This window comes from Chenopodium quinoa, unplaced genomic scaffold (genome assembly GCF_001683475.1).
Source record: "Chenopodium quinoa cultivar QQ74 unplaced genomic scaffold, ASM168347v1, whole genome shotgun sequence".
NCBI lineage: Eukaryota > Viridiplantae > Streptophyta > Magnoliopsida > Caryophyllales > Amaranthaceae > Chenopodium > Chenopodium quinoa.
The window spans coordinates 1,381,363-1,442,310 of NW_018743066.1; the positions used below are offsets into that span (position 1 = coordinate 1,381,363).

The 60,948-nt window shown below is 39.6% G+C and overlaps 6 protein-coding genes across 7 annotated transcripts; 2 read left to right on the top strand and 4 right to left on the bottom strand.

Annotated features, from left to right (window-relative positions):
* Positions 1–9,946: 9,946 nt before the first annotated feature.
* Positions 9,947–19,798, top strand: LOC110731307. 2 transcript variants are annotated; one of them, XM_021911156.1, is made up of 11 exons: positions 9,947–10,126; positions 10,296–10,606; positions 11,405–11,521; positions 11,607–11,707; positions 11,892–11,963; positions 12,141–12,234; positions 13,883–13,963; positions 14,205–14,246; positions 18,791–18,850; positions 19,015–19,161; positions 19,312–19,798. In XM_021911156.1, exons 2-11 carry the CDS (start codon positions 10,331–10,333, stop codon positions 19,453–19,455), a joined length of 1,134 nt encoding a protein of 377 aa, XP_021766848.1. In that variant the 5' UTR covers positions 9,947–10,126; positions 10,296–10,330; the 3' UTR covers positions 19,456–19,798. The 2 variants fall into 2 exon arrangements, with proteins under 2 accessions (XP_021766848.1, XP_021766849.1); XM_021911157.1 differs by having other exon boundaries at positions 9,948–10,126; positions 11,611–11,707.
* Positions 19,799–27,504: 7,706 nt separating this feature from the next.
* Positions 27,505–45,114, bottom strand: LOC110731309 (peroxidase 29-like). Its single transcript, XM_021911160.1, has 3 exons — positions 44,438–45,114; positions 41,214–41,559; positions 27,505–28,049 (listed from the first exon to the last, which is right to left on the bottom strand). The coding sequence occupies exons 1-3, from the start codon at positions 44,651–44,653 to the stop codon at positions 27,649–27,651; spliced, it is 963 nt and encodes a 320-aa protein (XP_021766852.1). The 5' UTR covers positions 44,654–45,114; the 3' UTR covers positions 27,505–27,648.
* Positions 45,115–46,344: 1,230 nt separating this feature from the next.
* LOC110731308 (pentatricopeptide repeat-containing protein At4g04370-like) lies at positions 46,345–51,807 on the bottom strand. Its single transcript, XM_021911159.1, has 5 exons — positions 48,854–51,807; positions 48,682–48,740; positions 48,500–48,577; positions 47,022–47,042; positions 46,345–46,917 (listed from the first exon to the last, which is right to left on the bottom strand). Exon 1 carries the CDS (start codon positions 51,382–51,384, stop codon positions 49,099–49,101), a length of 2,286 nt encoding a protein of 761 aa, XP_021766851.1. The 5' UTR covers positions 51,385–51,807; the 3' UTR covers positions 46,345–46,917; positions 47,022–47,042; positions 48,500–48,577; positions 48,682–48,740; positions 48,854–49,098.
* On the bottom strand, positions 46,589–48,014 carry LOC110731149. The gene is made up of 3 exons (XM_021910982.1): positions 47,810–48,014; positions 47,022–47,042; positions 46,589–46,917 (listed from the first exon to the last, which is right to left on the bottom strand). The coding sequence occupies exons 1-3, from the start codon at positions 48,012–48,014 to the stop codon at positions 46,589–46,591; spliced, it is 555 nt and encodes a 184-aa protein (XP_021766674.1).
* Positions 51,808–56,524: 4,717 nt separating the features above from the next.
* Positions 56,525–57,503, top strand: LOC110731108 (stigma-specific STIG1-like protein 1). The gene has a single exon (XM_021910946.1). The coding sequence runs from the start codon at positions 56,602–56,604 to the stop codon at positions 57,082–57,084; it is 483 nt and encodes a 160-aa protein (XP_021766638.1). The 5' UTR covers positions 56,525–56,601; the 3' UTR covers positions 57,085–57,503.
* Positions 57,504–58,440: 937 nt separating this feature from the next.
* Positions 58,441–60,615, bottom strand: LOC110731109. The gene is made up of 4 exons (XM_021910947.1): positions 60,093–60,615; positions 59,406–59,809; positions 59,251–59,295; positions 58,441–58,907 (listed from the first exon to the last, which is right to left on the bottom strand). The coding sequence occupies exons 1-4, from the start codon at positions 60,509–60,511 to the stop codon at positions 58,783–58,785; spliced, it is 993 nt and encodes a 330-aa protein (XP_021766639.1). The 5' UTR covers positions 60,512–60,615; the 3' UTR covers positions 58,441–58,782.
* Positions 60,616–60,948: the final 333 nt, after the last annotated feature.

A 60,948-nucleotide genomic window follows, 5' to 3' on the forward strand; every position in this document is an offset into this window, starting at 1 on the left:
CCAAAGCTAAAGAGGCTCCATCGTCATCCTTCCCTTCCTTCCAGACGCTGCAGTCTGGAGAAATGGGTTTCTCGGCCCCCCGAATTCCAGTCCCAGACCACATCTGGGACCTCATATGGGGTCAGAACCGAGAAGGTGCTGCAGCCTACTTCGGCGATTTTGCTGGCCTGTCCGAAGTAGATAGGGCAAGGATTTGGTCGCTGAAGGCCACTGCTGGGATGGGCGAATCCAGCAGATCAGTTCCTGACCCTGCCAGGTCCAACCAACTGCTGATGATGCAGGTAATTCTCCTTGCCTTGATTTCTTTCTGAACTCAACCTTTCAGCTATTATTTTTTACTTTTTTAACTTGTGCCCCTGTTTTCAGTTCGTGCACAATCAGACTCTCACTGTAGAGCTGATAGATTCCCTACAAGATAGGGTGGACGCTGCCGAGCACGATCAAAGGGTAGCCGAGGAAGAGCTAAAGCTTGCTAAGCTGAAGCAGGCAGCAGCTGAAGAGAAGCAGCAGAAGGCTGAGGAGTACGAGAAAAAGGCTGCTGAAGCCCTCCAGACCTTCTGCGACGCTATGGAGAAGGAAGTTTTTCCCCCACTGATGGAAGGGGAAAAATTCCTCCAAGAGCACCTGGGGGTGGACATCTCCAAGTTCAAGGCTGCTATCGAGAGCCGAATCCAAGGAGCTGCTGCACAGGCTGAAGTGCAGCATCAGCTAGAATCTCTTGAAGCCAGCAGAATGGCTGCTGAAGAGATGCTCCAAGCTAGGGATGTCCAACTCTCAAGGGCTGCTGCTGCTGCTGAAGCTCAAAGAGCTAAGCTACAAGAGGCTGAGGATCAGCTCACTGCCAAGAAGGAAGAAATGGTCCAAGTTCTGGCCGAGGCTTCCCGGGTTCAGCAAGAGTTTACCGAGCTGAAAGGCTCCTCCTCCAAGCTCGTCGATGAGCTGAAGAGATCCGAGGAAGACTTGGAGGAGACGAAGAAGAAGTTGGCCGATGCTGAGGCTCTACTCAAAGTCCGTATCTATACCCAAGAAGAGTATGAAATGGGTTTTAGAAACGGGTTCAGAGTGTGCCGAAGGGTCTGCCTTCATGCTGAGCCGAAGCTGGACTGGTCCAAATGTGCTGAATGGGTCCAAGATCCCGAAGACCCTCACATGAAGTATGCCACTCCAATCGAAGCTGAAATCCTTAAGGCTGAGGAAGCCGAGGAAGAAGCTGAGAGGATGGAGTTGGAGGCTGAGCAGAGGGAAAGGGAGGCTCGGCAAAGTGCAAAGCCTGCTTCTTCTGCTGCTGGAGCTGAGACCACCATTGGGCCCAATGAAGCTGATCAGTCTGATCCTCAGGCTGAAGCATAGGAACTCGGGCAGTCGTCTTCAGAATCTTGCGGTTCATCATGCGCTCAACTTTAGACTTGCCGCTTTCTGAATTTTTGCCTTTTGTTTTTTTTTTGCTTCAGCTTGCCTTATCGTACAACAGCTTATTATATTTTTATTTTGCCTGTACGTATTTCGGCAGCTGTTACTTTCCGCTTGTGGGCGGCTGCCGACTATTTTTGTAATTCAACATTTTTATTTCAAAGAAGTTCACTTTCTCAGCTTTCTTGTGTATTTTTTTTCTCTTCGCTTTACCAGTCTTCGCACTTTACTGCTTTCTTTGAATGATCTTTCAAATATTTGCTAAGTGCAGAACTTCGGCTAGCGAGAATCATTTCTGCTGAGACTTCTTTTTGCCGTTTGTACTCGGATGTTTTCAACTTGTGAAAAAACTGACATAAGTATCAAACTTCGGCTGAGCTGAAGGGTATTAGATCAGTTGTGCCATTTCTCTATTTCCCTCTGCCCCCCCAGAAATCTGAAGATGAGGTCTTCTGAATTCTGGAATGGCTGATAATTTTTCTCGGCTAAGCCGAGGATCTTTGAACACTTTGCTTTATTTTCTACATCTGTTTTTAAAGTACTGATTTCCCACCTGAGAGTTTTCACTCTAGAGATGGTACTCTTGTGACACTTTCTTCAATTCATCCAAGGGAACAACTATCCGAAACACCATGCCGGGGCAGCAGTTTATCTGAAGTACGAGGCATCATCATGCAATACTTCAGAGTTGCAACTACCACCCGGAACTGATTCATCCGAAGTACAAGGCATCACTATGCAATACTTCGGGGCTTTATCAGTTCCTATTTTTTAGGCTATGTTTCGGATAAGTCTATGGCCTTTTTGCCCAAAGGAACAGATTCTCCGAAGTACAAGGCATCACTATGCAATACTTCGGGCTTGTATCTTTTTTTTGGCAGGTTTTACGGCTTGCCGAGGTACAAGGCATCATTATGCAATACCCCGGACAGCGCCGAATGAAACCTTGAATTTTTGAAAAACCGTAGAAAGCATAAAGACTTAAAGAATACACGCAATCTGAATGAATACTGGCTCGATGGCCTTTTTATAAACAAAATCAGTGTACTTACATAGATTGTACTATCCGAAGGATTTACACATAGTATTTTTTGAGCACATCGGCATTCCAATGGTTTTTCAGCTCGGTGCCATCCATTTGTTTGAGTCTGAAGGTACCGGGCTGAAGCTCTTGATAAATTTCATAAGGTCCCTCCCAAGATGCTGAGAGTTTGCCATGAATGCGACTTTTTTGAACAGCTGCAGCATTCCTCAAAACTAAATCCCCAACTCTGAGAGGTCGTTGATAGACTCTTCGGTTGTAGGACTTGCTCATTCTGAGCTTGTGTGCAGCCATCCTTTCTCGGGCTAGATCTCTAATCTCGTCAAGGAAGTCGAGGGACTCTTTCATGAGCTGCTCATTTTCCTCGGCTGAGAAGAGATTCACTCGTAGGCTTTCTGAGCCCACTTCCACTGGAAGCACTGCTTCGGATCCATACACCAGCTGAAAAGGTGAATGCCCCGTTGCCTCCTTCTCGGTTGTCCGGAGTGACCAGAGGGTTCCCGGAAGTTCCTCTACCCACTTGGACTTTTGATCCTCTACTCTTTTTCTGAGAGCGTTAAGGATCTGTTTATTTGCGGCTTCGGCTTGGCCATTACTCTGAGGGTGGCAAACCGCGGAGTAAGCCAATTTTATCCCGAATTGATCAGTGTATCGGCGCAAGGGCAGGTTGTCAAACTGTCTGCCGTGGTCGAACACAAAAACTTTTGGGATGCCGAACCGAGTTATTATGTTCTGCCAGATGAACTGTCTGACAGTTTGCTCAGATATGCTTGAAGCAGCTTCCGCTTCGATCCATTTGCTGAAATAGTCGATTCCGACTATCAGCCACTTTCTTTTGTATGGGGCCTCGGGAAAGGGTCCCAGAATATCCAACCCCCATTGTGCAAATGGAAGAGGATTAAGAATTGGCTGGAGATCTAGGCATGGCCGATGGATTACCGGTGCAAATTTTTGGCATTTCTCGCATTTTCTGACCATGTTCTTTGCATCCGAGATCATTGTAGGCCAAAAATACCCTGCCCTGAGAGCTTTGTGGGCTAAGGTTCTCCCTCCTATGTGGTTTCCGCAGATGCCGAGGTGAATCTCTCGGAGAATATAGTCGGCATCCGTTGGACCCACGCATTTCAACAATGGAGCGGAGAAGGATTTTCTGAGGAGTTGGCCGCCGAAGACGAGGAATCGTGAACTGATCCGCTTTATCTTGGAGGCCGAATTCCTATCCTCGGGGAGCTCGTCCCTGAGTTTATAAGCCAGGATGTCATCCATCCAGCTCGGCTCGAGTGCAGCGCAGCAGATTGATATTGCTTCGGCTACACTCTTTTCTCGGCGCACCTCCACATAGACAGAACGGCTTAACTCAGTCAGAGTTGAGCTTGCAAGTTTGGAGAGTGCGTCCGCTTGAGCATTTTGACCCCTTGGGATCAGCTCTACTTCGAAAGATCTCAGCTTCGCAATTGTCGATTTGATCCTTGTGAGGTAAGCTGCCATTGAAGGCTCTTTAGCCTCATACTCCCCCCGGATCTGATTGGCGACCAGCTGAGAATCTGTCTTGAGGTAGACATGCTCGGCTTCCAACGATATGCACAGGTCTAAGCCAGCAATGGCTGCTTCATATTCGGCCTCGTTGTTAGAGGCTTTGAATGAAAATTTTAGTGCATACTCGAAGGTTTTGCCTTCGGGAGTGGTAATGACGACCCCTGCCCCCGAACCGTTCACGGTGGAGGACCCATCCGTGAAGACGGTCCAGATTTTCCTCCTTGCATCCAGAGTCTCCTGATAGGAGCACTCGGCCAAGAAGTCTGCCAAGGCTTGCGCCTTGATGGCTGTTCTCGGCTGATAACCGATACTGAACTCGGTGAGCTCGAAAGCCCACTTTGCTAGTCTACCGGATTTTTCAACCTTGCCGAGGACTTTCTCTAACGGCTGATCAGTTAGAACCGCTATTTGATGAGAATCAAAATAGGGTCGCAACTTCCGAGCAGCCACCACCACTGCATAAGCCACTTTTTCTAACAATGGGTAGCGCGTCTCGGCATCCGTCAGGGTGTGGCTGACGAAATAGATCGGCTGTTGAACTTTTTCTTCTTCCCTTAGCAGCACCGCGCTTACCGTGGCTGGACTGACCGCCACGTATAAGTATAGGATGTCTCCTACGACTGGCCTTGCCAGTGTTGGGAGTTGAGCCAGGTGTTCACGGAGCTGCTGAAAGGCTGACTTTTGTTCGTCTCCCCATTCAATGCCTTTTGAATTTTGGAGCTTCAGCGCCTTGAAGAAAGGGAGCCCTTTGTCTGAGGCTCGTGAGATGAACCTGGACAAGGCAGCCATTCTCCCGGCTAGACGCTGAATATCCCTTTTTGTCTTCGGCTCGGGGAGGTCTAAAGCAGCTTGTACTTTGGCGGGGTTTGCATCAATCCCCCTCTTGCTGACCATGAAGCCGAGGAACTTGCCTGACTTCACGCCGAAGACACATTTCTTCGGATTCAGCTTCATTTTGTATTTTCTGAGGGTGGCGAAGGTTTCGGCTAGGTCCGTGACATGATCTTTTTCTTTTATGCTTTTGACGATTGAGTCGTCAACATAAACCTCCATGTTTCGGCCTTTTTGCTCGGCGAAAACCTGATCAACCAACCTCTGATATGTTGCCCCCGCATTTTTCAATCCGAAGGGCATCATTCTGTAATTGTACAACCCGAAACTTGTTATGAACGCTGTTTTAGCTCGGTCCTCGGGGTGCATGAAGATCTGATGGTATCCCGAGAATGCGTCCATGAAACTGAGCAGAGCATGCCCGCTTGTCGAGTCGACCAGTTGGTCGATCCTCGGCAGCGGATAGGAGTCCTTGGGACATGCCCTATTCAGGTCCGTGAAGTCAACGCACATCCTCCAGTTACCATTTGCCTTCTGAACCATTACAACATTGGCCAGCCACTCCGGATACTGACAGGGTTCAATGAACCCAGCATCTAGGAGCTTATCGACCTCAGCTGCGATGTTCTGGTTCTTTTCGGCGGAGTAGTTCCGCTTTTTCTGCTTAATGGGTCGACTGGAGGGGTCGACATTAAGCCTATGGGAGACGAAGTCCGGATCAATCCCGGGCATTTCTGCGGCTGAGAAGGCGAACACGTCTCCACTGGCCCGTAGGAGTTGGACGAGTGCCGCACGGGTGTTTGGCTCCAGTGACGACCCGATGCTAACACATCTGTTCGGATCTCCTACGGTCAGTTCTATTGACTCGGTCAGGTCATCCGTCTCCATGCTCTTAGAGTTGGATTCCTCGAATTCCGGCCTGCTATCAATATTAGCAGACTTTCCTGACCGCGGCTGGCCATCAGAGTCGTTCGGCTCTGAGGCGGAGTCAGCCTTTTGGCCCCCATCAGATTTCTCGTTGTCTGGGGCTTCATTAGCCGAAACGTCTGAGCCTCTCGGCTTTTTGGCGTTTCGGTCCCGGTGCTTTTCCTCCCCATCGCCACGGTCGCCTCGGCGAGACGTGGATGGCTTGAGGTGATTGCATCGGCGGGCTTCTTTTTGACTGCCCTTTATTTTCTCGGAGCGTCCCTCGTCTGAAACGTATATCATGATTTGATGATACGTGGAGACGACTCCTTGAATGCCGTGAATGAGGGGTCTCCCCATGATCACGTTGTATGCAGATGGAGCATCTACGACCAAAAATTCGGCCATGATATTCCTAGCTGCTCGGCCTTCGCCGATGGTGACAGGAAGTGTAATCTTCCCGTCAGGATACGAGGAAGAGCCGTTGAATCCAGACACCGGGTAGGGTGCGGGGGCCAGGTGCTCGGCTCCCATCCTCAGCTGGTCGAACGCTCCTCGGAAGAGGATGTTCGCCCCGCTACCGCCGTCGACGAGGGTCCGCCAGACGTTGCGGTTGGCGATGCCCAGAATGATTACTAGTGGGTCATCGTGGGGGTATACCACCCCCTCACAGTCTTCGGCTGTGAACAGGATGTTCGGCGCCGGTGACTGGGACTGCCGAAGCTCAGCCTGATGAATCTGATGGGTTAGACCCCTCAGTTGGCGTTTGGCTGTGCCTCGCGAGATTCCCCCGGAAATAACTAGGATGTCGAGGGACTCCTTGCCCTGAGGTCCCTTATCCTTCTTCCGAGCGAAGTTGAGGTCCTGCCGAGAATCTTTTTCAGCTTTTTTCTCCTCGCGCCTGTCCGCGAGGTATTGGCTCAGGTACCCCTTGCGGACCAGATCCTCAATCTGGTCCTTCAGCTGGACGCAGTCCTCGGTGCGATGTCCGGGTGAGTCATGGAACTCGCACCACTGGTCCTTTCCCCTCGTCTGATGCCAGGGAGGCAACGGACGAGGTTTTTTGAATCTCCCCTCGTCCTTCGTCGTGCTGAAAATCTTAGCACGGGGAAGGGAGAGTGGAGTGTATGAATCGTACCTTCCCGTGTAGGGAAAGTGTCTTTCCTTCTTCGGCTCGGCAGCAGAGGACGGTTCTGAGGCCTTAGCCTTCCCTTTCCTCTGCGCCGAGACTTCGGGCTGCTGCCCTTTCGGCTTCTCAATTCTCGGACGAGACTGAGACCTGGATCTGTTCCACTCCTCGGCTCGGATGAACCTATCCGATGCTTCCAAGGCTTCCTCCAGGGTCTGCGGGGGATGCATGACCATGAAGTCCAGGAACTTTCCAGCTTGGAGGCCGTTCCGTAGCGCGAACACGGCCAGGCCTTGATCCAGGCTTGTGATTCCGGATGACTCGTTGCTGAAGCGAGTCAGATAGTCGCGGAGGCTCTCGTCCTCCGCCTGCTGCAGACTCATTAGCTCTGCAGTGGTCTTCTCTCGGCGGTTGGCCGTAGAGAATTTGCTCTTGAACTTGTTGGAGAGGTCGTTCCAACCGGTTATGGAGCCTTCCTTGAGCCCTTTGGTGATCCAGGATTGGGCAACACCTTTGAGGGTCGTAGGAAAGTATTTACACCAGGTAGCCTCAGACCTCGGGTTCAGATACATGTGCCCCTCGTAAGAGGCAATGTGATCCTTAGGATCTGAGGTACCATCGTAAGTAATATGTGCCGGGATTTTGACCGTTGGCACATGCTCTTCCAGAATCCACTTCTGGAAGGGCGAGTTCGATGGAACCATGACCGCCTTCCCCTTGTACCCAGCCTCAGGGACCTCGCTCCCTCCTCTCTCAGAGGTGGAAGTGGTTTTCGTCCCCGGCTGAGACAAGGTTGGGTGGGGTCCGGTATCCTCTGGGAAGGTGAGGCGGCTATGCACACTCACCTCCCTCGAACCCAAGCGTTCGTGAACGCTTTGGCGGGCGAATTCCGGGTCCTTGGAGGGCCCCATGGAATTCTGAGCTTCAGAGTGGTCAGAGGGTTGAGGGTTCCTCCTCCTCTCCTTACTGGAGTTTCGGGTGTCCCCTCGCCACCTCTGGCCGAGCTCTCTATGTGGTGGAACTTGTCCACCATCATCCTGACCGATCCTCCTTTTCAGGTTTCTCGGCTGGTGATCATTAGGCATCTGGATTGGAGCCCCTTGAGCTTTAAGGAACTCCATGCAGATGGCCACTGCTCTGGCCACTTCCTCGGTGGAGGGTCCGGAGGGAGGAGTCTCCCGCGGATGTGACCTGGATTGCACGCTATGGCGCGGCGGGGAGTTCCTCGCACCTGAGCCACTCGGTCTCGGGGATGGCCCCGGCTGCCGAGTGTGGTGCGAGGTGTTCTCCTCCTGGAGGCTAGGACCTCTTGAGGCTTCCCTTTCCGGAGAAATGGGGGCCTCCGATTCGGAAGAGGCTTGCTCCGGGGAGGGATAAACCGGCTGGCGTTCCCTCACCGTAATCTGGCCTCCTCCCTTCTTAGCCTTCTTGGAACTCTTTCCACTCTTAGTCATGGCGACTGCCGGAGTGTTTGATGACTGACGCGAAATTTAGTAGCGTTCCCCACAGACGGCGCCAAATTGTTTCGGATGAAAACAATCGAATCTCGGAAGATCCTTTTATCTTGAGGGAACTTGGTCTCGGTCCGAACGACGCAGGAGCCGAGGGTTTCCTGCACAACAAATACACGTAAACTAGCCTCGGGGGGGACGCCGAGGAAGGCCCCTCCGATGCTTAAGTCAGTATATTAGAGAGAGAAAGCTGTGCAAGAGTTTAGTTGCTTGAGGCTTTATTGTCTTACCAAGAATTGACCAAATTGTTGGCTTTTATACCTTGGCTAATGAAGGAGGCGGATTGGGCCCGGAAGTCAGTTGGGCTGGGCCAAGCTGATTGGGCCGTTGACTGACCTTGACATGGCTTTGAGGATGTTGATTTTTGACTTTAGCACATTTGGAGAGTTGAACCTTAACCTTGGGCTTTTAATTGGATCATTCAGTGACCAGGCCCAATTGGACTAAATTGGACCCAAACACGTATAATACTTGTATATGTATTGCTTTTACTAGATTTATGCCTCCATCATGAATTAGTACTCACCTTGTCCTTGTCTCAACCCCTGTAAGCTGTAATTAAATATTATCTATGATTTCATCGAAATATCTTATAAAACTTGTCTGTTTTCCTTGGATCTCTCTTCCCTGCTTCATTTTATTGATATACTCCGTATAATCGATTTTATGAAATGTGACTAAGCTTTTTAGGATATTCAAAAATTGCATGTGTGACTATTATTTTCAAATAGTGGAATGAACTTTTTTCGCAATCTTGAATTTGACTGATGGACCACTCCACACTTACACACATACATTTTGGGTTTTCCAAGTTAAAAGTAGGAGAAATTCTGGTGACACTCCCAAAATGTATCCATAGAAAAGTCAAAAAAGGGTTAAGATTATTATTAGGTTAAACACACACTAATACTCTCTGGATTCAATGCTACTCCTTAATGACTAAATTAATTGATATAGTCTACAATCCTTACTGTTCTAATTAGTGATCTCCACGTGGGACGGCACCGTTTTATAAAACATTGTCATTGACAACCTTATTTATACAAGCATTCACACAATCTTTGATGCCTTTATTCTCTCTTTTGGATGTCTAAATTCCTTTTACTTGGACAACTTCATGAACAAATGTGCCTATTTTATTTGGTCAGCATTGTTTTGAAATTGATAACCTTCCCTTCCATTGATATCTATGTTGCACTATCAAACAAATAAGAATTTAATCAAAGGTGTTAAAAACTAACCTAACTCGACTTAATCCAAAATAAACTCAATTCTAATTTTAACTTATATGAGCACAATAATTTTAAATGACTCAAATTTAAACTCCCGAACTTAAAGTATGTATCATTTCGATTAACGGACCACAAGGACGACCCTACCAAGGTTATTATTACTCAATCAAATTATCAAACTATATATATTGGCAAGGTTGGTGAATTGGTGAAAGGAGCATGTCTATTCATCTATTGTCAAACTCCAAATGCCAAAAAAGTACAAAAAGAGTACTCTTTACCATTAATAAAAACATTTATGAAACCTTATTATTATTATTATTATTATTATTATTATTCAAATTCAATTAATTAAACTTTACTCCCAAAATAATTCAAACTCTCTCATTTCTTCTTTCTTCTTTCTTCTTCTCTTATTCATCCTCCCACAACACAGCACGTAGCAACCAGAAGAGAGAGAAAGTAGAGAGAGAAACTGACTCATCACATGCACTTCCTTTTACCTCCATTGATGAACCTCCACTTCAATGTAACTTTCTCTCTCCTCTCTCTCACTTTCTCTCTCCTCATCTTCTTCTTCTTCTTCAATTCATCATTTCTATAATATTCTTCTTACTTTGAATTGATTAATTATTTTGTAATTAGTGTAATTAATTTGTTGAAATAAACAAAAAAATTGCTGCAAATAATTATGGCAGGAAGAGGAGGAATTCTTCTCCCAACGAAGAAGAAGATGACGATGACGTCAGCACCGGCGACGATGACGTCAACGAAGAAGCTTAGGTTTAGCCATTTTCGACAGAATTTGAAGGTCGTAATTTTGATATCGATTTTACTCTGCATCTTTGGATTCTGGAAATTTCAATCTCAATTTGTATCTTCTGCGAAAACTGCGCAATTATCACGGCGCGTGGGTCCCACGCTCTTCGTCGGTCCCCGTAAAATCGCGTTTTTGTTCCTCACTCGCCGGCATCTTCCTCTGGATTTTCTCTGGGGTAGCTTATTCGAGGTTTTTCCTTTTAATTTTTTTTTTGTTCAAGTAATTTTGTGTTTTGGTTTAATTTTGCATTTATTAATATGATTGCTTCAATAATTTGGTTAATTTTGGAACTTGTGTTGATTAATTTAATGTAGAAGTGTTTCCGATTGTTTTGGAAGAATTAATTATAAGCAAATTTTTATTGTTTCTAATTACAGCTGATATGAATTAATTATTGGAAGTTTTTGGGCTTTAATTGCTTACTTGTATCTAAATTTATTTTAATTTGATTATATGCTGTATAATTCTTGATATAAGTTGCATAGGAATTAGGAAGTAATGCTGTATAATTTGTTCAGCTTCACTGATGATTTTTTGAGGTTTTCGTCTCGATTCTTAATTGCTGAAAGGATTGTGTTTAAGAGTAAAATTGCTCAAAGTAATGATATTCTTTCTGATGCTTAAATTATAGTGTTTGATTTTGTCAAATTTAGCTGAATTGTTCTGATTATAAAACTCAATAGTATTATGCAAAAGAAAAAGAATGTTTGTGATGTATTACTTGCTTAACTAAACGTCTATACTTGTTAACATAAAATTTTCTCACAGATATATACAGTAGTGGTTAATTATCCTTTGCTCAAAGTAGAGGAGATCTAATTTTAGTCATTTGACTATGTATTAGAGAATTAGACAGCTATTATGCATGTACATGAACTTGATTTTGTGACTAATGCCAAAATCAAAACAAATTCGAGAACTTTGCTTCTGGATTGTGTAATTTGGGAGTGGGATTTTCTAATGTGTTGGTGAATGGGGTATTTCCAGGAAGCTGATGCAACAAGTTATTCGATATACATTCACTCAGAGCCGGGTTTTGTATTTGACGAATCAACCACGCGATCGCCTATGTTTTATGGTCGGCAGTTAAGCAATAGCATTCAGGTTTGTGGTTTGGATAATGCTGTTCTTAGATCATATATTGGTGAAATTGCTTTTTTTTTGGTTTAATAAACCAGTGAGGTGTTAGGTAGCATGGGGTGAATCGAGTATGATTGAAGCAGAGAGGTTATTGCTTAATGCCGCACTTGAGGACCCTGCTAATCAGAGATTTGTACTTCTTTCAGATAGGTAACTATGCTGCTTATGTGTATTATACAATGATGTGGCATCTTTAATAACTAATGCAATATAGGATCAAGTCAACTATCTTTTCAGTTAAAATATTTTTTAGTACTTACTTTTTCAGAATACATTGCTAGATTTCATATCTAGTTTGATTGGTTTGCTTATATGCTGATTTCTCTTGTTGCAGCTGCGTTCCTCTGTATAATTTTAGCTACATATACCATTATGTTATGAAATCTCCTAAAAGTTTTGTAGACAGGTAAATCTGAAATCTTTGAAACTGATGATCTTATTAGAATTCTCTAGTTTTATTCCTCTGTCACTTTTGGTTTAGTACTTTTTATTGGTCTATCTTGCTTAATTTCTTAAGATATTTGCTGTGGAAAAGATCATTCTAAGCTCTTGAACTGACATACTAGCTTTTCTTTTGTGTTAGCTTTTTGGATAAAAAGGAAGGTAAAGAGGGAGGACGCTTTAACCCGAAGATGGCACCTGTTATAAAGTTGGATAAATGGCGGAAAGGGTCACAGGTAATATAGTCATTACCTTTTTATTTGACTGAGCAGACTGACTACTACTTTGTGTCTGCATTACGATCTTTGGTAGGGTCTTAAATGATAGTGACTAGCTAATAGAAGTTTAAGAGCACTAGTCATATAATTTGGACTTAGAGTAGCTTTTAATGACAATTTTTTTTGGTCATATGCGAAGTACATTAGTACTAATGTACTTCGCAAATGACCACTTATAGGATTAAGGCTGTGATTGATTGATGTGAAATTGCGAAGTACATCAGTGTGTAGCATTTGGGACTTTGGGGCTTATTCTTATGGGGATGAGCAATGATTTAGTTAGTTTCTTAAACATACTTTGCCTAAAGTTTTTTCGAATAAATAAGGTTCCCTTTAACATGTTGTACTAATGTATTTTTGTAAGGATCTTCCACATGCCTTATGTTACGTTAGCACTAATAACATTATGACATCTAATTAGCAGGAGCTAACCTTTAAAATGGGTATGCCCATCTCCATTTGATTAGCCACCAAGGACATCGAGTGAGCTTTGGAGCCTCTTTTAGCCATTTGTCTTACAAACAATTAAAGACTCTCTATTGTGTATGTTATAATTTTAAACTTTATACGGGTCTTATTGATTGTAATTTGGGTTCTATGTGAATGTAATCTACTCATCTTGGTAGTTGACTTCTTGTTAGGGATTTCAGATTATGCATCATGGCCAAAATTATATGAAGACATTCTGTTTGCCAAAATTATTTACTATGTAATCACTTTTGGTTCATGTAGCCGACCCCACTTATGGGATTAAGAATTTGATTGATTCTGTTTGCCAGAAAAAAGGGTTCAATGGGTGTTAGCCAATTTGGTTGTTGCATGCCATGCATCATGTTGGACTATAATGGTCCTAAGCAGTCAAAGAAGATCATAGACAACTAGTGACACAGGAGGCTTCCCCTTGACTGCCTTTGCTAAATTCTAACAGATATTCTGGAGAATTTGATCTGCTTGAGTTGGGCTGTAGAGATGTCTAAGATTATATCTTGACCTTGGGACCTCAATGCAATGCATATTGTGGCCCCGAATGAACAGATATGAACATCTAGTTATAAATTATGAAAATTCAAATAATATGTATGAACATTTAGCTCATATATTTCAGATATTAGCTCTTTTAATATTTCAACACCAAACAGTACAAGTAGCTAAAAATTTACGAACATAGCAATTAGCAAATAAACTCATATTCTTTGAACTATGTGTCATTATTTTAGAACTTTTTTCTCATTCGGGATCATGATGCTCATTGTGGTCCTATGTGCATGACATAATAATTGGGGTTATGCCTACACAGTGAAGTGGTAATTTGGGTAAAGAAAACATTTTGTGCTTGGATATGTCTTTATTGTGATTTTAGACAATCGCCTTGATTTGATAGTTGATCAAAGAATTTTTAATATAGGTTATTCAAATTGTGTTTCTTTCTGTACAGTTTCATGTCATGTTTGGACAATTTTATCGTATTATGTCGAAGGTTGCCATCTTGGGCAGCTGGGCCTCTTTAGAGTGCCTTACAGTGGGAATTTTCTGGATAGCTGGTCATGATGATTATTTTACTTGAAAGTTAAGTGATATTGTTGCTTATTATACTTGGAAATTTCAGTGGTTCACTCTGATCCGGAAACATGCTGAAGTTGTAGTTGATGATGAGCTTATCTTTCCTGTCTTCAGAAAATACTGCAAGGTACACAATATGCTAATTGTAGATGTTTTAATAGCTTATACACTCTCTATTTTCCTTGTATTGTCTTTTAGTGATCTTGGTACTTTTCCATCTTCTTTCCTTGCTTATATCTTTTTGCATCACTTTTGGTTTCTCTTAACATTCACATAAGACCGCTGTTGTTTCTTTGTAAATAAAAAGTGTATTTAAAATATTTCGCAAATCATTGTGGGACTAATGCTTTACTGTTGTTGTTTTGCAGCGACGCCCACCAGTTGATGATTCAAAGGGAAAGCTGAATCTGGTTAGTTTCTTACGATGAATTGATTTTTCCCATTTCACAACTTTTCTGGATGTTTTAAATCTTAGAAATTTATGCGTTATTCATTTAAAATTTTGTTAATATGATCTTGAGGACCTATGCCAATTTCACTGAAGGGTTGTGGGCTTTGTTGTATTCAATGTGATGATGCAGGAACTAGGATGTATTTTAAATAACTACATGAATGCCCTTTATATATGGGCATATCTCGTGGAAGGTTTCCTTGTATTGGGTAATCTTTACTGGGCATATGTTGCTGTAGTTGTGTAATTGAGATGTATTGATTTTTATGAGTATATACTAATACTTTAACAGAGTAAAGGTTGATGCATGCTTGGTTTTAAAAAGCGCGCCTCGCTCCCTAGCTCTAGGAAATGGGCTTTAGCTAGGCGAGGCTCAGTCACCTACGGGAGGCGCGTGCCCGTGCACCTCAAAGCGCCTTTGGTAAGGTGCGCCTTTGCGCCTCAAGGAAAATAACTGAGATATAAGTTATAAATTGAAGAATGATGGACACTTTTTCAAATTTAGACTACCTTAGCTTTACATATATTATTATTATTTAATTTATTATGAATCTTTTTAATTGGTATTAAGTACAATCAAAGTAAAAAATAATTTAAAATAAATATGTAAATACATGCGCCTTGCATACAAAAGGCGCTCGCCTTCGCCCTGCGCCTCGTGCCTAGGCTGCAAGGACCATTTGCGCCTTGGTGCGCCTTGCACCTTTTAAAACCAAGGATGCATGGTGCATCAGCCATAATTAGTTTGTTGAGGAGTGAAGGTAGGTTTAATTAATGAATGAAAAGACCTACAACCCTACCAGATATAAAGTTCACAGGCTTCAATGATAAAATCTTGGCATGTAGAATGGAGAGACCCTTTCCCTGTGACCGCAACACAGAAAAACTTCAAAAGGTCATCCTATAATATGAAGATAGTAGTTGTATGCAATCTACAATTAGAAAGCCATGGTAGGATTTGGTGCTTAGCTTGGTACAGAGCCACGAATCGCGATCTGATTCGTGCGAACCGGAACGCGGAACAAACGCTGGTGGTCGCGAACCAGAACGCTGAAGGTGGCGACTCCTAGTTGTGGCTGACCAAACACGGTTGTTCTTCCTCTGCAACCTTTAATGGCTTTTTTCCCGACATTTTCAATGTAGTTTTCTCTCTTTCTTCTTTCACGTGTATTTACTTATTTAATTTCTGAAGTTTTGACTTTTTTCTCCCTCCTCTCTCCTGATTTACCTAGCAGTAACGTTTTTTTTTTTTATTTGTGCACACTAAGGGTGGCGGCTAGGGTTTTGTTTTACTTGGTAAAAAGCTTAAAGGCCTTAAACATATATCTGTCTATCGACAACTTTTTTATTTTATTTACTTTTTTTAGCAATCCACTCACCTAGATATAAAAATCTATCAATAAAAATCACCTATATAATTTTTTTTATTAATTTAATTATTTCATACCCAATTGTACCGGATTCACCACGGGTAGCGTTCCGTGTATTCGTTTCCGTACCACGTTTCGAATCGAATCCCGTCCCATGTAACGTTGGTATTACTCTCCTGAAACATGGTATGTTGGTAGCTTTCTACCCCACCCCACCCCACCCGTATACCCTAAAACACCCTTGTTTTGCTAAATGAGGGTAGCACTGCAATTTTGGTACCAAAAAATGCTGAGTATGAGGAAGGACCAAGGCACAATGCCTAAGTGTGGAGCGTTGGACGGTGATCAGCTAAGATATGCGTATGCCCGTGTGTTGTAGGCACGTGCAATAGGACAAGGCATAAACACACCTATTTTTGGCACTCGAGGTTAGCGTCTTGGCTTGCCTTAATGTCAATACAAGGCAATGCAAGGCCTAGGAAGACAAGGCAACACGAGGCCAAGCCAAGGCACCACAAGGCCAAGACAAGGCACCAAAAGGCCAAGACAAAGCATCACAATACTTGTTAATGTAGGGTTGGGTGGCCAAGGCATGAATGAGATGCATCTGACGTGCAACTGTCCTTTTGGACCCCTAGGAATATATTGGATGCATAATCTTGTTGGGTAAAAAAAAATCATCTTGAAGCCAAATTTGAAGGCTATAACACATGAAATTAGACCAATTTCAAAGGTTTCTGAATCCGTGTTAGAAAATAAGGGAAGCATCTTAGGATTCCCGGGGTAATATAATGTTGTTTGGTTATATACGACCATTAGCTGGTCACATAATCCCAATGGCGGCATTGGATTGTATACATAGTTGTATTTGTAATTTAAAGGCAAAAGGGACTGTTTCAACCACCCTAATGGCCTCCCGGGTGTTTTATGAGGTCCATGAAAAGCATCTTGACTTGTTTCCTTTCCAAGTCCCTAAAAGTAATAAAATATCCAAACTTGAAGATTATAATGCACGCTTTTGGACCAATTTTGGAGATTTCGGGACTAGATATTGAAAACTCATGGTACAGTAAGGGATATATTCTAAGGTCGTGTAATGTTGTTTGCTACCAATTTAGGACCACTAATTTGTCACATAAAAGCTCTTGGTGGCCTTAGTTAATCAAGGGAGGCTTGTACAAAGTGGATGGTTCAACCGCTTAAGAGGTGTCGTGAGCTCTATGGAAAGGACCCAACCTTATTTTTTTTTTGGGTTCAAACAAATATGTCCAAAATCTAAGGCTACAATATACTAAAATATAGAATCGAACCCATTTCAAAGGCTTTGGAACCTATTATCGAAACTTTCGAGATTGTAGGTGATGAATCCCGAGGTTAAATAATATTGTTTGGAACTGTATCTGACAATTATTTGGTCATATAAAGTCCCGTGGACTATGGTGGCTTGGTTAATGAACTGAGGCATAAGTAGTAAATGACTAGATTGTCTGTTTACAGGCAAAGAAGACTGATTCAACCACCTAAATGGACTCCCAAGGTGTTGTGGGGTCCATGGGAAGAACCTCAACTTGTTTATTTTCCGGGTCTAGAAAAGTTAAAAATTGTCCAAAACTGAAGGCTATAATCCACGCTTTTCGGCTAATTTTTGAATTTTTTTCAAAATTGAAGTGAATGTGCAGGATGTCTCGTGGGGTCATATTAACTGGTTTGGAGCCGCGACAAGTTTACCAAAAGTCATATAAAGTCCTTGGAATGAGTTTGTTTGATGTAGCTGACCATTGTGGAATTATGTTGAGTTGTTAGTGAAGAGCTTCAAGAGAGTCATTTATATAACCAACATGGCATCCTGGGTGTCCTATAGAGGCGTCAGGAGCCCTTCATCTTCATTGATATTGTTGATTATTCCCAAATTCATTTCTTACAGTAACATCAATATATAACATGGGTGTCTATATTATATTGCATTGATGTTGTGTTTGTTATGCAACACCGATTAATGTTTGATTGTTTAGAATTATTCATTCGTTGGAACATGAATACCTTTTTATCTCAAGATGGAAAAGTATCCATAACCTCATAATGGAATGGCACCTCATCTCATTTCATGGTTGTTAACAAGAATATAATATTCTTTATTGATTGATGATCTGCTGACTATCTTGGACAAGTATAATACTAAGATTACATTTCTGTTGTACTCCAAAATGTATACATTTTTGTATCAATTTATGTGCTGTTGATTGTCTGAACTTTTTGGGAGTAGTTGAGGACATCATCAAAATTATAGCTAATTTCTTGCACTTACCAGTACCTGGTGCTTCTAATGAGCAAAGCAGTCTTACTCTAGTGATTTTAAAGAAGTGGTCTCTTAAGAATCTTTTTAATGGCTGATCCTTTCTTGTTGATTATTTTTGGTCATTTATGCAAGGTGCTACCTTAAATTCTACTTTCTCCCTTTTTAAGGATGTATTGTTTTGGCTTTCACACTTGGCAATGAATGATTTCTACCATTAATATTATTAACTATCAATAAGTAAGAACTATGAAAACTTAATATTTTGATAATCTATGTTAAGACAAACTAACAGTATCCCATACGATTATGTTATGCCTCAAGTAAAAAGTACCAAGGATAGTTTAAGTGAATATGTGATAAATGCAAAAGTAATACGTAGTAGTTGGATGTTATAGAATGATTCAATTGTGGTATGGTCATTTGAATCCATTTCCGAGGGCCAATTGGGCATGGAAGGTGGATGCTTTAATTCTATTTGCAGCCCAATTTAGTTCTTTAGCATAGCCCTCCTGCACATTCCATTATGTTTAGGTCATAATGCTTGTTGATTTGAAGTAGCGATTGTTTGTAACGCGTACTTATTTAATTTCTAGCGTCAGCTTAATTTCCCTTGTCAAACATTATGGTAGAACCCTTGGGGCATTTCAGAGTGCAAAGATTGTCTAGAATCAGCTTGTAAAAACCATATGAACCACACCTGGACGACTGGACTGTTGACCACTTTATATTGAGTGAATATATAGTTAAGTCTTTTTCCTTTCCCCATCGAACACCTATAAATTGATTGATTGGGTTGATCTATCATCTAATTCTGTACTATTATTTTGTTCAATACAGAAACTTCAGAAGCAGCACAATTGCATTCCAGATGAGCATTATCTGCAGACATTGCTTACTGTGAGTAGCATCTCCTATCTTATTATTGGCTAGAGTTTTATCCCTTTCCAATTAGTCTGTGATATTCCAGCAGCTACTGCCGTCATTAATGTTTGTTTTATCTATTTTTTCTGCTTTGTTTATATATGACAAAATGCATGCTAAAATTGGTTAATTCTTAATAGATGATGGGGCTTGATAAAGAACTTGAACGTCGGACATTGACCTATACTCTATGGAATGAATTTGCCTCGAAAATGGAAGGGAAAGGTTGGCATCCTGTCACCTTCAGTCATGCATCTGCAACTGCCCAACGTATTCAAGAAATTAAGGTTTGTATTATTTTCTATGCTCAAGTGAAACTACTCCCTCGATTGGGTGATTGCCCTAAGCTTTAGTTCTTTTTGGGCTACTTTTTTTCCCCCCCTTCGCTTATGAATTATAAGCCCCTTGTGTAAGCTGCTACTTTTTGTATTTGACAGGATATCAACCATGTATATTATGAAACCGAGTTCAGAACAGAGTGGTGCCGAACTAATTCTACAGCTGCTCCTTGCTTTCTATTCGCAAGGAAATTCTCGCAGGGGGCTGCTATGCGGCTTTTGAGTGAAAGATGGTTACAATAGTACTCTGTTGCTCATTAGGGTACCATGGTTATCCCTATGCAAAATTTGTAGATCTTGTAACATGTCTAACCTAAACTCCAACAATACACGATCTTGGACTCTTGGTGGCAGGCTGTGGGCAGTATGATGCCTAATTATACTCAACACGATTATGTAGAGAAGTTTATATAGAGGCATATATAGTGACCCAACTATCGGGAGAACTATACAATTAGGTTGTAGATTATTGTTTTCTTATTGATTTAATTTTGATATTAATAAACATATATAGATGTATCTTACTTTGAATGTACAAAGTTATTAAGACATTTTTACATGAAACTTCGTTGCTTGTTTTTGAGAATGATTCCTCTAATGCCAAGAATTAATGCTTACATTTATATTTCACCATCTTAATATTTTGATCTTGGTGAATTTTGATACTTATTTTTTATTTTTATTTATTTATTTATTTCATTTATTAACAGTTTGTTGACAAGATTTTATACCCAGGCTTCCGAGAAATTGTGCATAGAGCTGTCAATTCGGGTAATCGGGTCGATTTTGGGTCGGGTAAGAGTGGGTCAAGTCAACTCGGGTTGGGTCAATTCAGATTAATTTCATAGCCTATGCGGGTCGGGTTTGGGTTGGGTCATGCTTGAGTCGGGTCATACTTCTTATCGGGTATGGGCCGGGTTTAAGTCGGGTAACATTCGGGTCGGGTGAACAATAGGTCGGGTTTAATTCGGGTTTTCACGGGTTAAAAGGGGTTAGGGTAACTCTCGAGTTCGAGTCGGGTTCGGTAAAAGTCATTAATTTGTGGGTTAGAATCAAGACGGGTCATTCTCGGGTTTGAGTCGGGTTTGGTTCAAGTCAATAATTTTCGGATTATAATCAGTTCGGGTCATTCTCGGGTTTAAGTCGGGTCCGGTTCAAGTCAATAATTTGCGGGTTATAATCAGTTTGGGTCATTTCCAAGTCGGGTCATTCTCGGATTCAAGTCGGGTTATGTTCAAGTCAATAATTTGTTGGAAACAATCAGGTCCGGTCTTTCCAAGTCAGGTCATATTCGGGTTCAACTAATTATAAATAGATAATTATCATTTTTATCAAGCTAATTATTTCCTTTGACTATAATATATATGACAATATACTAGAGAACCATAGTCTATAATTTAGGAAGATAATTATCTCCTTCGACCATACGATAAATAATATACTATATTTAAGTCTTAAATTTGAGGATGATGCTCCTTTCTTTTGCTGGCCTTGGATCGACTTGGACTCCCTAGACAAAATGCTTTGATCAACAATAATAAGGTGGTCTAAATTGAATTTAAGGTGATTTAAAATCGAGTCGGGAACAATTTGGGTTGAATTTAGGTCGGGTCAATAACAAGTCGTGCTGATTTCGAGTCGGGTTAGTAACAGATCGGGTTGAATTTATGGGACGGGTATGTAATAGGTCTGGTAAAATTCGAGTCGGGTCAATAACAAGTCAGGTTGAGTTTGGATCAGGTCAATAACAAGTCGGGTTGATTACGGGTCAATTTTGTAACAGGTTGGGTTAAATTCGGGTCGGGTTAGGAACGGGTCGGGTTGAATTCAGGTAAGGTTAGTAACAAGTCAGGTTAAATTCGGGTTTTGACGGGTTAAAACGGGTTAGAGTCAATTTCGTTTCATGTCGGGTTCGGTGCAAGTTAATTAAATTGGCCGTTGTAAACCGGTAAATCGGTGCAAGTAGTAAACTGGTAAATTGGTCATTTAACAGCAAATTGGATGGTTCCACACACCCAATTGGACTCTCGTAGAATATTAAGGACCATGGTAAAAATTTCGCCAATTTTTATTTTCGGACAAAAAAAACGTCAAAAGATTCCAAAACTGAAAGCTAATATCCATGCTTTTTGAGAAATTTTGGAGGTTTCAAGGCCCAGTGTAGAAAAGTCTTGATATTTTAGGGGATACATCTCGGGGTCATATTATGCCGTTTGGAACCATATGTGATCATTATATGATGTCATAATTGTTCGTAGTATGCTTGAGTTAATGAAATCCGTGCAAGTGATAAACCGGTAAATTGGCCGTTTAAAGGAAAATTGGATGATTCCACCAACCCAATTAGACTCCCGGCGGGTATTAGGGACCATGGTAAACATTTCGATAATTTTCATTTCCGGGCTTAAAAAGTCAAAAAAAAATCCCAAAATTGAAGACTAATATATCCACGCTTTTTTAGAAATATTGGAGGTTTCGGGACCCGGTGTCGAAAAGTCATGAAATTCTAGGGGATACATCTTGAGGTCATATAATTTAGTTGGAACCATATATGATTATTATTTGTTGTCATAAATGTTCGTGGTAGGCTTGAGTTAATGAAATTGGTGCAAGTTGTAAACCGGTAAATTGGTCGTTTAAAGGAAAATTGGATGGTTCCACCGATCCAATAGGACTTCCAGACGGTATTAGAGATCGTAGGAAACATTTCGGCAATTTTTATTTGCGGGCGAAAAAAAAGTCAAAATTTCAAAATTGAAGGCTAATATCCACGTTTTTAGAGGAATTTTAGAAGATTCAGGACTCGGTGTCAAAAACTCTTGAAATTCTAGGAGATGTATCTCGGGGTCATATAATGTCGTTTGGAACCATTTATGATCATTATATGTTATCATAAATGTTCATAGTATACTTGAGTTAATGAAATTCGTGCAAGTTGTAAACAGGTAAATAGGTCGTTTAAATGCAAATTGGATGGTTCCAACAACCCAATTGGACTCCCGGAGGATATTAGGGATCACGGTAAACATTTCAACAAATTTTATTTCCTGGCGAAAAAAGTCAAAAAAATTCCATAATTGAAGACTAATATCCACGTTTTTTGAGAAATTTGGAGGTTTCGGGGTTCGGCGTCGAAAAGTCTTGAAATTCCAGGGGATACATCTCGGGGTCATATAATGCCGCTTGGAACCATATATGATGATTAATTGTTGTCATAAATGTTTATAGTAGGCTTGAATAATGAAATCGGTGCAAGTTGTAAACCGGTAAATTGATCTTTTAAATGCAAATTGGATGGTTCCACCCATCCAAGGGGACTCCCGTACGGTATTAGGGATCATGGGAAACATTTTGACAATTTTTATTTCCGGGTGTAAAAAAGTCAAAAAATTAAAAATTGAAGGCTTAATATCCACGCTTTTTGAGAAATTTTAGCAAATTCGGGACCCGGTGTCGAAAACTCTTGAAATTCTAGGAGATATATCTCGGGGTCATATAATGCCATTTGGAACCATTCATGATCATTATATGTTGTCATAAATGATCGTAGTATACTTGAGTTAATGAAATCCGTGCAAGTTGTAAACCGGTAAATAGACCGTTTAATTGCAAATTGGATGGTTCCAACAACCCAATTGGACTCCCGGAGGGTATTAGGGACCACAGTAAACATTTCAGCAAAATTTATTTCCGGGCGAAAATAGTCAAAAAAATTCCAAAATTGAAGACTAATATCCACGTTTTTTGAGAAATTTTGGAGGTTTCGGGGTCCGGCGTCGAAAAGTCTTGAAATTCCAGGGATACACCTCGCGGTCATATAATTCTGTTTGGAACCATATATGATCATTAATTGTTGTCATAAATGTTCGTGGTAGGCTTGAATTAATGAAATCGGTGCAAGTTGTAAACCGGTAAATTGGTCGTTTAAATGCAAATTGGATGGTTTCACCCAACCAGGGGGACTCCCGTATGGTATTAAGGATCATGGTAAACATTTCAGCAATTTTTATTTCCGGGCGAAAAAAATGACAAAAATTTCAAAATTTAAGGCTAATATTCACGATTTTTGAGAAATTTTGAAGGATTTGGGACCCGGTGTCCAAAAGTCTTGAAATTCCAGGAGATACATCTCCAAGTCATATAATGTTGTTTGGAACCATTTATGATCATTATATTTGTCATAAATGTTCGCGATAGGCTTGATTTAATGAAATCGGTGCAAGTTGTAAACCAGTAAATTGGCCGTCTAAAAGCAAATTGGATAGTTCCACCCACCCAAATGGACTCCCGGAGGGTATTAGGGATCATGATAAAATTTTGGCAATTCATATTTCTAGGCGAAAAAAAAAGCAAAAAAATCCAAAATTGAATACTTATATCCACGCTTTTTAAGAAATTTTGGAGGTTTCGGGGCATGGTGTTAAAAAGCCTTGAGATTTTAGGTAATACATCTCGGGGTCATATAATGATTTTTGGAACCATATACGATCATTATAACATCATTATATGTTGTTATAAATGTTCATGGTTGGCTTGATTTAATAAAATCGGTGCAAGTTATAAACCGGTAAATAGGTTGTTTAAAGGCAAATTGGATGGTTCCACCCACCCAAATTGGACTCCCGAAGGGTATTAGAACCATGGTAAACATTTCGGCAATTCTTATTTCCTAGCAAAAAAAGTCTAAAAATTCTAAAAATAAAGGCTAATATCCACGCTTTTGAAAATTTTTGGAGGTTTTAAGGATTGGTATCGAAAAGCCTTGAGATTTTAGGAAATACCTCTCGGGGACATATAATGTCGTTTGGAACCATATATGATCATTATTTGTTGTCATAAATGTTCGTGGTAGGCTTGAGTTGATGAAATCGGTGCAAGTTATAAACCGATAAATTGGTCGTTTAAAGGCAAATTGGATGGTTCTACCCACCCAAATGGACTACCGAAGGGTATTAAGGACCATGTTAAACATTTCTGCAATTTTTATTTTTTAGTGATGAAAAAAGTCAAAAATTTCTAAAATTGAAGGCTAATGTCCACGCTTTTTGAGAAATTTTGGAGGTTTAGGAGTCTGGTGGCGAAAAGTCTTGAAATTATAGGGGATATATCTCGGGCGTGGTCATATACGGCTCCTCGTTCAATTCTTTCGAAGCCATTGGATCCTTTCCATAATTCTTTAAGTCCCATAGGTTTGATCCTGTAGAATCTGACCCACTTTCTCATTGAGCGAAGGGTACGAAAAAAATCCAATTGATTTTGATTTTTCGATCAAAAGTACTATAATGTAGTTTGGAACCATATATGATCATTATATATTATCATAAATATTTGTGGTCATAAATGTTTGTGGTAGGTCAGCACGAGTTAATGAAATCGGTGCAAGTTGTAAACCGGTAAATTGGTCGTTTAAAGGCAAATTGGATAGTTCCACCTACCCAATTGGACTCACGAAGGATATTGGGGACCATGGTAAACATTTCGGCAATTTTTATTTCCATGCGAAAAAAGTAAAAAAAATTCCAAAATTGAAGTCTAATATCCACGCTTTTTGAAAAATTTTGAAGGTTTCGGGGCCTGTTGACGAAAAGCCTTGAAATTTTATGGGATACATATCGGGGGTCATATAATACCGTTTGGAACAATATATAATCATTATTTGTTGTCATAAATGTTCGTGGTAGGTTAGAATTAATGAAACCGGTGCAAGTTGTAAATCGATAAATTGACCGTTTAAAGGCAAATTAGTTGGCTCCACCTACCCAATTGGACTGTTAGAGGGTATAAAGGACCATGGTAAACATTTCGGCAATTTTTATTTTCGAACGAAAAAAAAGTCAATAAAATTTAAAAATTGAAGGCTAATATCCACGGTTTTTGAGAAATTTTGGAGTTTTCGGGGCCCGGTGTCTAAAAGTCTTGAAATTCTAGGGAATATATCTTGTGGTCGTATAATGTCGTTTGGACCCATAATTGATCATTATTTGTTGTCATAAATGTTTGTAGTAGGCTTGAGTAATTAATGAAATCGGTGCAAGTTGTAAACTAGTAAATTGGTCCTTTAAAAGCTAATTGGATGGTTACACCCACCCTATTAGACTCCATGTGGGTAATAGGGACCATGATAAATATTTTGGCAATTTTTATTTCCTTGCAAGAAAAATTCAAACAAATCCAAAATCGAAGGCTAATATCCGCGCATTTTGAGATTTTTTTGAAGTTTCGGGGCCTGTCATCGAAAAGGCTTGAGATTTTAGGTGATACATCTCGGGGTCATATAATGCCGTTTGGAACCATATATATATGATCATTATATGTTGTAATATATGTTCCAGTTAAGCTTGAATTAATGAAATCGGTGCAAGTTGTAAATTTGTAAGTTGGACGTTTAAAGGCAAATTTGATGGTTCCACCCACCCAATTGGACTCCCAGAGGGTATTAGGGACCAAGGTAAACATTTCGGCAATTTCTATTTCCGGACGAAAAAAAAATTAAAAAATTAAAAAATTGAAGGCTAATATTCACAGTTTTTGAGAAATTTTGGAGGTTTCGGAGCCTACTGGCGAAAAGTCTTGAAAATATAGGGGATATGTCTCGGGGTCATATAATGTCGCTTGGAACCATATATGATCATTAATTGTTGTCATAAATGTTCGTAGTAGGCTTAACTTAATTAAATCGGTGGAAGTTGTAAACCGGTAAATTGGCCGTTTAAAGGCAAATAGGATAGTTCCACCGACCCAATTGGACTACTGGAGGGTATTAGGGACAATGGTAAAAATTTCGACAATTTTTATTTGCGGGTGAAAATATGTGAAAAAAATCCAAATAAGAAGGCTAATATCCACACTTTTTTAGAAATTTTGGAGGTTTTGAGGCCCGGTGTCGAAAACCCTTAGATTATAGGGGATACATCTCGAGGTCATATAATTCCGTTTGAAACCATATATGATCATTATATGTAGTCATAAATGTTTGTGGTAGACTTGAGTTAATGAAATCGACGCAAGTTGTAAACCGGTAAATTGGCCGTCTAAAGGCAAATTGGATGGTTCCACCCACCCAATTGGACTCCCGGAGGGTATTAGAGACCATGGTAAACATTTCGGAATTTTTTTCCCGGGCGAAAAAAGTTAAAAAATTCATAAATTGAAGGCTATATCCAGGCTTTTTGAGAAATTTTGGAGTCTTCGAGCCCGGTGTCGAAAAGTCTTGAAATTCTAGGGAATACACTTCGGGCTCATATAATGTCGTTTGGAACCATATACGATCATTATTTGTTGTCATAAATGTTCGTGGTAGGCTTGAGTTAATGAAATCGGTGCAAGTTGTAAACCAGTAAATTGGTCGTTTAAAGGAAAATTGGATAGTTCCACCCACTCAAATGGACTCTCGGAGGGTATTAGGGATCTTGGTAAACATTTCGGCAATTTTAATATCCGTGCGAAAAAAATGTCAAAAAATTCCAAAATTATCTCCTTCGACCATACAACAAATATATACTATATTTAACCCTAAAATTTGAGGATGATGCTCCTTTAATTTCTTTTGATGGCCTGGACCGACTTGGTCTCCCTAGATAAAATGCTTTGATCAACAATAATAAGGTGGTCTAAATTGCATTTAACATGATTTGAAATCAGGTCGGGAACATTTTGGGTTGAATTTAGGTCGGGTCAATAACAAGTCGTGTTGATTTCGAGTCGGGTTAGTAACATATCGGGTTGAATTTTTGGGTCTGGTTAGTAATAGGTCAGGTAAAATTCGGATCGGGTCAATAACAAGTCGGGTTGAATTTGGATCAGGTCAATAACAAGTCGGGTTGATTTCGAGTCGGGTTTATAATAGGTTGGGTTAAATTTGGGTTGGGTTTGGAACGGATCGGGTTGAATTTAGGTCAGATTAGTTACAAGTCGGGTTAAATTCGGGTTTTGGCGGGTTAAAATGGGTCTGGGTCAATTTCGGTTCATGCAAGTTGGGTTCGGTTCAGGTCAATAATTTACCGGTTACATTCGGGTCGGGTCATCTCCAGGTCAGTTCATGTTCGGGTTTGTGTTTCACATACTCGGGTTGGTTTCGGGTCGGGTCGGGTCAGGTTTGGGTCACCATTTTTCAGGTTCAGATGGGTTGTTTAATAATCAGGTTTGAGTCGATATTTCAGGTCGGGTCAACTTTTGACAGCTTTAATTGAGCAATGACCTTGCCAACTTAAGTAGCTAAGATCTACAATATAATATCGATCGTAATATGTTTAATAAGTAAAAATGATGCGAAGTAAACAAAGCACAGGAAGATAAACAGCATTATAGTAAGTGGTAAAAAAAAGGTCCAAATACTATAAAGACAATTCTAATTCATATGAAACTCATATACATATATAATATAAACATATATGAGACATGAAAATGTTTAAAATACGACAATTATTAATAATAATGTCATCGATTTACTTGATCACATTGTAACCTCACTTCACCCATGTTCCCAGTAAGAACATTAGCCGAAGAAAGCTTAACAAAAGCAGAAGAAAAAGCTTGGAAAAACAACTCTTGATCATCAGCAAATTGATTGACAATATTAATGGTGCGAGGATCCCTTGAAATAGTGGAGTCGATGCTAAACAAGCCTTTGCCCATAATAATATCCCTATAATATTGATTATCAAATATAGTTGGTGTTATATCATTTGGTATTGCTGTTAAGTTTGTCATAGGAATTTTAGTAGGGCAACCAAATTTTAATGCAAGTTGAAAATTGGGATCCATTTCATCTCTTGGATTTGGCTTGTACAGTCTGTCCACAATGTTTATGCAATGCCCTGCTCCTAGTGTATGTCCACCTACAAAGATGAAACAAATTTTTTTATGACGGCATAACATGTAATAATATATAAGACGATGCAGAACTAACACCAATCAAAAAATTAATTTTTCATGTTGGATGTCAACTACTCGTAGCTTGGTTATATATGTTACTAGGGGATGATCCAAAACATATGATTAGTTTCCGTCTATATTATTTATCTTTTGTGGTTTAGGTGTTTCATTACACTAAACAAGATTTTAGTTCACAACTTCACAATCCACAATAAAAAAAATATTGACGAAATTTAGTATTCGATACTAAATACTAGTACCACTACTAATACAATACGTGTCAACTATAGTAATGACATCCACGTACCAACAATCAATGTTATTTTCTTATTAAATTGACAACTATTAAAATTTTGGTGACACTTAGTTTATATATATATATATATATATATATATATATATATATATATATATTTATATTGTTTCGGGTGAAAACAATGGGACCTTGCCGAAGGTCCGCTGAAACGGAGAAGACTAGATTCGGTCCAAGTTATGTTGGGCCGAAGGTTTCCTGCACAGTAAACACACGTAAACTAGCCTCGGGGGTGTTGCCGTGGAAGGCCCCTCCGATGCTAAAGTCAGTACAATGTGTAGAAAGAGAACACTATGCAAGAGAATTAGTTGCTTGAGGCTTTGCTTGAATATATGAGAATATATGAGAATGTATGGGAATCTATGAGAATATGTGAATGAATGAATATATCTGAATATTGATGGCTTTTATACCTCTTCATACATGGAGAAGTTGGGCCTTAGCCCAATTGGCTTGCTTTGAGGGCTGACCTTTGACTTTAGCACAATTGGAGAGTTGAACCTTGAACTTGGGCTTTTAATTGGATCATTTAATGCCTAGGCCCAATTGGACTAAATTGGACCCAAACAACTTGCCCCCCAGACCCGATTTGGAAGGATGACGGGTCGGGTTTGATTTAATTCAGAAAAGGAGGGAAGTAAATGATTTAATTAATCCAAAAATTTGAATTTAAACCGTAATTAATGAGATAACAACGGTTAAGGCGGATGATTGTGGAAGTTGGACGGATAATGGGCAGTTTAATCACAAGGTCGTGCGTTTAACGGTTACTTAGTGGGGTATTTAAGAGAAATTGAAACGCGGACTCCCCGTATTCCCATTTCTGGAGATATAATCAGAGGCGCGTCATTTCTCCTCACTTATTCACAAACACAAACCCAGAATTCTCGAGAGAACCCAAGAACCCGCATCAAAACTTCGCAAATTCCCCGAGCATTAAGCTTAGAACTGAGACTTGCCACTACGAACTCGTAAATCGGCAACTTTCGCTTCAGATTAAGGTAAATTCCTTTGATTTCAGTTTATTTTTCTTCGAATTCGAACTCCTTCCCTTTTTTTCGACTTTTTTCTTCGAAATAATCAATGGCAAGAGGAGTTAGAGGTAGAGCCCGTGCTCCAAGAAGAGCAAGGCCAATTCCCGATCCTAGGAACAGGATTGGGACCTGGAATGGAAAAAGGCCAGAGTCTGACCCTGCTGAAGGGATTAGGGCGACTCCAATTTCCTCGGCTCCTCCTCAGAGAACGGAGGGGCCGAGCGCTTCTGGACGGGACGATGAAGTTCCCGCTGTCCTTTGGGATATCCTCCCCGGGTTTTTAGAGTGGGAGAATGCCGAAGTAGCTTCGGCCATGATAAAGAACCGCCCCTACTCATGGTGGGTGGAGAATGCCGAACAATATCGGTTTGCCGAGCAAATTGAGTTGCATTACGGCATTTTTGAAACTGATGGGTATTGGTGCCGAATGCCCGCGGCATTCGATAGAATCCATCGTCCACCCCCGGGGTATGTGGGGGTGTACACAAGACAGCTTCAGTATGGGCTGAGGTTCCCTTTGGACGTATTCGTCCGAGACTTGCTGATCCATTACAATATCTCCCTATGTCAGTTAACTCCCACCAGCATCCGAAGGGTGATGACATACTTATGGGTCTGCAAGTTCTTCAAGTATGTGCCGAACCTGCACTGCTTCAAAAAGCTTCATCGGCTAGTGCCAAATATTCAAAGTGGGCACGGAAGCCATGGTTCTGGGTGGTACCGGATTGAGTCTCGGCCCCAATACCTAACCATGTGGCCGAACGACTCTTCAGACAAGGACTGGAGAGGTCAATGGATTTGGGTTAGGGCACCCACGGATCCGGGCCACCCTTGCGTCTTCAGCGCTCCCCGGTACATTGCTGAGCCTGATCCCGACATGGGAAGTCTAGGTCCCCTCGAAGATAACGGGCCGGATCCGAACCTTGATCAACAAAATATCTTCGGCAAGCTGCCGAACCGGGGGGGCAGTGGCCGAATGCAGCATATCCCGGAGACTTGGCTCCCCGATACGCATTATGTTTTCCAAGAGAACATGCTAGCAGCTGTTGGCCTCAGCCGAAAGTTTAAGGATGGTAAGCTTCTTCGGCTGGGGCCGAGGCTTTTTAATTATCTCTTTTTCTCCTCACTTCGCTTTTTTATGCTGTGCCAACCTAACAGAACTGACCTTTCCCCTTTTCTTTTTCAGAACGGGACGAGACCAACGTTGGCATCAACTACGCTCGTCTTGGCGTCAACCGAGAACGAGTTGTAACTGATCGGGCCCCGTCTATCACTGAACCGAGGCATAGGGAAGTTCTTCTAGACTCTTCCCACTTCCAAATTGAGGTTGTTGCTCTGTATCAGAGGCAGAAGCCTTGGTGGAAGAAGAGAGACCCCTGGTTTCAGCTGCTGGACGAAGAAGCTGAAGCTGCCCGTGCAGCCGAAGAGGTTGCACGGGTTCTCGAAGCTTGCGAAGAAGGAGAAGGGTCCTCCAGAGCTGCTGAAGAAGAAGCTGCAGCTAGGGCAGCTGAAGAAGACGAGGCTTTGCTGAAGACCTCGGTGAGCTTTCAGACTTAACTTTGTCTTTCTTTTTTTTTTTTTTTTTTTTTTTTGTACTCACATTCTTCCTCCCCCCTGTCTGAAGAGAGTAACAGACACAGAGAAGGGAAAGCCCCTGTTCGTCCCGAAGACCAAATACAAGAAGAGTCTTCAGACTCAGACATGGACGAGCAGCCCCTTCAGAAAAGGCGCCGAAGAATGGCCATCATCGGCCCTCATGACTTTCAGCGGAGGCCGATGAACATCGGCGTTGAAATAAGGGAACCCGAGGAAGGCAATGGATCGCCGAGGGTTCCCCGGCCACCACCCCAATCACCTCAAAAGACCCCTCCGCCACCTCCTGAGATGGAGGTGGATCAGAGAACTCCCGAATCTAAGGGAGGGGTCCAAGAAGAAATTCAGGAGAGTGCTGCTGAGCACAAAAATAAGGATGCCGTGATGCCCAGTGCTGAGGGTTTCACGGCAGACATTGCAAGAGAGGTTGAGGCTTTCGTCCTCACCCCTGAAGAAGAAGAGGTCATAGTAATTGACTCTTCTGAGAAGAATGATGCTGAGCCATCCAAAGCTAAAGAAGCTCCATCGTCATCCTTTCCTTCTTTCCAGACTCTGCAATCTGGAGAAATGGGTTTCTCGGCCCCCCGAATTCCAATCCCTGATCACATCTGGGACCTCATATGGGGTCAGAACCGTGAAGGTGCTGCAGCCTACTTCGGCGATTTTGCTGGCATGTCCGAAGTAGATAGGGCAAGAATCTGGTCGCTGAAGGCCACTGCTGGGATGGGCGAATCCAGCAGATCAGTTCCTGACCCAGCCAGGTCTAACCAACTGCTGATGATGCAGGTGATTTTCCTTGCCTTTATTTCCTCTAAAATTCAGCTCTATTTTTATTTATATTTTTTTTTAACTTGTGCTCCTGTTTTCAGTTCGTGCACAATCAGACTCTCACTGTAGAGCTGATAGATACCCTACAAGATAGGGTAGACGCTGCCGAGCACGACAAGAAGGTAGCTGAAGAGGAATTAAAGCTTGCTAAGCTGAAGCAAGCAACAACTGAAGAGAAGCAGCAGAAGGGTGAGGAGTACGAGAAAAAAGCTGCTGAAGCCCTCAAAACCTTCTGCGACGCTATGGAGAAGGAAGTTTTTCCCCCACTGATGGAAGGGGAAAAATTCCTCCAGGAGCACATGGGAGTGGACGTCTCCAAATTCAAGGCTGCCGTTGAGATCCGTATTCAGGAAGGGGCTGCTGCACAAGCTGAAGTGCAGCAACGGTTAGAAGCTCTTGAAGCCAGCAGAATGGCTGCTGAAGAGCTGCTCCTGGCTAGGGATGTCCAACTCTCAGAGGCTGCTGCTGCTGCTGAAGCTCAGAGAGCTAAGCTCCAAGAGGCTGAGGATCTGCTGATGGCCAAAAAAGAAGAAGTGGCCCAGGCTCAGACAAAGGCTTTCCAAGTTCAGCAGGAGCTGAATGAGCGGAAAGGTTCCTCCTCCAAGTTCGCCGATGAGCTGAAGAAATCCAAGGAAGACTTGGAGGAGACCCAGAAGAAGTTGGCTGATGCTGAGGCTCTACTCAAAGTCCGTGTCTATACCCAGGAAGAATATGAAATGGGTTTCAGAAACGGGTTCAGAGTATGCCGAAGAGTCTGCCTTCATGCTGAGCCGAAGCTGGACTGGTCCAAATGTGCTGAATGGGTCCAGAATCCCGAAGACCCTCATATGAAGTATGCAACTCCAGTCGAAGCTGAAATTCTTAAGGCTGAGGAAGCCGAAGAAGAAGCTGAGAGAATGGAGTTGGAGGCTGAACTGAGGGAAAGGGAGGCTCGGCAGAGTGCAAAGCCTGCTTCTTCTGCTGCTGGGGTTGAGGCCACCATGGGGCTCAACAATGCTGATCAGTCTGATCCTCGGGCTGAAGCATAGGAACTCGGGCAGTCGTCTTCAGAATCTTGCGGTTCATCATGCGCTTAAGTTTAGACTTGCCGCTTTCTGAATTTTTTGCCTTGTTTTTTGCTTCAGCTTGCCTTGTCGTACAACAGTTTATTTTTTTGCTCATGTACGTATTTCGGCAGCTGTTATTTTCCGCTTGTGGGCGGCTGCCGATACAGTTTAATTGAACTTGTAGCTCAATTTCTGAGCATAAATTATTAACTTGATGCTCTTTTCTTCAGTTGCTTTGTTTTTTAATGTTTTACTGTTTCTTCAATTCTGCCGAACATAAACTTGCACTGATAGTGTTTCTTGCCCCCCAGAAATTGAAGTATGGCTTCAGCTGATTAAACAATTTCTTTATTTCTTCAAAATGGGTATTCGAAACACAGGGCCAACTGAAGGCAATGCTTCGGATAACGCCTTTGGAGAACAAATCTAACTGAAGCTTGACTTCAGCTGAAAGACGAGTTCTTTAAAAAATGGATATCCGAAACACAGGGCCAACTGAAGGCAATGTTTCGGATAATAGCTTTCTGGGATACAAGGCTCAGTTAAGGCAATATCCCAGAATTGTCCATGGACTCATGTCTTTGGAAAACAAGTCTTACTGAAGTTGGACTTCAGCTGAAAGACCAGTGTTCATTAAAAAGACGGATATCCGAAACACAGGGCCAACTGAAGGCAATGTTTCGGATAATGACTTTCTGGGATACAAGGCTCAGTTAAGGCAATATCCCAGAATTGTCCATGGACTCGTCTTTGGAGAACAAGTCTTACTGAAGTTGGACTTCAGCTGAAAGACCAGTGTTCTTTAAAAAGACGGATATCCGAAACACAGGGCCAACTGAAGGCAATGTTTCGGATAATGACTTTCTGGGATACAAGGCTCAGTTAAGGCAATATCCCCGAATTGTCCATGGACTCGTCTTTGGAGAACAAGTCTTACTGAAGTTGGACTTCAGCTGAAAGACCAGTGTTCTTTAAAAAGACGAGTTTTGTCAGCAATCTGAAACCCAGTTACCCGAAGGCGAAGGTTTAAGACAAGGCTGAATAAACAATTTTCAACTGTTGCTGTTATCCTTGATTTTCTGTCTATCTTTGAAAAATGGATACCCGAAACACAGGGCCAACTTAAGGCAATGTTTTGGATAATGGCTCTCTGGGATACAAGGCTCAGTTAAGGCAATATCCCAGAATTGTCCATGGACTCATGTCTTTGGAGAACAAGTCTTACTGAAGTTTGACTTCAGCTGAAAGACCTGTGTTCTTTAAAAAGACGAGTTTTGTCAGCAATCTGAAACCCAGTTACCCGAAGGCGAAGGTTTCAGACGAGGCTGAATAAAAAACCCTTAAAGAGTAGATAGAACGAAGAAAACTTTGAAAGGATAAAAAGTTGTAAACATTTATATAAATGGTGGCTCCAAGGCCTTTCATTAGTTCAAAATGTACTTACAAAGATTGTTCTGCCCCGAAGGGTTTACACATGATATTTTTTCAGTACATCAGCGTTCCAGTGATTTTTCAACTCAGTTCCATCCAACTGCCGAAGTCGGTATGTCCCTGGCTGAAGCTCATCATAGATTTCATAAGGTCCTTCCCATGCAGCTGAGAGTTTCCCATGGATTCGGCCTTTCTGAACTGCAGCAGCATTCCGAAGGACAAGGTCTCCAATTTTGAGAGGCCTTGCATGGACCCTTCGGTTATAAAATTTGCTGATTCTCTGCTTATAAGCGGCCATTCTGCCTCGGGCTGAGTCTCTTACTTCATCGAGGAAATCGAGAGATTTCCTCATCAGTCGCTCATTCTCAGCCTTGAAGTGGTGCACTCGAAGGCTCTCAGAGCCAATTTCCACTGGAAGGACGGCTTCGGCACCATACACCAGTTCAAAAGGTGAATGGCCCGTTGCCTCTTTTTCAGTTGTCCGAAGGGACCAAAGGGTTCCAGGGAGCTCCTCCAGCCACTTGAACTTTTGGTCTTCCACCCTCTTCTTGAGGGCATTTAAGATCTGTTTATTTGCAGCTTCGGCTTGTCCGTTACTTTGCGAGTGGCATACCGCTGAATATGCCAGTTTGATGCCGAACTGATCTGTATACCGCTTCAGCGGTAAGTTATCAAATTGCCTCCCATGATCGAAGACAAATACTCTCGGGATGCCAAAGCGAGTGATCATATTCTGCCAGATAAATTTCCTGACAGTTTGCTCTGTAATGTTCGAGGCTGCTTCGGCCTCGATCCATTTACTGAAGTAGTCAACTCCAACTATCAGCCATTTTTTCTGGTACACAGCCTCTGGAAATGGTCCCAGTATATCCAGTCCCCATTGGGCAAACGGGAGTGGATTAAGGATCGGCTGAAGATCCCTTGCTGGCTGATGGATAACTGGAGCGTATTTTTGACATTTTTCGCATCTCCGAACCAGCTCCTTAGCATCTGGTATCATGGTGGGCCAGTAATATCCAGCCCTCAATGCCTTGTGGGCTAAGGTTCTTCCCCCAATGTGGTTCCCACAGATGCCGAGGTGAATCTCCCGTAGGATATAATCTGCATATGTTGGTCCCACGCATTTCAGCAATGGGGCTGAGAAGGATTTTTTCAGAAGTTCCCCCCTGAAGACAATGAACCTAGAGCTGGTTCTCTTCATCTTGGAGGCCAAAGCTTTATCTTCGGGAGTTTCTCCCCGAAGCTTGAAAGCTAGGATGGGGTCCATCCAACAAGGCTCTGGGTCAGCGCAGCACACTTCAGGTGCTTCGTCGACACTTCTCTCTCGACGCACTTCTACATATACAGATCTGTTCAGCTCGGTAAGAGATGAACTGGCAAGTTTGGAGAGTGCATCGGCTTGAGTATTCTGACCCCTTGGGATCAGCTGAACCTCAAAAGTTTTCAGCTCTGCAATGACTGACTTGATCTTGGCAAGATAAGCTATCATGGAGGGCTCTTTGGCCTCGTAGCTGCCGCTGATCTGATATGCAACTAGCTGAGAGTCTGTTTTTAGGCAGACGTGATCGGCTTCCAGGGAGATGCACAATTCTAGGCCAGCGATTGCTGCCTTATATTCGGCTTCGTTATTCGAGGCCTTAAAAGAAAATTTTAGTGCATACTCAAAGGATTTGCCTTCGGGAGAAGTTATCACCACTCCTGCCCCCGAACCGTTTTCGGTGGAAGATCCATCCGTAAACACGGTCCAGACTTTCTTTTCACTGTCTAGCGCTTCTTGGTATGAGCATTCGGCCAAGAAATCCGCTAGAGCCTGTGCCTTAATGGCAGCCCTCGGACGGTAGCTGATGCTGAATTCGGTGAGCTCAAAAGCCCACTTGGCTAGCCTACCAGATTTTTCAACCTTGCCGAGAACTTTTTCCAACGGCTGATCAGTTAAGACCACTATCTGATGGCAATCAAAATAGGGCCTTAGCTTCCGAGCAGCTACTACTACCGCGAAAGCGACTTTCTCGAGTAGAGGGTAGCGAGTCTCGGCATACGTCAGTGTATGACTGACGAAGTAGATCGGTTGCTGACTTTTACTTTCTTCCTTCAGCAATACTGCGCTGATGGTGGCCGGGCTAACGGCCACATACAGGTACAAAGTTTCAACTTCAGCTGGGCTAGCCAGCGTTGGGAGTTGAGCCAGATGCTCCGAAGCTGCTTAAAGGCGTCTTTCTGCTCTTCCTCCCAAACGAGCTCTTTTATTTTCGGGAGTTTCAGGGCTTTGAAGAAAGGTAACCCCTTATCCGAAGCTCTGGAAATGAACCTCGAGAGGGCTGCCATTCTTCCGGTGAGCCGCTGAACATCCCGCTTCGTTTTCGGCTCAGGAAGGTCGAGCGCCGCTTTGACTTTGGAGGGATTGGCATCAATCCCCCTTTTGCTGACTATGAACCCAAGGAATTTCCCTGACTTCACGCCGAAGACACACTTCTTCGGATTCAGCTTCATTTGATGCTTTCTTAAGGTGGCGAAAGTTTCGGCCAGGTCCTTAACATGGTCCTCAGGTTTTTTGCTTTTGACGATCGAATCGTCGACATAGACTTCCATGTTTCGGCCCTTTTGATCGGCAAAAACTTGATCCACCAGTCTTTGATAGGTTGCCCCCGCATTTTTCAATCCGAAGGGCATCATTTTGTAATTGTACACCCCAGCGTTCGTGACGAATGCTGTCTTTGCTCGATCGTCGGGGTGCATGAAGATCTGATGATACCCCGAGAATGCGTCCATGAAACTAAGCAAGGCATGGCCACTTGTCGAATCAACTAGCTGATCGATCCTCGACAAGGGATAGATTTCCTTCGGACAAGCCTTATTTAGGTCCGTGAAGTCAACGCACATCCTCCAGGTACCATTGGGCTTCTGAACCATCACCACATTTGCCAGCCATTCTGAATATTGGCAAGGTTCGATGAATCCTGCCTCCAGCAATTTTTTGACCTCGGCTGCGATGTCTCGGTTCTTATTAGCGGAGTAATTCCGCTTCTTTTGTTTAACTGGTCGACACGTTGGGTCAACATTAAGCTTATGGGAGATGAGGTCTGAACTTATCCCGGGCATATCAGCTGCCGAGAAAGCAAACACATCTCTGTTGTCCCGAAGGAGCTGAATAAGTTCACAACGGGTGTTCGGATCAAGGTCCATCCCGATTGTTACACATTTCTCAACGTCTCCTTCGGCCAACCCAACTGTTTCAGTCTGTTGGTCCATGTCCATTGCTGATGGACTGTACTCTTCATAATCTGGCCTGCTGCCAATGTCAGCAGGTGTCCCAGTCTTTTTGTTCTTCGGCTGGCTCTCTGAGTCTTGCGGCTCAGCTGAAGAGCTAGCCTTTTCCCTTTCGGGCCCTTTACCTCTGGGTACAGATCCTTGAGCCGAAGCACTTAGGCCTTTCGGCTTTTTGGTGCTTGGCTCTCTTTCTTTTTCTTTCTCCTCCTCATCCTTGTCGTCATCTGGGCGACTACTGGATGGCTTGAGGTAGTTGCACCTTCGGGCGTCCTTTTGGTTGCTCTGTATCCTTTCGGGGAAGCCGGCGTCTGAGACGTAAATCATCAGCTGGTGATAAGTTGAGACGACCCCTTGGATCTCATGAACTATGGGTCTCCCCAAAATCACGTTGTACACTGAAGGAGCGTCAATGACCAAAAATTCAATCATGACGTTCCTGGCTGCCTCATCGCAGCCGATGGTGACAGGAAGTGTCACCTTCCCATCTGGATAAGTTGAAGCCCCGTTGAACCCGGATACCGGGTAGGGTACCGGCGTAAGGTGCTTGGGCTTCAGCTTGATTTGATTGTAGGCCTTTCGGAACAGAATGTTTGCTCCGCTGCCACCGTCAACAAGGACCTTACTGACGTCGTGGTTGGCCACCGTGGCGATGATCACCAACGGATCCTCGTGAGGGAACGTAATCCCCCGACAGTCGGCGGCTGTGAACGTCATGTTCGGCACCGGCGACTGGGGAGATTGAATGTCAGCGTTGTTCACCTGGTGAGTCAAAGCTCTAAGGTGTCGCTTGTGCTCCCTCCGAGAGTATATTCCTCCCGAGATAACATTGATCAGAGGGAATTTCCTCTCCGGCTTTTTACTGTTTTTCCGGGGGAAGTCGAGGTCTTGCCGAGAGTCCTTTGCTGACTTCTCGGATTCTTTTTTCTCGCGGTGATCCGCGATGTATTTTTTCAAGTATCCCTTCCGGACCATGTCCTCTATCTGGTCCTTCAGTTGGATACACTCCTCAATGTTGTGTCCCGAAGACTCGTGGAACTCGCACCACTGATTTTTATTTTTTCGCTGATACCACTCTGGGAGTGGTCTCGGCTTTCGGTAACTCTGCTCCTCCTTCGTCACGCTGTAAATTTTGGCGCGTGGAAGAGAGAGCGGAGTGTAGGACTCGTATCTGCCTGTGTATGAGGCAGATCTTTCCTTCTTTGGGTCGCTGGCCGAAGATTGCTCCGAGGCCTTTGACTTTCCCTTTGCCTTATGGCCTTGGCCTTCAGACAAGGGTATTTGTCTTTGTTTCCCTCCCCCAAATTGAGGTTGGGTTTTCGCTTTGTTCCATTCTTCGGCTCGGATGAACTTATCCGAGGCATTCAGAGCTTCCTCCAAGGTCTGCGGGGTATGCATGACCATGAAGTCTAGGAACTTTCCGGGCTGAAGGCCATTCTGCATTGCAAAAACGGCTAGCCCCTGGTCCAGCTGAGAGACGCTGGATGACTCGTTACTGAAACAGGTTAGATAGTCTCGGAGGCTTTCGGTTTCCCCCTGTTGTAGACTCATGAGCTCTGCAGTAGTCTTCTCTCGGCGGTTTGCCGTGGAAAACTTGCTCCTGAACTTGGAGGACAGATCATCCCACCCTGTTATGGAGCCTTGCCTTACTCCCTTGGAGATCCACGCTTGCGCGACCCCCTTGAGAGTGGTTGGGAAATATTTGCACCAAGTCGCTTCGGATCTGGGGCAAAGATGCATATGAGTCTCATACGAGGCCACGTGATCCTTCGGATCCGAGGTCCCGTCATATGTGATGTGCGACGGTATTTTAACCGTGGGCACGCGCTCTTCCAGTATCCATTGCTCGAATGGTGAACTAGCGGGTAGCATAACGGCCTTGCCCTTGTTCCTGGCCGAAGGGACCGCGCTCCGCCCTCTTAGAGAGGTAGGAGTGGTTTTCGTCCCTGGCTGGGAAGTCTGGGCCTCGGCTGCAGGGAACGAGAGGCGACTGCGCACACTCGGTTCCTTGCCGCCGAGTCGGTCGAGGACGCTTCGGCGAACCATCTCAGGTTCTCGGTGAGTAGATTCTGGCCGAGAAGCTGAGCTGCTGCTCTTATGCGTTTCTGGTCGTGAGGATGAGGATCCTTTTAAAAATTGAGGGTTCTTTTTCCTCTCTTTTTCATTCTTCCAGGTATCCTCTTCCCACTCTTCCAGTTCCCGGAAGGAAGGAAGCTTCCCACCATCATGGTCTAACTTCCTCCGCTGATGCCGGGTATGCGGAGGAGTTCGATCACGAGGTGGTGGCATATTTTGTGCCCTCATCGCCTCCATGAGTACTGCCAGCGCTCTTGCCACCTCTTCCGAGCTGGGCCCCGTCAAAGGGGTCCTCGGCCGAGTATGGGAATGAGGGCGCACAACCGATGGTTGGCTTTGGGGCACTGAATGTGTCCTATGATCGGACTCACCCCTGCTAGACCGAGAGTGACTCGGCCTATGATGAGAGTCATGAATTACGGGAGAAAGGGAATCCTCCTTGTATGATCCTCCCCCGAGCTGGCACCCTTGGGAGAGTTCCGGTCCGGCGAGGGTGATGGTGTAGGGGTTTTAGGCTTTTCGCCCGCTCCTTGACGGAGGCTTTTGCTCTTGCGGTTCTTAGCCATTGCTACTAAGATAATTGCAAGATGATCTTGGTTAGAAATTTGGCTTAAAGATTTTTGAAAGTCGTCCCCACAGACGGCGCCAAATTGTTTCGGGTGAAAACAATGGGACCTTGCCGAAGGTCCGCTGAAACGGAGAAGACTAGATTCGGTCCAAGTTATGTTGGGCCGAAGGTTTCCTGCACAGTAAACACACGTAAACTAGCCTCGGGGGTGTTGCCGAGGAAGGCCCCTCCGATGCTAAAGTCAGTACAATGTGTAGAAAGAGAACACTATGCAAGAGAATTAGTTGCTTGAGGCTTTGCTTGAATATATGAGAATATATGAGAATGTATGGGAATCTATGAGAATATGTGAATGAATGAATATATCTGAATATTGATGGCTTTTATACCTCTTCATACATGGAGAAGTTGGGCCTTAGCCCAATTGGCTTGCTTTGAGGGCTGACCTTTGACTTTAGCACAATTGGAGAGTTGAACCTTGAACTTGGGCTTTTAATTGGATCATTTAATGCCTAGGCCCAATTGGACTAAATTGGACCCAAACATATATATATATATATATTTCCACATTTGTATAGGCAATTAAGGACTTGTACCAATTATAATCCATTATATATTGTACGATAATTATATGAATGCACCGCTACTTGGTAAAGGCCAATATATTTCATGTTACATATTGTAAGGCTATATTTGGAATGTACTACTACAATGCGTATCACATAAAAACTTCCAAATATTATTTTGCTCATAACTCCCTAAACTTCTAATTATGAATATTTAATGTATAAATAAATGTGTTGTTTATTGTGAGAATAACGTTGATGTTTATTTTGTTACGTTTTTGCATGCGTTATGTATTAAAGAGAGTTATACAATAAATATATACTCCGTACAATGGTTTTGCTGTATGTATATATAACTAATTAATTAATTAGCGTATGATTTTGTAAGAGTTAATAAGAAGAGATTACCTAGAATTGCCACAGACTCTCGGAGATTCATTCCTTTGCTCATGAAAATTTGAAGTAATTGATCGACGTCGATGCTAGTGGAAGGAAGATGAACATCAGCTTGTTGGGTGCTACAAGTCCTAGAGTCCTTTCTTCCAAGAGGAATTTGTATTGAAGGTCCACCCGAGAGCGCGACCGAGTCCCTTGCTGCTAGAGCAATTATGTCTGCACAAGAGACTTGCCTTGGACATGCGGCTTCCAAGACGAATTTTAGTTTACCAATTGCTTCAAATTTTCTGATCCCGAAGTTCTTGGAACATTTCATTTCCGAGTCTTTTGAATTCAGTAGAATTGATGCATCACATCCCTAAGCAGAATTCAAAGTTATTGAGTTATTCGTTTTAAAATTTTGGTTCAATCTAAACCAAAATTATTATGCTTTCCCTGTATTTTCATTTGCAACGGATGCTTTTTACACTATGCACGTATTCTTTTATTTTGCCTATAATTGATGGTTTATTCATAAGAAACACATATGTGTAATATATCTTATTATACATACGTACTTTCATCTAACATATTAATGTTCACCCAAAAAAAAAAAAATGTATACGACGGTTAAAATTTTAGTATATTAATTTATTGACAAGAGTGAAAATTAAAACGACTTTAAGGTAAAACCCACGAGAATAACAGTGATATACTATAGGTAGAACTAAATTTGGTGGACTACTATTCAAGGAAAGATCACACAGTTAGGTCTTCATCAATCATGATTGATTGTGAAAGGTAATAATAAATGAATGAAAGTGGCGGTGTTAAATATGGCATGAAAATAGCGTGATAATGTAAAAACATAAAGCAATTTATCAAAAATGAGGTTAAAACTTGAAAGGAAAGGAAATCATTCATCTACTAACTTACGTAAATAAATGATAACTAATGTCATAATTTATTATTAATAATTCACCGAAAGCACATGATGAGTTATGAAATTATGTACATGAATGTATGGACGTAAAACAATCAGAAATCGGAGCTTTTAATTTGTTATTTTCGGACCACAAATTACAAATATATATTCTTCTGAATAATTGACCTTCTAATATTCTAATGCAGAAGCGCAACCTTTAGTCAACAATCAACAATAAAATTAATGACCATAACGTATCATTTTTCACCTGGTTAGATAAATGTTTTTTTAAGGTCAAGAAGAAATTAGAAATGTGTAAAAGTTAAAATGATGTAACTATAAAGAACGGAAAATGTATCTTTTAATTTTGTTTATTTGAGTTTTTTTACACTAAATACAATAAGCCATCACTAACATACACTTAAATTGTTTTAAGGTAACCTTAAAAAAGTTATTATTTTTAGGTTGTGCACTAGAATTTACAAGGTGTTAATCTTCGTGTTTATGTTATTAATTTTAAATATATTAACATTGATTCATTGATGACATATAATATATGAAATGAAGTGTTATTTGAGTTGCCATCAAATGCATGGAAAACGAAGTAGTATTAGAATTGTATGATGACATGTTTATTAAAAGTCAACCTATAAAATTAATTTTGTTTGCTATTCCATAGTTAGAGAGACATATCCTTTTCATAATAAATGAAAATTTTAGGTCTACCTAAGTGTAGATAAGATGTTTAATTTCATGTAATGTCTATTTCAGCCAATGGCAGGCCAAAAATAAAATAAATTATGGAGGTAACATTGTAATTACTTACGCTTCACCCACCCTAAAATTATTGAAAAAGTTTGAATTGCTATGATGTATAAATTATCTCAAATAATATAAGCTCCAATGTTCAGCTTCAATTCAGTTCAGCTTCAATCGATTCAGTTTAGTTTAGTTCCTAATTTCCTTCTTTCATAAAATATTCAATTCAGTGCAGTACAGTTGATCAGTTTAGTAAATCAGAACAGGCCCTGAATGTGTAGCTAGATTGATATACTTAGTAGAGGCTAGCTAGTACACTACTAAGACAATTAGTTAACCCATAAAAGTTTAGTTACACGTCACTCTAACTCCATTAATTTTGAGCAACAAAGTACTTGCTAAGTTGCCATAAGCCCATAGCTCAATGCTTTCATTATTAATTCTATAGAGTACTTGAGACTGTAATTTTTCAGTTGTTAGTTGGCAATTCAATTCTAAAAGGAATTCCTTTTTTCAAGGGATAATAATAGGAGTGTGACGAAAGCAAGAACAACATGACAATAGAAAGGTTAAATTCTGTAGAAGAGAAAATGAAAAATTATATTCATAGTACAGTATATTTCTTAGCTTCTTTCGAAATTAGTTGTCACGTAGTCAGGAAAGATTACGTATATTTAATTAACTACTCTTTTCACCCTGGTATGTGACATAATATTTACTGTAAAATGAGACGATAGGTACATATATATAAAGTACTATGGATATAGACTTTTAAAAACAGAAATAAAGTAGGCGTATGTATAAAAAGAAATTGAAAATTATGTATACAATCCCGCGAAAAATAGACTAGTGCACCCAAACAAGATTCGCTTCTATGTTTTGGATATTGATCACCTTAAGAATTGAATCAAGTTGACATTCGTTTATAAGTATAGTTTGTACTTGTATATTTGTAATAGTAGTTTGCATATATCATAATAACTGCAATAAATTAAATTTTAATAAAATCACCTATTACTAACAAAGTATACATTAAACCTGAGTTTTCAAAAAAAAAAAAAAAAAAAAAGTATACATTAAAAGTACCCTTGTTTCTCAAACGGAAAACACTACATACCAATATTTGAATATATCACAAACAATGACAACTAAGTGAACTAACTATGAGTACGTACGTTGATATTATGAGCAATCAAAGTGTATTTTACTTTTCTTTTTTTTTTAAAGGGTGGTTTTTACTAGTAAGAAAAATTATGACATTGGGGTGGTTAAAGTAGTGGATCAACTGAATTAATTTAAGCAATTAGATATCTAATGAAATCAACAACGAACCAATAAGATATTATTGAGCTAGTAGTACGCACTTCGTATATGATTTACAAGAATTACAACTAACCTAAAATTTCTATAACAATGACCTCTATAAGTTCCCGAGATTCCTAAACATTCCCGTTATATGCATTTTAAGTATATATCTATATATATCACGATGATTAATTTGGCATCACAATCGCAAATACAAAAAGATTATATATGAAATAAACTAATATAGAAGGGGTATATATGTAATTACCTGAACTTGGCAGTCATGAAACAATAAGCGAAGAAAGGCAGCAGGAGAAGAAACATCAGTTGCAAAGATGCTTAACATCTCTTTTCTAACAATGTCTTCTAAAAATGGACATGAAGTTTCATAGTAGTTGTAATCTAACTGATTATAAGCTTCATTTTTTGTAGCACATAAACTAAGTATCACAATACTAAGATGTATTACTCTCCAACTTTCCATTTTCTCTGAAAAGTTATTTTCCAAGATCAATTGAAAGAGTTTGGTATGTTAGTTATGTATATATTATTATTATATATATAGGGTGTCAGTCCATTCATCTAGTGGTACGTTAAATTATTATGAAGCATATATTTATATTTTTTTTATTTTTTAAATTGATACATTATTAAATTTGTGCTCTATGTCACATTTTAGGGGAAGTAAATGCCTTTTACTTGTAAAAGGGTGCATTCAATATTTTTGTGTTTTGTCATTTAAAAATTATCTTACCCCAAACAAGTCTAGAAAACTACAGTACTACTTTTTTTTTTACATGTTCTTTATTGTCTCGATGTTTCATGATCTTTTTTTTTTAGGGTCAAAGTGTCAAGACTAGTCTAATGTAGTTGTTATTGTGATGAAAATTTGTCTAATTTTATGCATTAATATTCAAATACCTAATTAATAATTAGTACATATATACATAACCATGAGACAGCAATAAAATTAAAAAATCATTTGACTATTATCTTTATCTAGCAAGGATTAGAATTACATAGTTGTAGACTTAAGCCTTATTTATATACTTCACTTATGGTTACAAACTTACAGTAAGATACGTAGTATAAATTAAAGGGTTTTTTTTTTTCACCATATACCCTTAAAATTTCACTTGTTCATTGTTTTTTTTTAAGTTTAAAAAAATCTACCCAAGTACTACTTGTACCATTAACGCTACCAAATCGCTAACTTGCCAAACACATTTACTTCAAACGTTATTTCAAAACGCTAATCGTTACTTCAAACGCTACCGATGAACATGACCTTAAGCTACGAAGTATTAAAGTAGTTTTTCGTCCCATTGTCCTCTTCATATCTGTTATTCCTTTTCACTTACCACTTCATATCTGTTACTCCTTTGTATGTAGTATGTACTATACTTGGCTGCTAATTTGGGTTGTGTAGTAATTGACAATGCAAAGTTTGCAAAAGAATTTCTAGAGTTTTGGTATTCAAAAAAAGTTGAAATTTAGTGACCGACTCAAACAATTAGAGGTTGGTTTGCTATCAGAACTTCTGACAATATGCCTGCCAAAAACAGAGCAAAAACACCCACAAATTGAGCAAAATTGATTATGAATTGTATGTCAAAATTTATTGTTGTTAATTTGGTCTTTCCTCTTTTCAACCAATATGCCTCAATACTATGCACATTTCACCAATTATAACTGGTTAGTCGTTGGTTTAACTGATAAAGGATTTGTTGTGCATTTATTTTCCTTCTTTCTTTTTCACATGACATTCAACTTTGTCTTTTACAGTTGAAGAAGTCATGTTTTAAAACTTAAAAGTACAAGTTCTAATACAAGTTCATGAAAAAGATAGGAAATACAGTATATTGGTGATTTAATCTAGGTAAAGACTTACTTCCGTGAAAAGGATAATTTGTTTCGATCAGATCGATGTGATAGATCACGAAGGCAAGAACACGAAAGTTACTGGCTGTAGTGTAAAGGAGCCAAGTTTTTGTGAATTGATTTGTTTCTACTGCATTACTTAATCCCCGAGTTTTAAGATTAAACAACGGGCAATAAGCTTAGTGGTAGAACGCGTCCTTGATAATTATGTACTTACGAATGTCCTTTTATGGAATTGTGGGCTCTGTAATTATAAATGACCATGTTTAATAACTTGCCCCATTCTGTATATGCAACCAATTGAAAAATGACCAAGCAGCAATTTCTTGGTTGGATGATAATAAGACTTCTACTCAACCAGCTCATTTTCCAGCATACACATCCCATCAATGTTTCATATGTACTAGTATTATTATTAAGAATTACTGTAAACAAAATTTAGTAAATTAGCTAAAGCCTAGATGTTTGTCCAATAATAAAACTGTGCTCTGCACTATCAACTAGGAAAGCAATCAAGGACTTACAAACTTGAAGCTAATCATTTCTTTTCTCGAGCTCTTCTAGCAACGGTTTCATTCCATCCTTTCTGGCGTGCTCTTTGCTCCCACATTGCGGTTATCTTTCTCTGTGCTTCTAAGGCTTCCTCGGCTCTTTCTCTTGCCTCTTCGCAAGTTTCCATGCCTGAGTTGCACTTATCTGCCTCTTTCTGATACTGAGACGCGAACTTCTTAGCTTCTAGCAACCCCATATCAGATCTTCGCTGGTTTTCTGAGGCTTCGGCCTCTTTTTGTCTCAGCTCGTCTGCCACAAGATCTGCAAAGTGCTTCTCCATTTCTTCACTAACCTCAGGATCATGCTTCATACAATCTGAAAGAGTAAAAACATCCAGAAGAATATCAGCATATCATCATATAATTTCACCCCTTGGCTTGAAGTACATCATGAATTTCATAACTTTAAAAAACCCTAACCTGTAAATGATCTGTTCAGTCCTGTAACAAAAGCAAACAGATGAATCTGGTTAGAGAGTCGCGAGTTACAAGTGAGTCACAGATAAATCAGTTTTCTTGAGAAATGTATTATTAAGCTTAACTAATACTCCTATTAGGGTTATAATGTAGTATAATTTAGAGCAAATTTTAGGTAAATGGTGGCTTGCCATATTCTAGAATATTAAGTATGCTTTAGGTCATTATTGAAACAAGATGCATTTTATTACTAGTATATAGAAAATAAAAGTATTCCATTTATAAAACAGTGTGTATATTGTATGGGTTTTTGGACAATTTCTTTCATACACAGGAGTGCCAGTCCAAGAAGCCTGTTGCCTGTTGGTGCAGAGAGCCAAATTGTGTGGAAATAAAAAATCTATATAGAAAATTAGAAAGCTATGATAATGATTAACATATAGTGATTAACATTAAATCCAAAAATATGCAACATTCATGATCATCAAGGTTACACCATATTAATTACTAGAGTAATTAATGGAGGCCAAGATAATTAACTAAAAATAATACGGAACTTAATGTTTATATAAAGCACCTAGTGTAGATCCTATCCTAGACATTAATTTTTTGTCCGAATGAGCTACAAGGGCAACATTGACACAATTTAAGTCACAAATTTACCTACACATTCTAACTCCTAACCGTCTAATCGATCATGATTTGTAGAAACTAATGCAATGCAAACCAATTAATTAGGGTTATAAGAATGATTAAATTACCTCAAGGAATCCGTCAAAAAAAAAAATTACCTTGAGGAAGAGATAGAAAAGGGTAAGAGGAAGAACAATCACAAAGGCAAGGAGAGCAAGAAGAGGAAGAGTGAGAAAATGCGGCAAGGCCTTGCCAATAAAGTGGGGGACCCACAATGTAACCAACACACATCCCAAGAATTCCAGTTGCCATTTTCACCACTCTTGGGCTGAATATCCCATTTCCTCTCTTTAGATGTACCATTTTCTAACCAATCATAATGCTGCTGCTTCCTCTTCTTCTAATGATGGTACTGGTAAATTTCGGATTTTAATCACAAAAAAGTTATTTTTTGGATTTGTTATAGAATTAATGCGGTTATTTTATTTTATTGATTTTATTTTTGTTTAGTTTTGGGCATCAAATTTGAATTTATGGGAAATTACCTAGTCAAATGTATATGCTAACAAAATGCCTAATCTTGAGCCAAAATTTTATAATCTGTCTTAATAAAATAAAAAGTACATCTTTTTTTCTTTTTCTTGATGGTTTATGTTTGGTTCTAAGATTCTAACTAAAAATGATCAATGCCGGGTACAGCCGACCCGAAAATGTTGGCACAAGCCCGGTAAATTTGGGCCAAGTCAGATTAGTCACTAGAGACTTTTGATGCTATATCATACAATAGACAAGGAATAATACTTGAATACTCTTTTCATCATAAGCTTTTGGGATAGACGGATACTTACATCACAGAAGAGCAGTTCACATTTGTCTCCTCCCATTTACTCACGCCACTCCAGCATATGCCTAGAGCAATGGCTGGTCTGCATCAATGTAGAAAGGATGCATTTAATAACCCATCATACTCATATCCAGCCACCAGAATCAGTCAAAGTGAATGGTTTTTATTTGAAACAAAGACACATACCAGCTCATGTGTACCAATTAATGGTCAAAAAATCGGTTACAGAAAAAATGCGATCACACCTGCATATGTGCATAAACTATCAATATGTCAACATGTAAAGTGAATGAAATTGTAGAACAAAGATACATGCCATATTATATTTGTAGCAATTACTGATCAAAGAATCACTTACACAATAAAATCGTCCCCTGAATATATGCATAAGTTAACCATCCATATGTTCAATCAGTGTACTTTGATAGGATATTGGTCCCGGAATTTCAGTTCCCAGTAGAGGGCCTCCGGCCTTATAACCTTGGCTTTGGTATGCAGGTCTGACAGCAGCTGGAAAATGATTCTACAAGCTGTAAATTGCTGAATAATCACACTCTTGTCCTCAAATTAATCATCAAAAGTAAATTGGTTATAGGACCTTGTTCACCCAAATAAAACATTAGTTTCATAAATATTGTCATTCAAACTACTGTTACTCAGGTTGAACCTCAGTTCATCCATTTGATAACCCAATATTTCCAGGACCCAAAACATTTCTTCATTGAGAGGATGATCACTCTGACCATTAAAAAATGAGGTAATTTCCCCTTGTTGCTGAATATAACTCCAACCTGGGAGCTTTTTCAGTCCAAGAGCCTTCATTTGAGTCCATGCATCATTCACCCCCTCCCATCTCTTCATAGAAGCATAACTATGAGCCAGCTGCACATAATTCTCAGCACAAGCAGGTTTCAGCATCATGATATCTTTTGCGACAATATCACCAAGTATAGCATCACCCTTTATCCGACATGCATCAAGAAGTATGCCCAAAACATCAGCCGTGGGATTGGAAAACATTGTCTTTATGAAATTGTATGCCTCTCCAAGCCTTCCAGCTCGACAGAGCAGATCAACAATGCAAGCACGGTGCTCCAGTTCTGGTTTAATTCCAAACTCATGTATCATTGCATTGAATATCCTTAGACCTTCAGAAACCAGTCCATTGTGGCTGCAAGAGAAGAGAACAGAAAGAAAGATGACATGATTTGGTTGAAACCCCAAGTGTAGAAAATCCAAAAACAGCTTTAAAGCCATCTCCCCTTTTCCATGACTGCCATATCCAGTGATAATTGTGCTCCATGAGACAATATCATGCTTCGGCATCTGATTAAAACACTTGTGAGCTGTTTTAAGGTCACCACATTTTGAATACATGTCAACTAAAGCTGTACCAACCATTATGCTCGGCTGAGAAATGCTTCTGGTGAGAAAATTGTGGATCCACTTCCCTTGTTGCAGAGCCCCTGTGGAAGCACAGGCTTGGAGTAGGGAAATAATGGTTATAGAGTCAGGTTGTTGGAGCATTGATCTCATCTCATTAAGCAAGCACAATGCCTTCCACAGATCACCATTTTGTGCATATGCTGCAACAATTGCGTTCCATGAAACTATGTCTCTCTCACTCATATTGTCAAAAATGGCATAACTTTGCCTTAGAAGACCACACTTTGCATACATAGTGATCAGTGAGTTTTGAACAGGAATATCTAGAGTCATTCTTTGACGTAGTAGGTACGCGTGTACTGAAGTCCCAAGTCGTAGTGAACTAATTTTTGCACACGCAGCAAGAACTGTAGCTATTGTTGATGTAGAAGGAGTACAACAAGAATCCAGCAATTGACTAAAGACCATCAATGCATTGTATGCACTATCATTCTGTACAAATGCAGATATCACAGAAGTCCAAAGAATCACATCCTTCTCTAAAACCCTTTCAAATACTCTAAACGCACTGCAGAAATTTCCACATTTCGAGTACAGGACCACGAGTGAAGTCGCTAAATGTGCATCCACATGCAATCCACATGTCACAATCTGTCCATGAATCAGTCTTCCCAAATCAACATCAGTTTGCAAAGACTCGGAGGCACTCAAAAGAGTCCCGAATGTCTGCTGGTCAGGGCCGATACCTTCACTCCTCATTCTTTTAAACAGCTTCAATATCTCCTTAAAGTTCCCTGCTTGAGCATAACCCGAAACCAATGAATTCCACGAAACAATATCCCTCTTAAACATCACTTCAAATAAGTCCCTAGCAGCTTTAATTCTCCCACATTTTCCATACAAATTCAACATACAGTTAGCCAAATTAAGATCAGAACACAAACCAAACTGAACTACACTAGCATGTAGACACTCCAACAAAGAAATATCACTAACCCCAGATAGAATATTCAACATGGTAACAGAACTAGGTGAAATTCCCTCATATCTCATCATATTATACAAATGAACCCCCCTATAAACATCCCCAGAGCGCGTGTAACACCCAATTATAGCAGTCCAAGGAACTACATTTCTGTCAGGCATTAAATCAAACACATTATGTGCATTCTTGACCCGACCAAATTTCGCATAAAAATTGATCAAAGAAGAAGAAATATAGGAATCTGAAGAATACCCATGAATTATAACACGTTGATGTAACAAAATGCCAAGTGAAAACTTGTTGAGAAAAGTGCAAGCTTTAAAAAGACAGGGGAAAGTGTGAGCATCTGAGGGAGTGTGGGAGTTGAGCATTGAAGAGAAGGTGGTGAATACATCACGGTGAGAACCCGATGAAGAAAGGCGGTTAATCGTTGAATTGAAGGATTTTGTTGCGGTGAAGGACGGCGGCAGTGGTGGTGATTGCGGCGGCGGTCTTATGTGAGCTTTGAGCCTGCTCATTGGCCTAGGATAGTGAAGAATGATCGTTTTTAGTTACGGTAGTTAAAATTTAAAATGTAGTTGAACGTTTGAAAATTTTGATTTTTGCTACCTATCAAAACTTTTATTGAATTTTGCTACCTAATATATGCCCTTTTTTTAAATTTTGCTACCACTGAACGAAATCCGTTAAGGAATCCGTTAAGTGGGTCCATAACGACACGTGTCGTGTTATTATTGGCCAAAAAAATTAAAAAAATAAATTAATTAAAAATTAAAAAGAAAAACCTAAACTACCCAGCCACCACCCCCTTCCCCCCAACTCACTGCACCCCTCGCCGAAACCACCACCCGCGTCGCACCACCAGCCCCAACCCACCTGAACCCTCCCCCTCCCTTTCCCGCAACCGTGTCGCCCCCAAAATCGCTAAACCCAAAACCCTCGTCCCCAAAAACGGGCAAGAACATGGCCTTAAAAGGCCGAAATCGGCCGATTAAGGCCACTGAGCCCCAAAACCGGCCGATTTCGGCATTTGTGGCCAGATTCGTGGCCGTGGTGGGATCTAGGGTTTTAGTTTTGGTGGTTTTTGGGGGCGACGCGGTTGCGAGAAAGGGAGGGGGAGGGTTCAGGTGGGTTGGGGCTGGTGGTGCGACGCGGGTGGTGGTTTCGGGGAGGGGTGCGGTGAGCTGGGGGGAAGGGGGTGGTGGCTGGGTAGTTTAGGTTTTTCTTTTTAATTTTTTTTAATTTTTTTAATTTTTTTGGCCAATAATAACACGACACGTGTCGTTATGGACCCACTTAACGGATTCTTTAACGGTGGTAGCAAAATTTAAAAAAAGGGCATATGTTAGGTAGCAAAATAAAATAAAAGTTTTGATAGGTAGCAAAATTCAATTTGATGTGTTTGATAGGTAGCAAAAATCAATTTTTCCTAAACGTAATAACGCAAGTATGTTGGAATATCTACCTATACTTGCGACTTTTCGAGTAGTATTTAAAAACACAAACCACACATTACTCGTTTGCACATGTCATCACAAATCACTCATACGCTAATTCTACATGCCATCTTCTTTATCAAAAAATAATGTTCATGTCTTTATGCATTCGTAATTGCAAATTTAGGTAAGCATATTAAGAGATTCAATTACACCATAGTAAAATAAAGTCGTAGTCTTTTAATCTCCCAAACTTTATTTTTAAAAAAAAAAAAATGAGCTACTTAGTCTGCATTACATAAACATATAGAGTACAATAAAACAATGTCGACTCATACAACACAAATAAGCAACACATTACATGGAACGGGCCAAAAGGCTAATTTACATTAAATTGTTAGGGGTTAGTTAACTCCTAAAGTTCGTTGATGTATGTTCGGATTGTTTATATTATACGAAGTATTTTATTGTAGGAAAATTTGCAAATTGCAGCCATTTAAAGTTTGTAATTTGCAACCATTTAAAAAATAAATTGTAAATTGTAGCCCAAATTAATTTTTACATTGGTTTATGTGTCGAAAAATATTCCGTCAAAGTTTAAAGGGTCATTTTAGGCCTTAAGGAACCAAATTGAGCTCATGATTGGCAAAAAAAATCAACGCAACTGCCTAATTTTCACGGCAAAAAATAGTTGCATAAAAATCGATACATTTTTATAGCATCTAAAAAAGTGATTATATCATTCAAAATATAAGCATATTATTTTAAGTGTATCAAATATTGAGTCTGTAATAATTTATTGTAGATCGGGTCCATTATACAAGACCTGTTGTTTTAGACTTTAGTAAATACGATTGACCTTCTTTTATCACATCTACATTTTTAACAAAAATAATTTTTAATTTCCCTTATCACATTTCAACAACTTATTGCTTAATATGTCGTGCTCAAACAAGTGTTCAAATTATTTATTATGGGACAAAAGAAGTAATTAGTTTGGAATTTTTTTTTTTCCAGGGAAAATTATTTTGGAAATTAGACAATGCAAATTCTTGTTCGATCTAGATCATAACCCTTTTTTTTTCAGATCATTTAATATACAAGAAACAATTTCTAATTGTGGTATTTGACAATGTTATGACTTGGTAGTCAATCAATGAAACTTATGACCAGGTTAGCTCAATTTAGTAACTTAAAATCACATTTTATTATTCTTTAACAAACATGCTTCCAGATGAATATATGGAAAATAATACATAAATTTGCTCAAACTATAGCCAACCATTAGCTTCATCTCTAAGCAATTTGAAGCAAAACGTGATTTTTTGGATTTCTTATTAGTGAAATTGTGAATCGGATCACTTGAATTGAGACATATAAGTTCATATGAATCATATCTTCCATTTCACTTGCATAATTAAACCAATATTTTATGGCAGTAGTAGTTTTTTTCGTGGTATCCAATCAAACTCATATTGAAAGTCCAATGCAAACAAGCAAAAAATAATCATATGCGATCAAACTTTTCTCCAATACATGCCCATATAGATATTCGTAAATTTTTTAACTTAACGCTACACCAACTCAATTTTCATGAATAATTGAGCACAACTATAATTTTTAAGCACGGCAATCAACAGCAACATAACATGAGATATGCTAATGCTATTTATATAAATTAATTCGGAATAAAAAAAAATTGTGAGAATCATAAAGTCAAACGAGATATATATGTAATATAATTAAATACGTAATCAAACTCTGGCCATAAAAATAGAAAGAAATAGAGATGTATGCAAAAACTCTAAGCAAAGCACATTTGCACATGCATGCACAATCACAATTATACTTATGCTTTTGTAACTAAGCTTTGAATTATTGTATAGCAAATCTTCTACAATCATGCAAACATTGCGTTAACATATATTTGCAATCAGGTTTTGACCGAGCTTGTGATCAAGGATTATCTATTTAGATATTTTAGTGAATTTTGCCTCTTGCTTTTATTTAATTATTTTTTTTTTAACCTTTTGTAGTTAATGTCTAATATGTTTAATTTGACAATATTGAATTGGTATATATATGTTAAATTTACATATGGAGTAGTTATATTTTCAAATTTTGAAAACAAAGAGGGCTCAAATACTTTAATTCTCTAGCTTTTTTATTCTCTTGGTTATAGGCACAATAGCTACTAAGATTAAAAGATAAATAGAGCTAGAATAATAAATTTAAGGAAGGTAGTAACACATTACTCACATGAATGACATGATGATTTATTATACGTAGTTCTTAAGGTTTGTTCTGATTTACTAAACTCAGTTGAATTGAGCTGAAATGAGCTGAGCTGAACTGAATTGAATATTTTATGAGAGAAGAAAATTAAAAATTTAATTGAACAGAACTGATCTGAGTTGAACTGAACTGAACTGAACTGGAAATAAAGTGAAAAGAATAGACCTTTAGATTAAACATGGCTACTATGGAGTAGTTAATTTTATCAACTTAAGTTATAAAATGTATATTATAATAAGCTCATTAATTGATAATATACAATAAACGCCTTTGCTGAACATAATCAGTTTATTAATATTACTAAGTGTCTAACGAGTTGACTATCTATGTTATAAAATTAGCAGTCAAATAAATAAAATTACAGCAGTAGAAAAGTAAAGATGAAATTTCAAACAAAAAGCGTTGACAAGTACATCACAAAAGTGCTTGGCTAACGGCTAAGAAAACGACTAAGTAGGAAGTTTAAAAGAGTTTTCCACGTAACTAATTAAATTAGGCTAATAGCCATTGGTGAAACTAGTAGCTCAATCCAAGCTGTTAAATTGGCCAATTGACAATTATATTTTCTTGTTCACATCAAAAAGTCTTGGATATTCCTTTGCTTGGAATAACTAGATAGTGACAAAATCGAGTAATTAGTTATCTAACAAATATCTAGATTTTGAATGGTTACATTTAATATCTTAAATTGCCGTATTTATATTTGAATTCTTTGACATAGTAAAGTGATTAAATATTTTTAGGATAATGATACAGGTAGCCCTTAGGCTATGTATAAGCATTAAATATACTTCCTAAAATAGAATTAAGTTGGGAATTCATGACAAAATCACGCGCATGTTGGTATAATGAATGTTAATCTATCCTCGTTATTTTCCTTTTTAGCTTCTTAGGGCCTATTCTCATTGACTGAACTCAGTTGAACTGAACTGAACTGAGCTAAGCTGAACTAAACTGAACTGAATATTTTATAAGAGAAGGAAATTAGCAGATGAAATGAACTGAACTGAACTGAACTAAACTAAACTAAACTGAGCTGAACTGAACTGAACTGAACTGAATTTCAACGTAAGAGAACAAACCTTTATACATAACCATTGGGGCTATGTTTATCATTTTTTTTCTTATTTCAAAGCCATTATTACAGCTAACAATTATTTTATTGAACATGTTTAAGTGTGTGATTAATTACTTGATATTAAATCTAATGAAATAATTAATTAAATTGGTGTGCGTGTATTCTATGGCTTCATAACCATCTACCCTATATTAGCTTCATTCTCACTACTTTTCCCACATTCCAAATCACAAGAAGCACATTTTCCCCCTTTTAAAATTGCCATATGATCAAATCACATTAGATAATAGTACCTTGTTTGTCGGGGAAAAGCATAGTTTTGCTAGCTATCAAAATCTACATTTCTATAGGGTATAAGTTTAATTAATTGTCCAAGAAATTTATTCCCTCTCTTAATGTTCTAACCACAAATTTGTAAGCATTATTTAGCTCTACTTTACTCCTTGGATTGTGTTGGAACTAGTACCAATAATATATAGATCAAAGTTTAACATATAGTTTAATGACATTATTATGATTCTACTAATAATATATAGATACATATTGATACATAGAGTATACTAGTTAGATATTGATTGATATTATATTATTCCTACTTATATATGATATTATATAATTGATAATTACTTGGCATATTTTAGTAGGTTTGACGTATAAGGTCAAATATATTTTCCACAAACCAAATTTCTGGTTTATTATGACTAAGACCACTCCACTAATTGCTCAAGCCGCCTAAAATGCTTGAATTTATTTCCCTTTGCGTACAACTTATATGCATGCATGTGTTTTATCTCTTGCCTATATATACATAGTACACATAATTGTAAAAATCACAAAACATACATTCATCTTTTATCTTATAATAGCTCCTCTTAGAGCTTAAATTCCATCAACATTGTCTTTCTTATTCAAATTGTCGAGAAAATATGAAGTCATCCCTTAAGATTGCGCTTGTCTTAGCCGTTCTCATGGCCCTTCTCATCACTCTTTCCTCGGCACAAACCAAAAAAGAGAATAAGAAAAACGATAAGAAAAGTGAAGAATTAGAAAGATTTGATTCCTATAAAGGGTCGAGTAAGTTTCTCAATTCAAAGAAAAAACATCCATTTAGCCCATACAAAGTGATTGGTGGTACTTATGGTGCACGTGTCCGTTTGACATGTGATAAGTTCCCTAGGGTTTGTCATACTAAAGGAAGTCCAGGCCGCGATTGTTGTGGTAAGAGGTGTGTTAATGTCAAAACCGATAACCTAAATTGTGGAATGTGTGGACGAAAATGCAGATTTCCTGAGGTTTGTTGCAATGGGAGATGTATTAACCTTTGGTATGATAGAAAGAATTGTGGGGCTTGCAAGAACAAATGCAAGAAAGGGAGCTTTTGCTACTATGGCATGTGTAGCTATGCTTAAAATGATACAAGCATATATGAAGAAGATGAGGGCTAATTATCAAACACAACTATATCCTAGCTACATATCATATTTTGGTAAAGAATATGGATGCATATAATTAATTAATTAAGTTTTGATTAATGTTCATAATTTTCATACATGTTGGATATTAATTGATTTGTTAAATTGCTTGGAGCCAATAAAGGTGATCGATCGAGCTATTCTGGCTATTAGCTAGGTTGGTGGAAGCTCTAGCAAATAATTAAGATTGGTTATATTCTTTTTTCAGTTGTATTTACTTTATTATATTATATACTATGAATTAATTAAATAAATTTTTTATGTATACTATAGTTAACTATATTCTGTTAATGAAGTGTTGTTCAGTGTGATGTGTACTTGGTTAAGTAATAAAGTACTTCATTTTTTTTATTTTATTTTTTTGAAGCAAAAAGTACTTCTTTTATTTAAACATCTAAAAGTATTATTTATATATACTTCCTCTATTTAGAATTTGTTGTAACATTTTTATTTTTATACAAGTATATGTTTGTCAATTCATCGTTTCAAACATGTATATGCTTGTATATATAATTATCAAGGAAAATTAAACTAAAATAAAACTGATGTTTAAAATATATTTTGAGACACATCTAAAAGATTCTACGTGATTATGTTTTCATTAAGTGTAAATCACCAAAACTAATAAAAGTAAATTGTGTGCGTGAATATAATGTACGGAGTAAATCAAAAGTTGCAACTATTTCTAATCAGAGGAAATTCATAGTAACATTCAAGTTTATCATATCACAATTAGCTAGATTTAATATGACTACTTTGCTTCATTAATTGTGATTATCGATCGTATTAGCCATATTTTAGTCATTCCATATAACACCTATTAACTAGTTATCAACCACATTTTCACAAAATCTTTGATAAAACTGGCCAGCCAGGCAGCTAACATAGTCCATCGCTAACATCTAATACAATCAGCTAAAATTTACATGTGATAATAGCTAACCCCAAATTGCCAAACATAGCTAAAGGCACCTAAATGATAAATGAATTAGATTGTAATCATTCTAAATCAATTGAATTATCAACAAAAAAAATGCGATCCTCCGTTGACCTTTTGACCCTAAAAATTATTTTGTAATACAACTTTACGTTGACTATACGCCTTGGGTTGGAATTGATTTGGTATATACAATATTGTTTGTGAAATGTTATAAGGTGAAGCATTAACTAAATTATTAAATCACAAGATATATTATTAAAAAAATTAATTTTGGATCTAAAACCTAAGCTGTGATACCATGTTAGAATTTGGGAAAACTCCTCAACCTGGAGTGTGTACCATTGATTAATATATATAGGGGTTTACAAGAGTCGTAATCCTATTAATATTATCGTAAATATAATATCTATCAATTATTATATAGATATGCATTATTAACTTAAGTTTATATGTATCCAAAATATATTACGCCTATGTTTGGTCAACAAAAGATTGAAGCCATAATGTGTAATGCTAGTAATAATAAAAAAAATAAAAATAAAAATAAAAAAATAAAAAAAGAAAAAGAAAAAAAAAAGGTACATATATAGTGATGTAGAAGGGACCAAAAATGTGGTTTTTTCTTTGCTGCACAATAAAAACCATGAACCATAATGTGTAAAGCTAGTAATAATTATTAAAAATTAAAATTTATACTAGAATATTCTATTCTCATTGGTTTGGACACCATGTGTAACTGGTGCAGTTGCTCTTACTTTCTTCAAGTACCATATGCCTGCCCCAATTCCTACCCCTGCTATTGATGCTGCTGTCACCGTTCCTATCACACCACCACACAAATATTAGAATCATATATCTACGGGCAAATTGGGGCAGCTGACAATCTCCAACACGACATAACAACATAAAAAACAAAACATAAAACGGAGATGAAGCTAGTCATGGTAATTCAAATCGAATACAACACTAATTAACACAAATAATTCTTGTCCTAATCAAATTTGACACATGATATGATTACAATTATACCTATATATATGTGTGTGTATATATAAATTTTGGTAATATGTGAATAATACACTTTGTTTATCGAAATTGTGGCAATTTTAGTTTGAACCTAATAAGTAATTGAAAATTTTATAGTCGTCAATTGAAATATTTACCTGCAACGGCCTTAGTATGTCCACCATGTCTTTCAATTCGATGATCTGCCACAATCACAAATAGGCAACGCCCATGCTTAATGATATTAAGAGTTAGAAAATATATTTAATTTGTTGTGATACATATTTTATGTACGTTACTGTATTGGACATACCTTTACAATAAGTAGTGACATTTCTTTCTTCACACAAGCATAAGAAATCTTGGTTTGTGGTATTAAACCCACAAGTACCTCCTCCCTTAGCACGGTCCTGGCAACGAAGGCAGCTAGACGTGAGCGGGGTCTCAAAGTCGACTCTCACACCATACTCGGGCACTTGATCGTAGGGTCGCGAGGTGCCTAGGCCGCCAACACTCTTCCAATGTACACTAGTGTAAGTATCGCAATGCTTGAGCATCATCCTTAAGGATTCCGTTGCCTTAGGGTAGTAAGAGCAACAAGAGAGGTCTCTTAAGGCCTTATTGTTCGGGGCACATTGCGGGAAATGCCGGCATAGGTAGCTTGCGGGATCACACGTAGTGTCACAACGATCAGGGAACCTCTCGCAAAACATAGGCCTGAAATTTTGATAATCAATTGTAAATATTAACTATATATGTACTTCTCGTATTTGTTAATTTGACTATAATATTTTGACTTTTGCACTATTCACATGCTTAGTAATATGAAATTATACAGTAGGGAAACATGTACAATAATATGGAAATTGTTACATACTTTATTTTCTTTATGATATAATTTCAAATTATTAACTTATTTAACGTTCTGCAATGACACGTATAAAAGTCGAAACGCTGAAAAAAATAATTAAGATCAGTCGAAAATATAAGTAAGCCGCACCTAGGTTCCATGATGACCTTATCCGGGCTGCAATTGAAGAAGAGATACTCATTCTGGTTGGATAGAGACAAGTGTGTGCTGCTATCCAAGCTAAAGGGTCTAGTGGGCCGAAACCGGTCTTCATCCTTGCACTCCCACATAAGAGGGTCCGAGACCAAAATATGGGGATCCGAATAGCTAATGGACTTCACGGGGTACCGGCCTGAAGGGGTCCGGAGCTGGAGGACATCTCCGGAGCACATCAAGATGTGGCGGTAGTATGGACTACCGCACCCATCATCAATGGTTAGAGGGTAGTTAATTGGAATCCCTCCGCAGGATGACCTGCAGAGGGATGATTGAGAAGAGACTAACACAACTAAGGTTGTTAGTATTAAGAGAGTGAGTATTTGGGTTGTAGAATTTTTAGGGTGACTCATTTTGGTTGTTATTTGTGTGAAGGGCAAATTTTAGTTTAGTTTTTAATTTGGTGTGACAAAAAAGTTGGGAAGCATGAGTGTTATTGGGGTTTTGAGTCAAGTTTGAGAGTTAGAAGCAAAGAATCTTAGCACCATTATTAGTTAATAGTACTAAGAATTTGTGTTATATATTTGCTTTAGTTCTCTTTATTCACTTTTTTGTTCTTTGTTCTCTAGAATATATTGCATTGCGAATGTTTAAATTCTTTATTAATTTACGAACTTTTGTTGCTTTTGCTTTATTTTTGCCAGAAGTGAGCACATAATATAAGCAGCCTAGCTTTACATAACTTAGTAAGATTTGTATGGTGCGGTAAATTTCAATTACATTTGTAAAAAAACATTCATTAGATTCATTATTTCTACATAATTAAGGGCTTAAGCTTGTAGGGGAAACA

Bases quoted from the DNA above. Each gene is read 5' to 3' on its own strand.
- LOC110731109 (XM_021910947.1), bottom strand. From the start codon at position 60,511: ATGAGTCACCCTAAAAATTCTACAACCCAAATACTCACTCTCTTAATA. The intron at 59,296-59,405 runs GTATGTCCAATA...TGATTGTGGCAG, and splicing joins TGTCACTACTTATTGTAAAG to ATCATCGAATTGAAAGACAT. The intron at 58,908-59,250 runs GTAAATATTTCA...GTGGTGTGATAG, and splicing joins ACATACTAAGGCCGTTGCAG to GAACGGTGACAGCAGCATCA.
- LOC110731308 (XM_021911159.1), bottom strand. From the start codon at position 51,384: ATGAGCAGGCTCAAAGCTCACATAAGACCGCCGCCGCAATCACCACCA.
- LOC110731149 (XM_021910982.1), bottom strand. From the start codon at position 48,014: ATGGTACATCTAAAGAGAGGAAATGGGATATTCAGCCCAAGAGTGGTG. The intron at 47,043-47,809 runs GTAATTTTTTTT...CTTTTGTTACAG, and splicing joins TTTTCTATCTCTTCCTCAAG to GACTGAACAGATCATTTACA. The intron at 46,918-47,021 runs GTTAGGGTTTTT...TTACTCTTTCAG, and splicing joins ACTGAACAGATCATTTACAG to ATTGTATGAAGCATGATCCT.
- LOC110731108 (XM_021910946.1), top strand. From the start codon at position 56,602: ATGAAGTCATCCCTTAAGATTGCGCTTGTCTTAGCCGTTCTCATGGCC.
- LOC110731307 (XM_021911156.1), top strand. From the start codon at position 10,331: ATGACGATGACGTCAGCACCGGCGACGATGACGTCAACGAAGAAGCTT. The intron at 10,607-11,404 runs GTTTTTCCTTTT...GGGTATTTCCAG, and splicing joins TCTGGGGTAGCTTATTCGAG to GAAGCTGATGCAACAAGTTA. The intron at 18,851-19,014 runs GTGAGTAGCATC...AATTCTTAATAG, and splicing joins ATCTGCAGACATTGCTTACT to ATGATGGGGCTTGATAAAGA.
- LOC110731309 (XM_021911160.1), bottom strand. From the start codon at position 44,653: ATGGAAAGTTGGAGAGTAATACATCTTAGTATTGTGATACTTAGTTTA. The intron at 41,560-44,437 runs GTAATTACATAT...AATTCTGCTTAG, and splicing joins TTCATGACTGCCAAGTTCAG to GGATGTGATGCATCAATTCT. The intron at 28,050-41,213 runs GTAATCTCTTCT...TCATCTTTGTAG, and splicing joins AGAGTCTGTGGCAATTCTAG to GTGGACATACACTAGGAGCA.